Below are 63,448 nucleotides of genomic sequence, written 5' to 3' on the forward strand. Positions count from 1 at the left end.
TTTAAAGAATTTTTAACGACCTTATCCAGAGCCCCAAACGTGGATTTTTAAAAGAATTTTTAACGAGCTTAATCATGGCTCTAAACGGGGATTTTTTAAGGACCTTATCCATGGCTCCAATCGTGAATTTTTAAAGAATTTTTAACGACCTTATTCAGAGCCCTAAACGTTGATTTTTTAAAGAATTTTTAACGACCTAATCCGAAGCCCCAAACGAGGATTTTTAAAGAACTCTTAACGACCTTATCCAGAGCCCTAAACGTGGATTTTTGAAAGAATTTTAACAATCTCATCCAGAGCCCTAAACGTGGATTTCTTAAAGAATTTTTAACGACCTTATCCAGAGCCCTAAACGTGGATTTTTTAATGAATTTTTAACGATCTTATCCAGAGCCCTAAACGTGGATTTTTTATAGAATTTTTAACGACCTTATCCAGAGCTCTAAACGTGGATTTTTAAAAGAATTTTGAACGATCTTATCCAGAGCGCAAAACGTGGATTTCTTAAAGAATTTTTAACGATCTTATCCAGGGCCCAAAACGTGGATTTCTTAAAGAATTTTTAACGACCTTATCCAGAGCCCTAAACGTGGATTTTTTAATGAATTTTTAACGATCTTATCCAGAGCCCTAAACTTGGATTTTTTAAAGAATTTTTAACGACCTTTTCCAGATCCCTAAACGTGGATTTTTTAATGAATTTTTAACCACCTTATCCAGAGCCCTAAAAGTGGATTTTTGACAGAATTTTAAACGACCTTATCCAGAGCTCTAAACGTGGATTTTTTAATGAATTTTTAACGATCTTATCCAGAGCCCTAAAAGTGGATTTTTTAATGAATTTTTAACGATCTTATCCAGAGCCCTAAAAGTGGATTTTTGACAGAATTTTTAACGACCTTATCCAGAGCCCTAAACGTGGATTTTTTAATGAATTTTTAACGATCTTTTCCAGAGCCCTAAAAGTGGATTTTTGACAGAATTTTTAACGACCTTATCCAGAGCCCTAAACGTGGATTTTTTAATGAATTTTTAACGATCTTATCCAGAGCCCTAAAAGTGGATTTTTGATAGAATTTTTAACGAAATTATCAAGAGCCGTACATGTTTTCCCTTAAATAGAACTCATAAAAATTTAAAAAAAAATAATAAATATTCAAAATAGTTACGAAAAATATTCATAAATGCCACAATTAGTCTTTCGAACAAATATTCAAAAAAAAATCACAAATTGAAAATGCAAAATTTATTTGGTTTCCACCATATCAACTTCCCTAACAAGTTCTAACATCACATTCCCGAGCATTATTAGAATTTTAATTGAGTTGAATTTGCCTATTTCAGTTATTAGAGATTCCATAAGTTTTTTGTTCTTCTAAGTTGCAGTTAGAGGAACGCAGTTTGATTAAATGACATTTCATCATTATTTTTTTTTAATTTTTTTATTTCAAATCACATAACAGCAACTTGACCAATATGATTTTTTTTCCGGACATTTATGGTCATTTTGCGAATTTGTATTTTGTTTTGTACGCAATTACAAGCTGATTTGAAAGACTCTTGAAATGCTCAACTTCATGCTGCTTAAAAAGAAATACCTGCATAAAATACTTTTTTCTTTTGCAGTGGGTTTTTTCTGGTCTTTGCCAAATTACAATAGCGGCAGGTTTGGCGACCAAAATGCCCAAAATCGATCGATGTTAGCCGTCATTATTGATAAGTTGGGGTGTTAAGTGTGTGGCAGACAGACGGACGGACGAATAGACATTCAGTATGTTAAAGGCGACTAAGTGGACATTTAACATGACTTGCCATCTTGTTGTTCATCATGGCGTTGCCGCTGATGATGAAGCTTGAGCTGATGCTGGCGGCATTTGATTCTCTTGCTGACCGACCGATTAACAAACCTCTAGTCTGTAGCCATGACAAATGGCTTTCTGTTTATGGCTATTTTGTCAACAAATTGTCTTGATGATGTTTTCAACAGAACACGTTTTGTTAACATTTTCTTAAGTTTATTTGTGACAGACAACAAAACCCGCCGGCTGCAGTTAGTGGCTATGAGTTGTTAATTTTATTAATTAGTCGCCAAGAACAATGGCATTAATGAAAAACTTTCGATTTTTCTAATGATTTCCAAAGGGGAAAAAAGTGAAATTACTTTCCTTTTTTTCGTCAATTGTATTTTTGTGAGTTTTCCAATGACAAAAGAGGGGGGATCTTTCAAAGAATTAACGAAATTTTCGATTCCCTCATATTCTAGTAGGTTCATTAAAATTTGCTTCTGTTTTTAAATTAAAGCCATACGAAGTTTTATTCAGGCTTCGATGTAAAATTTTTGATTGTTTCATCCGGAGATATAAAAATGAAGTTAAAAAATGACCTAATCCGATGTCCCAAACGTGGATTTTTTAAAGAATTTTTAATGACCTAATCCGAAGCCCCAAACGTGGATTTTTTTAAAGAATTTTAAAGACCCTATCCGAAGCCCAAAATCGCGGATTTTTTTAAAGAATTTTTAATGACCCAATCCTTAGCCCCAAATGTGGATTCTTTAAAGAATTTTTAAAATCTTATTCCGAAACCCCAAACGTGGATTTTTTGAAGAATTTTTAATGACCCAATTCGAAGTCCCAAACGTGGATTTTTTAAAGAATTTTTAATGACCCAATTCGAAGTCCCAAACGTGGATTTTTTAAAGAATTTTAAAAGACCGAGGATTTTTAAAACAAATTTAATGGCCTAATCCGAAGCCACAAACTTGGATTTTTTTAAAGAAATTTGAATGACTTAATCCGAAGCCCAAAACGTGAATTTTTTAGAGAACTTTTGTAGGAAAAAAAATAGATTTTTAATGACGTTTTTCAGGGCTCTAAACGTGGATTTTTTAGAGTATTTTTATGATCTCACCTAGGCGTCCAAATGTTATTTTTCTCAAACACTTTTTGAAGACCTCATTCAGAGCAATCACCGTGGATTTTTTCAAGAAGTTTTGAAGACGTCATTTAGGGCTCTCAAACAGATTTTTTATAATTTTTCAAAACTAAACGGACTAAAATCGTTTTTTTTTTTTAATTAAAGACATCCTTCAGGGCTCTCAACGGTAAATTTTTTAAAGACTTTTTAAAGATCGCATTTAAGGCTTTCAACGTGTTTTTTTTTTTTTAATTTTTCAACGTTGATTTTTTGAGAACCTCGCTCATTGTTCTTAACGTGTTTTTTTAAAAAATCCCGAAGACCTCATTCAGAGGTCTTAAAGTGGATTTTTAAGGTATTTGTGAAGACCTCAATCAGGGCTCTCTAATTAAATTTTTTAGAACAAAATTTAAAGACCTCATTCAAAGCTCTAATTGTGTTTTTTAAGGATTTTTAAAGACCTCATTAAGAAATCTTTTTTAAGAATTTTAGAAGAATTCATTCAGGACCCACAACCCTGATTCAAGACTCTAAATGTGAATATTTAAAGAATTTTTGAAAACCTTATTCAGGGTTCTCAATGTGGATTTGTTTATTCATTTTTGGAGACCTCATTAGGAGCTGTCTCCGTGAACTTTTTAGAGGATTTTTAAAAGGTCTCATTCCGGGCTTTCCTCGTGGAGAATCTAAACGTAAATTCTCCGTTGATTTTTCAACGTGGATTTTTTGGGAACCTCACTCATTGTTCTTAACGTGTTTTTTTAAAAATCCCGAAGACCTCATTCAGAGGTCTTAAAGTGGATTTTTAAGGTATTTGTGAAGACCTCAATCAGGGCTCTCTAATTAAATTTTTAGAACAATTTTAAAGACCTCATTCAGAGCTCTAATTGTGATTTTTTAAGGATTTTTAAAGACCTCATTAAGAAATCTTTTTTTAAGAATTTTTGAAGAATTCATTCAGGACCCACAACCCTGATTCAAGACTCTAAATGTGAATATTTAAAGAATTTTTGAAGTCCTCATTCAGGGTTCTCAATGTGGATTTTTCATGTATTTTTGGAGACCTCATTAGGAGCTGTCTCCGCGAACTTTTTAAAGAATTTTCAAAATGTCCCATTCCGGGCTTTCCTCGTGGAGAATCTAAACGTCATTTTCTCCGGAGTTCTAAACGTTAATTTTCTAATGACCTAATTTTGGTGGCTATAAAAGTTGAGGTGCATATGTACCTATATCCCTTTCTATTTGCTTTAAATTCCAATATTTCTCGCCTCAATTTCCTCCCACATTTCGATCTCAATTTATTTTCATTTTCCAATCAACACCATTATCTACAATTGAATATTACATATTAAAAATTTCAAAACACTTTACTGCTATTTATAGACAATTTTTTTATCGGAAAATATTAAAACACGTAACCGTATTATTTTTCATTATTAACAACAATAATTTGCATTGTTTTCCGAATCAATATCACAATTCTAAAACAAATTGAGTGAATATTGCAGTTGTGGAATTTCTATAACAATACGGTTTGCAGTTCAATCTACAATTGGACGACATCATCATCACCATCCTTGTAAGTATCCACTTACAGCCATCTATTTGTGTAATTAATGAATGAAAAACAACAAACCTAGAACAAAGTATTTTTTGTTGTGACTTAAGATGCGTTAAGAACACAAATAATCCAAGTCGAAAATTGTATTTTTTTATTTATTTATTTATTTTTTTAAATAAATGTATTTCCCCATAAAGGTATTGGATAGTAGAAGAGAAATAAAAATATAAAAAGGAAATAATGATTCAACAAAGGCAACAAAATTTAATAAATTCATAAAATTCAAAATTTTAAATATTCATAAATAATGAAATATTAAAGAAATATAAATTTAATTTTCCTCGTGATAAATTCAATTCCTAACCATCAGTAGGTTTTGTTGTTAATTTTTTTCTTTAAACTTGAAATAATTTTTTCTTTTGTGACTTAGTACATTTTTAATCATAGCGGCTCAATTGTACGCTTCAATAATTTTAATATTGTTAATAAATTCGTTTTGTTTTTAGAATTTTATTGGTGCCAAATTGAAAGATGACTTGCAAAATGAAACTATATTGTTAATGATTGTTTTTGTTTCTGTCTCTCTGCTTTTTTTATTAATAAAATGTTTGTTGTTTCCCTGTTAAAGTGATTTTTTTCCTACCACAAAAATATAAGTCGCATTCTCGATTTTGTGTATGGCAAAAAAGATTTTTTTGGGGAATTACTTTTAATACCCAAAACATGAACCAATAAATACTACATTAAAGTCGGCCTCAGGGAAATAATGTAAAATTATGCAGCATATTTTTATGGACCCTATAACGATTTTTATACCCTACACCACATAATGTTATAAGGGTGTTACGACTTTGTGCATTTGTATGTAACATGGAGAAGGAAGCGAGATAAACCCATAGTTACTTTTGAGGATCCTCCTAGAATCACTTAGTGAGTCGATTTATGCATGTCAGTCCGTCCATCCGTCTGTCCATGTATTTTTGTGAACAAAATGCAGGTGGGATCTTTTTATCCAATTGAGATGAAAATTTCCAAACAATATTTGTTTGGCCCAAGGACGAACCCTATTGAAATTGGTGAGAATCGGTTCCAATTTGTATATAGCTCCCATATGTATCTTCAACCGATTTCGGGTTAATTCTGCACCAAATGGCCAATATCAGTCCAAATGGACGTAATTTTGGTACATCCCATCGGATTCAGTCTAGAAGTAAGTAAATCTGTAAATCAACATCGGTTCAGATATAGCTGTAGCTCCCATATGTATGTTTCATCTCAAATTTTATCGAGATCGGATCAGATTAGGAGATAGCTTCCATACATAACTTTAACCGATTTCGGGTTAATTGTGCACCAAATGGCTTATATCACTCCAAATGACCGGAATTTTGGCAGATCCGAGCGAATTCAGTCTATATAATTTTATTGAATGAAAGCATAAACTGTCGGAAATAGCATCAATTTTAGAAAAAGTTTAGATTTGTTCGAATTGGTCACCTTTGGCACGAATTATGGCCTTAAAAGGCCAATGAAACTGTCACACGCTGCCCGAATGTTGCTCTGTGGTATTTTGGCCCATTGCCGGCGATGCGCCTGCTTGAGGTGATCGACACTTTGGTATTTTTTAATGCCAACCTTGCTTTCCAAAATACTTCAGACACAATAATCCAACGGATTGGTATCCGGAGATTTTGGTGGCCATTATGCGCTGGAAATGGAGCGAGGAACCTCATTCTGCAACCATTCTTGGGTTGTGCGTACTGAGTGCGATGGTGTTAAGTCCTGTTGGAATGTCCAATGTCTGCGTGCCCAAGGCTTTAATACAACCTCCAGAATATTTTCGCAATAATATTCGGCATTTATTCTGATGCCACGGTCGATTAATACGAGCGGAGAGCGACAATCGGCTGTTATGGCGGCCCACACCATCATCATGGCCGGTGCTTGAGTTCTGGTGGCCAACCGAAGGTGCACATTTTCAGCTGACCTCTTTGCCAAGTAAATACGATAATTTTGTTTCTTTACAAACTGCTGGACAACGAATGTTTTCTCATCGGAGAAAACCAAATTCGGCAAATTCACCACTTTCGGCCATGCGAAGCAACTTTTTAGCTCTTTTGAGTCTATTTTCTTTCTGTTGCGGTGTAAGTTCTTGCACTTTGGGAATTTTGGAATTTCAATGGCTTTACCCCGAGCTGATTTTTCAATATTTGCCGAATGGAATATTGCGATATGTTCAGCTCACGAGCCATTTTTCGGCCACCGCGACGAGGGTTTCGATCAAGTCGATTCTTTACTTTTCGAACCATTTCTGCTGATGTTGCCGTTTTCTTCCGTTCACTTCCTCGACGTCGGGCTACTCTACTAGTATCACGGTAACGGGCGATTGTACGAGACACAAAAGATTTATTCACATTTAAATGCTGGAGTGCTCTAACGATAGCCACTTTTGGTTTTCCAGCCAAATATAAAGAAATCACAATATCACGCTTGAATTCCATCACAATTAACATTTTTTTTTTTGGAAAATTCTCACCAACATGCTTTTGTACGCTTGTAAACAATACAATGAACTTTCACTGGAATAATTTTAACAACTGTCGGACGAGTGGATTAGAAATGGCAGCAGTCTTAAGTGGGTTTTTCATTTCACCCTGTATTTTAATATCAGCCCAAATTGAATAAATTTTTTCATATTCAATTGAATTTTACTATTTGGTTAAACTCGGTCCGGTGCTCTAATAAATATTATTTTAAATAATCCTTATCGAAGTCATATCATGCACTATACATCAATGTTATTTGGTTCATAGTTGGTTTGATCTTCTTCACATAAATTCCCAATATAAACTTCTTTGTTACGGTAGAACTACTAAATGGTATAGGGTATCATTGAGTCGGCCCCACCCCTCTTTGACCTTTTCTTTACTGTTTTTTTTTTTTTTTTTGTTAACAGACTACTATTAAAACAATTAAATAAATTCAAATAAATTATTCAATTTTTTATTTATTTTTATAATTGTTAAATATAACATTGGAAAAACAAGGACTATTAAACTAACGACAAAAAAATAATTATCATTTTATTCAATCCATTTTAAACACTTCAACCTATATCTTATCACTATGACATGGCAACAGGGTGACAGGAACTAATCCAGATAACCCTCGTTCAATAGTACCGGCATAAAGTTGCGAATTTCTTCAAACACTTCAGGTGAGAAATATAAATAGGCATTCATATCGGGATTTTCGGGTAATTTTGTGGTGTCGATTTCTTTTAATTCCTCGGCGGGTTTTGCCAGAAAGCCCAAGACCAGGGGTAGCAAAACTCCCATGCAGTACACCCAGAGAAAAAATGACAACATCCGTGTATGAAATGACCACATCCGTGTATGATAGTGTATCAACCACGTTTGGTGTCAAAATGAGCACGCTGTTGTCATTTTGACACCGAGATTTTGGCAACGATTTCAACAACAGATGTGCATGAAATGAGCACATACGTGGTCATTTCGAGCACGCCCCGTTGTCAGATTGTCAACGCTTCGTTGTCAGATCGTCAACGCTTCGTTGTCAGATTGTCAACGCTCCGTTGTCGGATTGTCAACGCCCGTTGTCAGATTGAAATCAATGGTGGTCATTTTTTGATATCCGTTCCTTTTCCATTTTATACCCTTAGTAGAAGAAACGACATTTTTTGAAAAGTATTTTATTGAACGAAACCAATTACATAAATTCAATATAAATACATATTTGATTTAACAAAACAATTCGAATTACATATATTCAATGTATAGAAACAAATTAAATTAACTTAAATCTGAAATAAACTTTTCCATTATTCATAGGATATAAGTGAAATGGGTAAGTAATAAAATCTAAAATTGGTATTAAAAAAATTGTATCCTCATTCAGAGAACCAACTTCATACGATTGTAAATGGTAATCAAAGTTTTTAACTTTTACTTGGTTACATAAAATGTAAACATTTTCATTTTCAATTATTAAATGTTTAATTTTGAAAAGTTCAATTGCGGCATTATTTGTTGCTAAATAATAGTTTTTTTTATACCTAGTTCCCTTAAAAAAAATGTCATCAGACACTTTGCAATTTTGGTAATTTAAAACTGGCTTACTTTTTTTGTAACAATATTCCTCTTTTGCCAAATCTTCGATGGTATGCGTATTAATGATAACATTTGGTTCTAAGTTATCTTCGTGTTTTAATAAAAAATTGGAAAATTTCAATCCAGACTTAATAGATAATGAACGACAGGGATTTACTCTTGATGTAGTATTTCCTAAATAGGCTTTTGCTTCCTTGTGTTTAGCTTCGAATCTCATGCTCCAGAGATATTTAAGGGGACCACATTTTCGGATAGCTGTGGGATAGTGGACAAGAAAGTGGTGTTTCGGTTTTAACGAACCGTATAATGTTATATAAAGTGAATGGTGATCTCTAATTAATTCTTCCAATTTTATTAAATCGTCTTCTATATAACTTGGTCTTAAAAGTAAATCGATTATTTGTAATAATATTATTATATTTAAATTTTGTAAAACAGGTGAATTTAGGAATTTTTTGGAGTTTTCTAATGTCAAATCTAAGAGATTTGGAATTTTAAAAAGGGCACTTATCATGAATTTCAGTGGCATTATATAAATATTGGATAACTTTGGACCTAAACTGGGATTTCCGCTGATAACAATTTCCGAGACTTGATTGCTAATTACATAAACCTTTGGATCATCATAAAAGTTTAGTTCTTTTAAAATTTTTAAAAGTCTATATTCCGTTCTAGTTTCTTCGAAAGGATTTTTACAAAAGTTTAGTAAGTACCTTAAGTCTTCATAATTTGGATGATCAGTTATATATTTTTCAATTGTACATGAAATGGATGAAAGCAGAATTGAAACAGAATGTTGTATTTCTATAACATGATTTCTAGGCATATAGCTTTGACCATGTAATTGTAAAGACAGATATAAGGTTTTCTTTTTCAAAACATTTAAATCCTTTTCTATTGTATTGTTGTTAATAACAGTTTCACTGTTTGTATAATCATTTTCTTTTGATGATGACATTTCAACTGGCACATTAATGGCTTTAACCATTGGTGGAGCTTTTGTGTGATTCTTGTGAAGTTTTTCTAAATGAATTCTGAATGACGTAAATTTTGTAAATGTTTGCTTACAGTTGTCCTGAACGCATTGTACTTTTAAAAATTTAGTGGACATTAAATGGTCTGTTTTCAAATGAGCTATTAAAAGATTTGCCTTATCAAAATGCTTACGGCAACGAAAGCAAATATACATTTTGAATTGTACTTTAATTATTGTTGCAGAAATTAATAAGTGAAGTCAAATTAACTGATTTTATATCATATACAGTATTAATTTCATAAAAATATTTTTGGATAAAAATCCATGGAATTTGGCAGGCATTTGGATATTTTAAAGAAAGTGCATGAAAAATTTTAAAACATGTATCTAAACATTCGAGGAACGATTGAAATTTTAACAAATTGTGGTTAAAAAAAACATAAAAACCTTTTATATTGAAATCGGACAAACCCTCCACAATTATAAATGGCTGTATAGTTAATCCAGCATTGTAATACTTTTCAGTGACTGTATCAATTTGCCTTTTATAATCGTTAATTGTCGGTAGTCGCAGTACGAAACTTTCCTGCGAATCAGCTATTGTTACTTTTTTTCGTAATTTACCGTTTCCACATTTAAACCTAGCAGGTGATGGTAAAACTGAATTCAACAGTATTGCGTATATATAATCTTGAGCATCTGCAACCGAAATATAAAATAAATATTACTTTTAATGTTTATGATAAATCAGGAATTAAAATTTACCTATGCTGCTTGCCGTCAAAACATTTGCGAAGAGTTGTTTGCAATGTTCGTTATGAATATTTTTCCCATAATAATTGTAAATTTTTTTCTTAAATTGGTCCCATTTAGAAAGTAGAAGATTGCCTTTCTGTGGATACATAATATCGAAATCAATGTTGACCTAAAACGAAACATTAGTATCCATATACAAATAAATAGCTCATGGCTACTTACCAATTCTGAAGCTCTTGCATCGGACAACTTCGTCCATTCAAGGAGAAATGTATGGCTACTTAAATTTTTTATATCTCTTTGCCGTATGTTAAAAGATCTTTTCCATTTTTCGCAGATCGATCCCCAATCATTACATTCTCTTAGTAAGGAAGCTTTCAATGAATTTTCAACTGATTCATCAATTTCGGGAACATCTTTGTTACAAAAATTAGGAGATGTGTGAGTTGCTGCTTTGCTTGTGCTAGGCTCGGAAATCAAAAGCTTTATTCTTTTGGACTTCTTGTTTCTATACTTGGCATAAAGTTTTCCGCTTGCGTTGTTCTTTCCTTTTCTTGAAATGTAATAATAATCCTAAAAATAAAGACATATTATAAGTTAAGAAACTACATAATCAGATACGTTGTTTATATTGTTAATCTTACCCTCATTTCGTTTTCAAGAGGAAAAACGGAACAAATTTCATCCAATATGCGCATATAGTCTTGAGTGTAAAGAGTAACATTGTTGGTTAAAATATCTTCAATAATTATATTAATTATATCATCTCTTTGCTCGTCACTTAATTTCTTATTAACGCTACTACATTCAAGCGCTAGTTTCCCCTTCGAGGTATGTGTTAACAATTCCGTTAGATCCTATATTAAATAAAAAAACTACATTAACTATGCTTACACAAATATTACTCTTACCTTACCTCTGACAAAATTCCTTTGGCTTTTGAGCAGTTCGAACCTGTAGTGTCGGGAGTACCAGGAGTACTTGCAGGTGTCTCGTTGCGTTTCCACCATTCACCTATTTTAGATGGAACTGACATAGTTTCGTCATCAATCCCGAGCTATTGTTATGACAATATTAATACTGAGTTCAACTCTGTAAAACAAATAATACGTACCTTTCGTTTTTTCCAAGCAAAGAGCTTTTCTCTGAATTCAACACGCAGTCCCAATGGTGGCACTGCTTCCTTTAAATCTTCTTTTTTCAAGTACTGCAAGCTGCGAAATGTTACATGTGATGCTAAAAGAACAAAAAAGAAAATTCTTTGTTAATTACACTGATTAACTGAAAAATTCATTTTTATTTACTTACCTTTTAATTGTTCAAAAAGCGACTCCATATTTATTCCTTTTAAGAACTCCCTTAACATATAATCGTCCTCATTGTTTTCCGCATCTTGACTGCTGCGAATTATTATTCATTTTCAATAAATTTTTTGCACAATGCGTCCTTTCTCTTTCAATAACACGGAAAAAATGGTAAATATGCAGCCGATTGCACACGAGTAAAAAAAATGACAACGGTGGTGCATGATTCATACACGGTAGTTGCTAAAATGGCAACGATCGTGTACGATTCATGCACGTCGGTGTACAAAGTAACAACGGTGGTGCATCATTATGCAGGTGGTGGTGCATAATTCATACACGACCGGTGTCATATTGACAACGACCGTGTGTGAATCATGCACCACCGTTGTCATTTTTTACTCGTGTGTAATCGGCTGCAATTACCAATATTACAAATGGACAAATTAAGCACGGCTGTTGTTGGTACCGAAAGTTGACCACGTCTCGGTGTCAATTTGAGCACGTTCGTGCACAATTCACCAACAGCCGTTGTTGAAAAATATAACAACGGGTCGTTGCGAAAATGACAACATACGTGCTTGATTTCGCAACGGGATTTTTCCCTCAGTGTACATAACTAAAAAGAGGAACAATATAAAAAATATATAATTTTTTAAAATTAATTTCCAAAGAATAGAGGATAGTGTCCTCTTACCAAAATGCCGATATTTCAGGGTCGACTGCTGGAATTGTGAATATTTCGGCAGTTTCCCTTCGAAATCGAGTTTCTTCAGAATCCTTAAAAATTCCGTAAAATAAAAACGTATCAAACTGTGACGTCGCATTCTCAGCTCAGGACTCATCAACATAAATTGCGAATAGATCAAATCAATGCAAGACGGAGCATAACAACTTATCTGATAATCGACCATCATTACATCCTCTACACTTTCCTCGGAATTCAATTTAAACATCATATTTCTCATATGGAAATCGCCATGATTTAATACGAAGATATCTCCCTTATTGCCATTCGTTTTATAGGAATTAAAGAGATCCTTACATGCCTCTTCCAATTCATTGAATATTACCTTAACCTTATCCACATAGATGGCGAATTCTTCGCGCGATTCCAGTACATCCAAGAAATGTTTCATGCCATACGACATCATATCTTTCATCATTGGCAAACTGATTGACATGAAGCCATCCTGATATTGGGCCACCGATTCGTGTTCCTCACCTTGACCCAACATATAGGAGACGGCATGCAGTTTGGCCAATTTTGTATAGACCACCTTAAGTTCATCTTCGGTTAGGTAGCGGCCACGCAAAGTATTGAAACCAAGCTCACACAAATCTTCCATAATCAGGATTTTATGGGGCTGCAGGGCATGATAGAATAAACTGAAAATGAAAATGATTTTGAATCACATGATTAGACATAATGTTAAGGTCATATGAAAAGTACTTATTGATTAATGCATTTTTGAAGCATAGTTTTAGGCGCTTCTTAGAAATTCCGACAATTTAAAAGGAACGCTTTGGAACTTTGAATTCCAAGAGTTTTGAAATAACTGACTGACTCATCCAGAATCAACGCCTAGACGAAAACACTAAATTAAGAATCTTTTGGAAATTCGTACTAAAAGGGTACGAAAAGTACTAAAATTTACTAAAAATTGAATTCTTCGAATTGGACAAACGGAATAAGCTAAAATTCTGATATTTGGAATGAGAGTCACTGACGGAGTGCAGGATATATGTACCAAAGGGTTTTTCAAAATTCGAACTTCAAGGTTACGAAAAGTTCTAAAATTGTATTAAACTTCTAAAATGGTACCATTTGGTACTATAAGAACGGATAGAGCTAAAATCAGGGACTTCAGTATGAGAATCAAGTAAGTTTGATATATGAAAGTGGATTTTGGAAATGGGTACTAATTGTGCACACTGTACTAAATGGTACTAAATTTGGAACAGTTTGGTTTAGGGTGAACGGATGAAGCTCAAATTTCGAAATTTTCGTATTGGAATCCCTGTGGGTGGTAGGTTTCTGATATAGAGGTGGTTTTGGAAAAGTGTACTACAAGTACACAAAGAGTAATAAATAGTACTATATTTGGTACAATTTTGTATTGAGAGAACATATAGTGTTTGAAATCTGAAATTTGCTATTAGGGTCGCTGTTCATGTGTAGCCTGGACATATGAAGGCGTTTCCGGAAACATGTACTATAATTGTACGAAAAGCACTAAATGGTACTAAATTTGGTATTGATTGAAGGGATAGAGGAACAATTTTGAAATTTGATAATTAGAAAACTTATGGTATCTGTGTTTGAAATTTGGCGGTGGTTTGGAAATATATCCTATATTTGTACGAAAAGTACTAAATAGTTCTAAATCTGGTACTAGTACCAAATTTGGTAAATTTGAGCTGAAACCGTCAAATTTTATATTACGATATCTGTTGGTGTGTAGGATTGAGATGTGGTACGGTTTGCAAATGAGTACTAAGAAGTTACGAAAAGTACTAAATAGTACTAAATTTGGTGTTGAAATTGTTGGCGCCTATTGTGTAGCCTGGACATATGAAGGCGTTTCCGGAAATATGTAATATGAAATGTATAAATGGTACTAAATTTGGTATTGATTGAAGGGATAGAGGAACAATTTTGAAATTTGATAATTAGAAAACTTATGGTATCTGTGTTTGAAATTTGGCGGTGGTTTGGAAATATATCCTATATTTGTACGAAAAGTACTAAATAGTTCTAAATCTGGTACTAGTACCAAATTTGGTAAATTTGAGCTGAAACCGTCAAATTTTATATTACGATATCTGTTGGTGTGTAGGATTGAGATGTGGTACGGTTTGCAAATGAGTACTAAGAAGTTACGAAAAGTACTAAATAGTACTAAATTTGGTGTTGAAATTATTGGCGCCTATTGTTAAGATATGGAGGTAGTTTTGGAAATGTGTACTATAATTGTACGAAAAGTACTAAGTGGTACTTAATTGGGTATTTTGTGAAGGGATTGAGCTCGAACCTAGAAAATTGATATTAAGGTCTGTTTTGGTATCTGCGATTGAGATATGGAGATGGTTTCGGAAATGTGTTCTGTAATTGTACGAAAAGTACTAAGTGGTACTAAATTTGGTATTAGGTTAAGGAATAGAGGTGGTTTTGGAAAAGTATGCTATAATTTTACGAAAAGTACTAAGTGGTACTAAATTAGGTATTGGGTGAAGGAATTAACCTGGAATCCCGAAATTTGATATTGAGGACTCTCTTGGTATCTGGGATTGAGATATGAATATGGTTTCGGAAGTGTGTATTATAATAGTACGAAAATTATTAAAATTTGTATATGACGAAGGGATAGAGCTTAAATCCTGAAATTAAATATGGATGTCTCCGTTTGTGTCTGTGGTTGAGAAAGAAAAAGCTGGTTTTGCATATGCGCACTATAATTGTACTCAAGGGTACTTAATTTGGTAATGGGGAAAATTTGCAGAGCTCAAATCTTGAAATTTGATATTAAGGTCATTTTTGGTATCTGAGGATAGGATACGGTTGCCAAAATGTAAGCACTAGTTATTTATAGCCTCAGCTTGATTTCAACAGTTGTTGCCTAAAAGTATGCACCACTGTTTGTCTACTCATTTGTTTTTAAATAAAAGCCCTTGTCATTGTCACGAAATTTGATATGGAAAACACCCCCCATTCAATAACTTTATCTGAGCCACTTGAAACTACACAATAACAACGAACTATTATTAACATCATAATCATTATCTTACCCAGCTGATAACTTGGTTGGCTCACCACACTCGGCCAAGATTTTCTCAAATTTCGGCAATGTTTCGGAATACATTTTAATTTCCGTCTCAAATAGTTTGGAATCCATTAGAAATTCTCGTTTTTTGCTATCCTCTTCCACCGGCAGAGTTTTCATGATCAGCGACCTCTTGACAATGTTGTCGCCCAGACGATATTCCACTTTGCAACGAAACATAATGCTGGCATAGTGATCACCCTTCATGCTGGCCGGACTTATGTCGTAGTTGATGATCTGAAAAATAAAGGAAGAAAATTGTTATAAAATGAAAGATTATTTAAAATATATTTAAAAATATATAAAAAAAAACTGGAAGAATTTTTACGAAATAGCCGATTTTTCCTTTTTGATATCGAAGAGAAAATTGCAAAACTGGTAGATTCTTGCAGATTCAGGAAACAGGACAATAATAAAACTGTTCTAAAAATATTTTTTTTAATCTTTTTTTAATTATTTTTTTAATTTCACCAAAAGATATTTTTTTGATTGATCTCCTTGAAATTCCACCCCATCTCCAAAACTCACCTCAACATCGGCAACATTCTCATATTTTGCCAAAACCATTTTTATAAAATCTTGATTTATCCAGGCTGGAGCTGTCAATTCATCTTCGTTGAATAAACTCATGGTTGTTGTTTTTTTTTATTCTTGGCGCAGTCACACGAAATCGAAAGAGATGTTGTTACACTGAAGCGTAATTTGAAAATAAAACTAATATAAAATTCTATTCCGGCGTCTAGCTAACTAGTCGTGTGCCAGTCAGTTGGTTGAAGAGAAAAGCAAATAGTTATCAATTTTGATAAAGAACTTTGTGTGTATGTGTGTGACTTCCAACGACAGAACGACACAACGATCGGTGACAATAGCGTTTACATTTAAATTAAATTTTTATTCTCCCACCTCACGAACGAAGGGGTAAAGCATTTGATTTGTTTAGATCTGTTAAGTTTTCTTTGCATAGATCGCTCCAAGTAAAAATGGGTTAAGTCAGTATTTTACATATTTTTATACCCTCCACCATAGTATGGAGGGTATATTATTATTATTATTATTATTATTATTATTATTATTATTATTATTATTATTATTATTATATTATTATTATTATTATTATTATTATTATTATTATTATTATTATTATTATTATTATTATTATTATTATTATTATATTATTATTATTATTATTATTATTATTATTATTATTATTATTATTATTATTATTATTATTATTATTATTATTATTATTATTATTATATTATTATTATTATTATTATTATTATTATTATTATTATTATTATTATTATTATTATTATTATTATTATTATTATATTATTATTATTATTATTATTATTATTATTATTATTATTATTATTATTATTATTATTATTATTATTATTATTATTATTATTATTATTATTATTATTATTATTATTATTATTATTATTATTATTATTATTATTATTATTATTATTATTATTATATTATTATTATTATTATTATTATTATTATTATTATTATTATTATTATTATTATTATTATTATTATTATTATTATTATTATTATTATATTATTATTATATATTATTATTATTATTATTATTATTATTATTATTATTATTATTATTATTATTATTATTATTTACATTTTAGACTCCACAAAGTATATGTATTCTAGATCAGCATAAAATTCTATGTCGATGTTCGACTGTCTGTCCGTCTATCTTTGAAAATCACTCTAACTTCCGAACGAATTAAAGTAGATTGATAAAATTTTACTCAAATGTATATTACGTCTGCAGGACTTTTGGTATTGAAAATGGGACGTGTAGGTCCACGTCTTCGTATAGCCTCCATATAACGGTACCTCCCAATATTCGATATTTTGATGATTTTAGCGACATTATTCACTGGATTTGTTTCAAATTTGATATTTGAAGTTCGTAATAGATACTACAGCCTATGACAAAATATTGTCTGCACAGATCCACGTCTTCGTATAACTCCCACATAACAATACCTCCCGATATTCGGAATTTTGATGATTTAAGCGACATTATTCACCGGTAATGTTTCAAATTTGGTATTTGAAGTTCGTAATGGATACTACAGCCTATGACTCAAAATTGTTTGTACAGGTCCACGTTTTCGAAAATCCCCCTATATCAGTACCACCCGATATTCGGTATTTTGACGATTTTAGCTACATTATTCACCGATTTTTTTTAAGTTTCGCATTTGAATATTGTAATGGCTTATGACAAAAGTTACCTATGCAGGTCCAAGTTGTCGTATAGACCCTAATATAACAGCAACATTCGGTATTTTTAAGATTTTAACAGAATTTTTAACGAATTTTATTGTTTTTGAGAATTGCAAAATTGTGGAGGGTTTTCAAAGTTCGGCTTGGCCGAACTTACAGCTTTTTTGCATGATTTTATTTCCTGAGGACTTGAAACACATAATTTATCCACAGAGATTCCAACAAGGAGAGTCTTTCTATAGAAGACCAGAAAGGATAGTTTATCCACAAGAGACCCAAAAAATTGTTTTAATTGAAATTATGGCCAAATAAGGCCTTCCACGGTGTATTGAAGGCTTGAAAACGGTCTTCTATCACAAAGATTTCATGGAATCCTTTAATTTTAGTTATATAGTGCCCTTGGCAATATTACTTACAACAATACGAGGATTATTTTAATCAAACATTTTAACCCACAACCGAGTCACGAAAGGGTTTTTTTGGTTCTTTATTTCAAAAAAATGTTTAAAAACTCCCTTTAATCGGTATCGTAGAAAGTCAAAATATTCTACAAAATTATTTTTCATGAAATTCTACTATAGGTCCAAGAAGACATCAAAGGTCTAAGTCTTACAAAAATACCAGGAATTCAAAAAGAATTAAAAACACATTTTCGGATTAAAGATGTACTTCATGTGAATTTATGCAAAAAATCTCCTACAAAACACCATTTTAGAAGGATGATGTTAAAGACAAAAATATTCTTCATCAAATTTCACTATAAGTTATCAAAGAGGAGAAATCTTTATTTCCATTATATATCCAGAAAAAAATTGTATCAATGTTGCCAAAAAAAAAACTCGAAAATGTATCATATTTTTCAAACAATTTTCCTCGGCGTTTTTCCGATTTAATGCATAAAAGTAACATAAAACTTCATTTTAAGCAGAAAGTACCAAAGGAAGAAATATTCTACTTAAAATTTCACTACAAATTTCAAAATAAACCATACATCTGGGTATAATAATTTTTAAAATAATTACATTCGAAATTTGTATATTACAAGTGAAAATTATGTGTTTACGTTTTTTGCTGCCAATTTGACACTTTTCCCTTCTAAGCCAAAATCTCCCCTTATGCTTCATTGTTTGGGAAAAGTGTCAAAGGACGAAATATTCTAGATCAAATTTCATTGTCAGTCTCTGAACAAAAGAAATTTGTATACTCAATATTTACCATAAAAAATATCATCAGTTTTTTGTTGTTTAAAACCCTATGTTATTTTCGACAAATTTTGTACTTTTTCCAAACTTCCTGCATTTTTTATAATTTCACAGTAAAACAGCATTTCTGATAGTGCTCGGTAATTAATTTTTGTGTTGCATAGTGTAATTTATTTGTGTAAGTTATTATAATATATTTTAATGTACATTTATGAGGTAGTTTTTGTTGTTGAAATTCAAATTATAATAAAGCATTTTCACAACTTGCCGCCTAAAAGTATGCAACATGCTTATTTGAGAAATCACATGTTATATTCCCAGTACCTTTAGGGCATTTTAATATATTTTTTGTGACTTTCAATAGCGGATTATAAAAATAAATTTCAAAAATACGTTTTGAAAATAGAATTTCTAAACCAAATAATTTTTACAATTTTCTTAAAGCCCTCCACCTTAAATCTTATAAATACACTAGATAAACATTTTTGTAGACTAATCCAAATAACCCTCATCCAATAGCAAAGGCATAAAGTTTTCGACTTCCGCAATAAATTCAGGAGTATAATACAAATGGGAATTGGAATCGGGATTTTCTGACACCTCAGCGGCATTGACATCCTTCAGTTCCTCAGCAGTTTTGGTTAAGAAGCCCAAGACCAAGGGTAGAAATACTCCCAGGCAATAAATGGCTGAAAAAAATTAAATTAGATTAAATTAGATAATAATTATATATTTTTTAATTCCATAAATAATCCTTACCAAAATGCCTATACTTCAGTGTAGACTGTTGAAACAGAGAATACTTCGGCAAATCTCCTTCGAAATTCAGTTTCTTCAAAATCCTTAAAAATTCCGTGAAATAATAACGCATCATTGCATGACGCCGCTGCAGTCTCATCGTGGGACTCATTATCATAAATTGTGAATAAATCAAGTCAATACACGAGGGAGCATAACAACTTATCTGATAATCCACCATGAGCATATCTTTCACACTTTCCTCCGAATTGATTTTAAACATCATATTTCTCATATGGAAATCTCCATGATTTAAAACGAAAACATCCCCCTTATTGCCATTCAATTTATAGGCATTGAAAAGATATTTGCAGGACTGTTGCATTTCTTCTGATATCACGCGTACCTTGTCAACATAAATGGCAAACTCTTGGCGGGATGAGAGCAATTTCAGGAAACTCTTCATGCCACTTGTCATCATGTCTTTGACCACTGGTAAACTAGTTGCCAAAAATCCATCTTGATATTGGGCCACCGATTCGTGCTCCTCATCGCTTTGGCCCAACATATAAGAGACAGCATGCAGTTTGGCCAATTTGGTATAGACCACCTTAAGTTCATCTTCGGTTAAATATCGGGCACGTACTGTACTATAACCCAACTCACAAAGATCTTCCATAATAAGGATTTTGTGGGGCTGCAGGGCGTGGTAGAATAGACTGAAAATGAAAATAAAAATGTAAGATTATCATTAAAATATTAGTAGCCTAAAAGTATGCAGCATGTTTTGTATAAAAACTTCCTAAGGCAATGAAAGAATGTAAAAATAAACAGTTCATCTTACCCAGCGGATAATTTGGTGGGCTCTCCACTTTCTGCCAAGATTTTCTCAAATTTCGGTAGTGTTTCGGAATACATTTTAATTTCCGTCTCGAATAGTTTTGAATTCATTAGAAATTCTCGTTTTTTGCTATCCTCTTCCACCGGCAGAGTTTTCATAATCAGCGATCTCTTCACAATACTGTCGCCCAAACGATATTCCACCTTGCAGCGAAACATAATACTGGCATAATGGTCACCCTTCATGCAGGCCGGACTCATGTCATAGCTAATAATCTAAAATGAAATGAAAGTAAAATTTTTTTTATTATTATTTAGAAAAAAATAATAAAATAATCAAAAAAAGTTAGGTTTGGCCGATCAAAAATTGTAAGAGTATGGAATTAGAGAGAATTTTCTCACTCACGCACAAATATTTGCAATAAAATGCAGGTTGGATTTATTATCCGATTGAGATGATCTTCTCCAAAAAATATTTGTTTGGCCCAAGGACGAACCCTATTAATATTGGTGAAAATAGGATAACATTTCGATATATCTTTAACCGACTTCGGTTTAATTTTGCAACAAAATGGCCAATATCAGTCCAAATGACCTGAATTTTGGCACATCCGACCGAATTCAGTCTAGAAATAAGTACATCAAATAGAAAATCGGTTCAGATATAGTTGTAGCTCTCATACATATGAATCATCCGATTTGGGTTTTAAGTCCCTCACATTCGGAATATACACTCCACAAGAATGATATTTAATACCAGACAACTTATGGAGCTCAAAACTGCCTCTGTCAAATTTTATCAAGTTCGGTTCAGATTTGGATAAAGCTCTAATATATATTTTCAACGATTTCGGGATATAACTAAAGCTTTCTCCCACCGTTTTAATTTTACTCTTCTCCAAAAACTCTATAGGCTTTCTCTCACAAAAACATTTAAAATGTCACTTTCGAATTAAAAAAGAATTGGTGTACAGAATTATTTTCAAACTTACCTCGACATCAGCAACTTTTTCGTATTTGGCCAAAACCATTTGTATAAAATCCCGATCTATCCATTCGGGAGCTGTTAATTCGTCTTCGTTGTATAAACTCATTGCGGGCCTTGTTGGTAGCGTAGTTGTTGTCACACGAAGAGATTTTGTTATACTGAGTCAGTCGGTTAAATTGAAATGAGAATAAATTAACATTTTATTCTACTCTTCAACACAAAAAATGAGCAGGTCGTGTGTCAACTAATCAGCTGAGTGAATTTTGTACAGTACAATCTCAATAATTCTCTAGTGATTAATGATGACTTAGCAATTTTGGAAAATTAACAAGGGTTTCTTTTGATTTCGGTAAAGTAAAAATAGAAATGAAGTGGTAATAAAAAAATTATATAATTTGGAATTATTGGTGTACAATTTATCCAGATTTTACTGTGGACACCGAAAAAAAATAAGCTAATGTTTGAAAATTTAATGGGATTTATGTATGTGTGTATAAACAAACGAGGGAGAACCACAAACATAACATTTGAGCCCACCTATGTTGATGTTTATTTGGAAACTCACGAAAAATGGGTTAAATATATTACTCTTTTATGAGCCGTTCTAAGTGAGAACGAAGACAATTCCGTACTTAAATATAATCTATGTAGAAGGGACACATTTTGTAAATACTTTTATGAATTCGACACCATAAAAGTTTTTCGATATACATTCAAAGTGTAATATGAAAAAATTAGAAAAAAATAAATTTTTTCATGGGTCCTCGACAACCCATGGTGCAAACAATTCAAGGCAACCTCTTTCCAAAAGACATGGGCCTCAATTCTTGTTCTATGAAAATATGAAATTAAAATTGTTATAAAGGAAAGAAATGTCAAATGAAAAAAATAATAAAGAAAACATTTTTCATTTCATATTTTTATAGAACAAGAATCCTGCTTTGTGAAATCTGCCATTTCAAATTTGCCTTCATTGAAAAATGGGTTCCAACACAGATTACAATAGATTTCGAAAAAAAAGAATTTATTATTTATTGGTCCCCTACAACCTGTACACTGCTGAAGGGTATATAGATATTCAGTGTCAGACGATCAATGTCTACCTGCCCATTCCAGTGTATAAGAAAATAGTCAATACCTTTTTTGAAACAATTTTTTTCAAACCTGACTTAATACATTTTGTAGAGCAAACGGCATATAAACAAAAACACTCTCGTATACCTCTAATAGTATCTCAAACAGTGAAAGTTCATTGACTTTTAGTACACTTAGAAAAGAAAGCAAATCTGTGTAGATGGTCCGAATATTCCTCTAGACTCTAAAGATAAGATATCCCAAACAAAAAACAAGTGAACTGATGAGGATTGGTGGCTCTTTTCGAAACCTAGGTATTTCCTGCCTTACCCCCTGGTAAACATTACCATCGTTCTCCACTAATCAACAAACGTTGTTTTTATAAAAACAACAATAAAGGGATAAAGCCTGACTATTTTGCAACAACAAAATACTACAGTATCCAGAACAAACAAGCCAACACTCTTCGATAAAACTTTGATATTCGAATAAAGACATTACTTCGAGAAAGAATCTCTTCTACACAGATTTATGAATAGCTAATTCTATAGTTCGTCGAATTATATTAGACAATCGACAGGTATTTTATAGAGGAACACCACCTCTATATTGAAGAGCATCTATTGGCCTTGTATAGACCCAGTACTCTCTATAGTTATTTATATGTATATGAAGGACCATTTGTATTTAGAAGACGATTTTCATTCATATCCATACATAACCGATTACAGGGACCCTTACAAGACCAATATATATTTTGGTGACCATTGTGCGCTGGAAATGAAGCGAGAAACCTCATTTTGTAACCATTCTTGGGTGGCGCGTGCTAAGTGCGATGGTGCTGAGTCCTGTTCGAATGTCCAAGGTCTGCGGCCAAAATGTTTGCGTGCCCAAAGCTTTAATTACAGCCTCGAGAATATTTCCCCAATAATATTCGGCATTTATTATGATGCCACGGTCGATTAATACGAGCGGAGAGCGACAATCGGCTATTATGGCGGTCCACATCATCATCATCGCTTGAGTTCTGGTGGCCAACCGAAGGTGCACACTTTCAGCTGACCTGACCTCTTTGGCAAGTAAACACCATCATTTTGTTTGTTTACAAACTGCTGGTCGCTTCTTTACTTTTCGAACTATTTCTGCTGATGTTGCTGTTTTCTTCCGCCCACTTCCTTGACGTCGGGCTACGCTACCAATATCACAGTAACGAGCGATGGTACGAGACACAAAAGATTTATTTACATTTAAATGCTGGAGTGTTCTGACGATAATGCCAAAATCCTTTAGGGCCTTCAGAGTCTTCCCATGAACGTATAGTCCCTATATGAAGGTTAACCCCGATTTCAAGTACTTTTTTATGTTTTACTCATATCTTCAATTAAATTTCTCCAATTTGTCGTATTACAAGTTCTTGTTATGTAGAAACGGTGCTTACAAAAAATTATCAATATACGTCCACGTTTTGGTATAGCAATTGTTTAAAGTTACCCTCTGATTTTTGTTTCTGCGAGGGTTTTAGCAATTTTTTCCAATAGATTTGGCTGAAAATTGTAGGTTAGTTTTTTCGTGGACAAAGTTATGACATAGAAAAAGGTCCTTCCATAGATTTAATACAACCCAACGAATTCTTTAAAAATAGTAGACCATGTAAAATTCGTCTCTAGATAGACAACTTTTCTCAGGTTCTCAATGAATAGCATGCTTCTCAAATGTCCTTTAAGAATGAAAAACCTCATGACGGTCACCTATTGGTAGAATATAAGACCTCCGAATATAAGACCTTTTAGGGATTCTCTATTGATAAAAAAAAGTTTATATTATGGCAGACCTTTAAGGGTCCCGCATGTTGGTCTTATGTAGACTAACTTTTTATGGTCCTCTAAGTATAGAGGTTCTTTAATCGTCTTCTGTGAATACAACACCTTTTAAAGATTCTCTATTTTGTGGTCCTCTAAGGATAGAGTTCCTTGAATCGTCTTCTGTATATGCAAGACCTTTTAGGAATCCTCAAAGGAAAGAAAAATTTCTAAAGGGCCTCTAATGATAGAAGAACCTTTAAAACTCCCATATGAAGGTCTTTTAAAGACTTACTTTTTATGGCCCTCTAAGGATAAAGGTCCCTTAATCGTCTTCTCTGAATACAAGATCTTTTAAGGATCCTCTATGGATAAAAAAATATCTCATATCTCTAGTTAGAAGACCTCTCACAAAAAATCTTTTTATAGAATATTATTTTAAAATGGGAAGTTAAGACCTTTTAAATCGCGTTTATAAATAAAACCCTTTTGAAGATCCACTCCGGATAGAGACTTATTATCGGAAATTTCCGAATGAAAAATCGTTTCAAGGTCCTTTATAAATAAAAGAGATTTTAAATGTCCTATAAAAATCATTTACAGACATGGGTCCATTAAAAGGTCCTCTGTACAGAAAATACCTTGGAAGCCTCGGTATGAATTGAAAACCTTTTAAAGATTCTCTATGAAAAAGAGGCCTTTAAAAGTTCTCAATAAGAAGAGAATACTGCAGTGACAAAACAGACAAGGTCGACGTCGATCTTCCGTCGGAGGACGAAATATCAAAAATAATAAACAAAAAAATCGACCTCAATTATATTAAAGTTATATTTGAAATAATTTAAAAGAAAGATCGAAATAAATAACTAAAAATCGGTTCTCTAGAAGTTAATGATGTTTTCAAAGTTCCCTTTTTATTTCTCTTTATATGGAATCACCTCTTAATGATATCTTTGAATAGAAGGCCTTTTAGTGACCTTTTAACATTATAAAGCATGTTTTAATTAAATAAATTATAATAACAATTTTATTTATAAATAATAAATTATTATATATTTTTATTTTCATTATCTAATTTCTAATAATTCATTTCTAAATTAAAACAAAACCTAATCAAGATAACCCTCCCTCAGCAAGATTGGCATAATTTTTCGAATCTCTTCTACGAAAGCAGGTGCTTCATACAGCTGGCCCTTGGCATTGGGATCTTCTAATAATTTGGCCAAATTAATATCCTTTTGTTCTTCAGCTGGGGTCAGGGCCAAAATGGCTATCATTGGCAAAAATGAGGCAATTAAAAATATAACTAAAAAGAGAAAAGCACATAAATAAATTAAAAAATAAAAACTATTTAATAAAGCTACTCACCAAAATGCCGATATTTCAAATTGGCCATTTGGAAATCCGAATACAAAGGATACTCTCCCTTGAATTGGATTTTCTTCAATATCCTTAGGAACTCTTCAAAATAGTACAACATATACTCATTGCGATCCATGCGCATTTCCGAACTCATCATCATCACTTGCGAATAGAGCATATCAATATTGGCCGGAGCATAACAGCTCCCCTGAAAATCGACCATTATCAAATCTTCCATTTTGTTCTTTTTGCTAAATTTGAACATCATATTTTTCAAATGAAAATCTCCATGAATGATGACGAAAATATCTCCCACACCCTGATTGAGTGCATAGGCGCGATAGAGATTTTTACATTTGCGACTTAGTTCACCTTTCATGGCGGTGATTTTCTCATGATATATGGCCAGGTCTTGATGTTTCGAAAGCATTTCGGTGAAGTGAATAATGCCATCGTTGATCATTTGCTCAACCATGGGCATACTGCTGTTCAAGAAACCATCTTGATATTTGGTAACCATTTCCGATTCTTCACTGTGCCCCAGCATATAGGAGACGGCATGTAAACGGGCCACTTTACGAAAGACCGCCTTGATTTCTTCATCGGTCAAGAAGCGATTGCGTATGGTATTATAGCCCAGCTCACAAAGATCTTCAAAGACTATCACTTTGTGGGGGTCCAAGCTGTGGTATATGAGGCTGAAAGAAAATGAAAAGGGAAAACTGAGTTATCAAAAGAATTCTGCATACTTTTAGGAGGGAGTCGTAAGAAGCTTTACAATTGATTTCTTAAAAATATTTATTTAATTAAAAAAAAAAACAGTAAGGATTAGTCAAAAGTCGGGCGGGGCCGACTATTTGGTACCCCATATTCAGTAGAACTCCCGTAACAAAAAAATTTATTTCAAGTACAGGACGAGATGAAAAAACTGCAACCAACTTCAGACTGCTGTCATTTTTAAGCCACTCGACCGACAGCTGTTAAAATAATTCCAGTTACAGTTCATTATACTGTTTACAAGCGTGCAAAAGCATTTTGGTGAGAATTTTCCAGAAAAAAAAAGTTATTCGTGATGGAATTCAAGCGTGATAGAGTGATTTCTTTATATTTGGCTGGAAAACCACAAGTGGCTATCGTTAGAGCACTCCAGCATTTAAATGTGAATAAATCATTTGTATCTCGAACCATGGCTTGTTACCGTGATACTGGTAGCGTAGCCCGACGTCAAGGAAGTGGACGGAAGAAAACAGCAACATCAGCAGAAATTGTTCGAAAAGTAAAGAGGCGAAAATGGTTCGAAAAGTAAAGAAACCCGCGTCGCAGTGGCCGAAAAATGGCTCGTGAGCTGAACATATCGCAATATTCCATTCGGCAAATATTGAAAAATGAGCTCGAGGTAAAACCATTGAAATTCCAAAAAGTGCAAGAACTTACACCGCAACAGAACAACAGAAAGAAAATAGACTCAAAAGAGCTAAAGTCTTGCTTCGCTTTGCCGAAAGTGGAGAACTGTCGAATTTGGTTTTCTCCGATGAGAAAAAATTCGTTGTCCCGCAGTTTGTAAACAAAGAAAATGATCGCGTTTACTTGCCAAAGAGGTCAGCTGAAAGTGTGCACCTTCGGTTGGCCACCATAACTCAAGCGCCAGCCATGGAGATGGTGTGGGCCGCCATAAAAGCCGACGGTCGCTCTCCGCTCGTATTAATCGACCGTGGCATCAGAATTAATGCCGAATATTATCCCGAGAATATTCTGAAGGGTATATTAAAGCCTTGGGCACGCAAACATGTTGGCCGCAGACCTTGGACATTCGAATGGGACTCATCACCATTGCACTCAGCATGCGCCACCCAAGAATGGTTACAAAATGAGGTTCTTCGCTTCATTTCTAGCGCACAATGGCCACCGAAACCCAAACAAATCTTAGTTGGACTATTGTGTCTGGAGTATTTTGAAAAGCAAGGTTGGCACTAAATAAAAATACAAAAGAGTTGATCACCTCAAGCAAGTGCTTGGCCGGGAATGGGCCAAAATACCGTAGAGCAACATTCGGGCAGAGTGTGATGGTTTCATTGGCCGTTTGAAGGCCATAATTAGTGCCAAAGGTGACCAATTCGAACAAATTCTAAACTTATTCTAAAATTTGATGCTATTTCCGACTTTGTTTGCTTTCACTCAATAAAATTAATGTTGCAGTTTTTTATCTCATCCGTCTCTTGATCTACTTACTCTGCACACAGCTTAGTTGGTTCGCCGCAATCGGCCAAGATTTTCTCAATTTTCGGTAACATTTCCGAATACATGGCAATTTCAGTCTCAAATAATCTCGATTCCATTAGCATTTCACGTTTCATACCCTCCTCCATTGGTAATGTTTTAATGATCAACGATCTCTTCACGGGGCTGGCATTTTGGGCAAAACGATAATTCACCCGGCAACGGAACATAATGCTGGCATAATGATCACCCTTGACACTGGCGGGACTCATGTCGAATTTGATTATCTAAATAAATATTTGTTTTATTGAATATGCAATCAGTTCGGAATTGTTCACCTCCCAACCTACCTCAACATTTTCATTATTTTCATATTTACTTAAAACTTTTTCTAAAAATTCTTTATTAATCCAGGCAGGTGCAACCAATTCATCGTCGTTATAAATACTCATGGTTATTCGTTTTTCGCTTTGTCACTCCGGGTCAGAAATTGAAACGTTAAAAGTTTAAAAATGAAATGAGAAATTCATTGTCGCGTGTCCGCTTTTTATGCGAAAATCATTTTTGTTATCAGCCAATAGTTGTATCCATATAAGTACCTGTTCTCATGTCGTCAATACCTTTGGTAGGTTGGCCACTGATAATCAATTTTTGGCTACATTAGCTTTTTTTGCTATTTTCAATACGATAAGATTATTAGGTAACTCCGATCTATTATTTTTGACAAAACGCTATCAATGTTAGTGCTTAGACACTTCGTAGAAGTATAAAGTCATGATTACGGCGTAATTCTTGGCATCGGACCGAAACAGATTTTTTTTTTTTTTTTGAATTATTTAATTGTACAATGGTATTGGTAAGTACCTCGAAGTTTAATGACGAAACAAAACAATTTGTGGGAGTAATGCCTGAGAATGCTGGAAACTTAAGTACTACAATTTACGTTTATTGAAATAAAATGAAATGTGGATCCTATATCTTTGATCCACAAGTGTGGACTCCATTTTCTCAAAACTCTTCCTGTTTGAGATAAAAAAAACTGCAACAAAGTCAAACGCCATAATTTTTACATTTTTTTTTTAATTTTATTCAATGAGAGCAAAAAATGTCGGAAATAGCATCGAATTTTAGAATTAGTTTAGATTTGTTCGAGTTGGTCAACTTTGGCACGAATTATGGCCAATGAAACCGTCACACGCTGCCCGAATGCTGCTTTGCGGTATTTTGGCCCATTCCCGGCGAAGCGCTTGCTTGAGGTGATCGACACTATTTTTTAGTGCCAACCTTGCTTTCCAAAATACTCCAGACACAATAGTCCAACGGATTGGTATCCGGAGATTTTGTTGGCCATTGTGCGTTGGAAATGAAGCGAGGAACCTAATTTCGTAACCATTTTTATGTGGAGCGCGCTGAGTGCGATGGTGCTGAGTCCTGTTGGAATGTCCAAGGTCTGCGGCCAAAATGTTTGCGTGCCCAAGGCTTTAATACACCCTTCAGAATATTTTCGCGACAATATTCGACATTTATTCTGATGCCACGGTCGATTAGTACGAGTGGAGAGCGACCATCGGCTGTTATGGCGGCCCACACCATCACCATGACCGGCGCTTGGAAGGTGCACCATGGAAGGTGCACATTTTCAGTTGGCCTCTTTCCAAATAAACACGATCATTTTGTTTGTTTGCAAACTGCTGGACAACAAATGTTCTCTCATCGGAGAAAACCAAATTCGACAGTTCATCACTTTCGGTCAAGCGAAGCAACTCTTTAGCTCTTTTGAGTCTATCTTCCTTCTGTTGCGGTGTAAGTTCTTGCACTTTTTGGAATTTCAATGGCTTTACCCCGAGCTAATTTTTCAATATTTTCCCAATGGAATATTGCAATATGTTCAGCTCATGAGCCATTTTTCGGCCACTGCAACGCGGGTTTTGATCAAGACGCTTCTTTACTTTTCGAACCATTTCTGCTGATATTGCTGTTTTTTGTGTTTTGAGTGCTCTAACGCCAAATATAAAGAAATCACACTATCACGCTTGAATTCCATCACGAATAACTTTCATTTTTGTAAAATCCTCACCAAAATGCTTTTGTACGCTTGTAAACAATATAATAAACTGTCACTGGAATAATTTTAACAGCTGTCGGTCGAGTGGCTTAGAAATGACAGCAGTCTGAAGTTGTTTGCAGTTTTTTCATCTCACCCTGTATATGCATTCAATTCGAAGTCGAGGGCTTCATATAGCCTACAATATAACAACAGAGTTCCCAAATAGCTTTCTTCCTATTTCATAGACTGACAACAATGATTTTACTGGAGAAGAAAAAGAGGGAGAGAATTGAAGTAGACAACGACAATACTCAAAATTGCTCTCTTTGCATTTTATATATCTGCAACAGTTTGTCCACCGATTACCCTAGCAACAAATCTGATCTTGGGTTTATTGAGAGAATGGGGATCTTATATCCCAAATTGGAGGACTTCGGGTACCTGTCTTCTGAAAGACAGATCATTATTACTAAAAGGTACCTGGTTCCAGATTTAAGACCTTTTATAATATTATATTACCAAACTACCGTACATTTCCATAAATTCCTTTTTTACTTTATTGATATATTCATATGTAAATGTTCATAAATATTATGAACTATTTTACATAAATACTATAAATAATCATAACAATTTTACTTATTTTAATAACAACCATAAAATAAAATAAAAATCAATTATATTCTCAAATCTCAATCCAGGTAGCCCTCCTTTAGTAAAATTGGCATAAATTTACGAACTTCTTCGACAAAACCGGGCATACGATAAACCATGGACATCATATCAGGATTTTCAAACTGTTTGCCGATATCGACATTTTTCAGATCCTCGGCTGATTTGCCAATGAAACCCACAACCATGGGTAGGAAGGTGGACACTAAAAAGATGGCTGCAAAAACGATAGAATTAAAACGTATTAGTAAACATAATATTAAACAAATAATAATAACAATCATATTTATAATAGCAATAACTATAAAAAACAATAATAATAAAAATATCAATAAAATAATAATAATAATAACAATAATAATAATAATAATAATAATAATAATAATAATAATAATAATAATAATAATAATAATAAAGATAATAATAATAATAATAGTAATAATGAAAATAAAAATAATAATAGTAATAATAATAATATTAACAAAAATAATAATAATAATAATACTAATAATAATAATAATAATAATAATAATAATAATAATAATAATAATAATAATAATAATAATAATAATAAAAATAATAATATTAATAATACTAATAATAATAATAATATTATTATTAATAATAACAATAATAATACTAAGTAAAATTAAATTAATTAAATTAAAATTAAATTAATTAATTAAATTAAAATTATCATTATGATTATAATGATTTCAAAAAAACTTACTAAAATGCCGATATTTCAAACCGGATATTTGAAAGTCCGAATACAATGGCAAATCCCCTTGATAGTTAACCTTCTTAAGAATCCTTATGAATTCCGTAAAATAGTACTGCATTAATTCATGACGTTTTAATCTCAATTCCGAACTCAACATCATTATTTGTGAATACACCAAATCAATGTTCGACGGGGCATAACAACTAATCTGATAGTCAACCATAATGCAATCTTCCATTTGATTGCTCTTATTAAAACGGAACATCATGTTCTTCATGTGAAAATCACCATGATTCAGGACAAAAATATCTCCCTTGCTCTGTTGCTGCTGCTGATAGGCTTTATAGAGATTTTTACTATTCGGATTTACCAAATGTTTCATGGCCTTAACTTTTTGATAGTAAACATCAAACTCATCGTGACACGATAGCATATCAATGAAATTACGCAAGCCATCTTCCATCATTTGCTCTAACTGTGGGCTATCCATACTCAAAATGCCATATTGATATTTGGTAACCAATTCGTGTTCTTCACTGTGACCCAACATATAGGAGACGGCATGTAATTTGGCCAATTTTTGATAGACTGCCTTGATTTCATCTTCGTTGAGGAAACGTGATCGTATGGTATCGTAGCCGGATTCACAAAGATCTTCAAATATGATAACCTTATGCGGTTCCAGGGCATAATAGATGAGTCTAAAAGAAAAAAATTTAAAAATAGTTTTCAATTTTCAAATATAAATATAATTTCATGGACTTACTCTGCAGACAGTTTGGTGGGTTCGCCACAATCTGCCAAAATCTTTTCAATTTTGGGCAATGTCTCGGCATACATATCGATTTCAGTTTCAAACAAATTCGATTCCATCAGCATTTCCCTCTTGAAACCCTCCTCCATGGGTAGGGTTTTAATAATCATTGATTTATGTTTAACACTGGCATTTTTATCGAAACGATATTGCACCTTGCAACGGAACATAATGCTGGCATAATGGTCACCTTTCATGCTGGCCGGACTCAAATCGAATTGCACCACCTGTGGAGAAAAAAAAAATTAAAAAAAAAGAAAACAATTAATTAAGGCGTTCATCCTTTACTTTGTCCAATTCAATATAGAAGGCCTGAGGGAAAGTAGCAGAAATATTCTCCTACACCTCTTTTTTTCAAGAAAAAATGACTTTTCTTTGCTTTAAACTTTGTGTAAACCAACCAACCTCAACATCCACATTATTTTCATATTGTGTCAGAACTTTTTCCAAAAATTCTTGATTTATCCATGACGGGGCTTCCAATTCATCGGCATTATAGAGACTCATTTTTTGTTGCGGGAACTAGTCTAATCTGTACAGTTTGAATGCTAAACTTTGAATTAAAATACTTTCTCTCTCATTGAGGCCTTTTATGCGAAAATTTCGCAGTTACTAAACGCTTAGCTAACCTTAGTGTTGCTTTAAAATGATAGTTGATAAGAAATTGTAAAAAACGCCTTCGCCTAAAATGGAAATATAAACGATAAGATAGCTAGCGAGCGGGCCCAAACAAAGTACTATAACAGATCAACTCACCAAATATACGAAAAGTTCTCAGAAAGTCTCCTTTTCCAGCATTAATTTGCAATTATGAAGTATTGATTTTCCGGAGTCCAAACAACATTTGGGAATCAAATCTTTGTCATAGATCAGTGTCATCTTTGCTCTATTTTTTTATTATCACATTGCCTTGTAGACATGCCCACCCAACCGACGACAATAATTGCACGTTCCCTCCAAGTAAAAAAAAGCAAACAAAAACAATTAGTCTTTTCAAAAATATTAAATTTCATTGTTGATAATAATAATTTCCAACATTTGTTATTACTATTTTGAATTTTATCTGAACATCTGACGTAAAGTTGTACTGGTATTTCTTCTGCCAGCTGCCAATGAATTCTATATATGGCCACACGTTACTGATAACAGTTCTCAAGAAGGTGATTGCCGCTGTAAACTGTCGCAAATTTGCTGAATGATTGCAGTTTTTCGTTTATAATAATATTTTGAATTGATTTTGTCGCATGCCAGCACCGGTAAGCATTTTTAGCTAAATATGGCACAGAAACAACAACAAGAAACTTGGTAAGCTTTAAAAAAATTTCGTCAAAAAATACAGTTTAAATGAAAACCGTTAATTGGTGGGGGAGGTGCTATACAAAGACAAGGACATGCATAGATAATTTTCGAACTTCCAATAAGAATTTGAACTTTAGATCTGAAATTTGAAACAATTCCGGTCAATAATGGTTCCAATACCATAAAAATGTCGAATATTGTGAGGTACCGTTATTTGTGGAGTATACGAAGACGTGGGCCTGCATAGATATTTTCCCGTTATAAGTTAAAATATCTATCAAGATCATCCAATACGATATTCCAAACAATTCCGGTCTATAATGTCGCTAAAATGATCAAAATACCTACTATTGAGAGGTACCGTTAAATGGGAGGCTATACGAAAACGTGGACCGACCTAACTCATTTACGAACATAACCTGCCTACGCGCAAAATACACATGTGTGCAAAATTTTAGCCTTCTGTCCCAATTCGTTCGATGGAGAGAGAGAGAGACGGACGTCGCTAAATCGATTTAGTATTTTACGCTGATCAAGAATGTATATACTTTGTTGGGTCTGACGAACCAGTTCGGCCAAGCAGAATAGTGCCCAATGAACACTACAACTGGTTATGACAAAAAAAAATATTTTTAAATCAAAAAGGTTTAATACAGCCCAGCCGAATCTTTCTCTGTTAGATCTTCTATCGATATTGATCTCAGAGTACATGATCTAGAGAGGGAGAAGGAAGGACATACATGATCTAGAGAAGAGATAGCCTCTAGATCAAGAAACCTATGAGGTTGGTCTGAAAGACATTTCTATTGAATCAGTCACAGATGCCATCAATAATTCTGAATGCCGTCCTCGAAGTTCATACCCATTCATTGCAGCAGACATACCTAGTTTTTGAACAAATAACGTTCAGGTTGGAGCAGTCGTCTCAATTCGTATTGGGTTCGAATTGACGAAGATGTGCGTCTGTCCGGCCAGCACAATACGCTGCACCTCTTTAATTGCCCAGCCAAAATTACCCCCACTCACTCCAGAAGAACTTTGTTTACAGCCCGGATTATCAGGATACAAACAAGAGTTGCTGTAAAAACAATCGTTATATGGGCGTCATACCAAAAAGTGAACCTACATTGATAATGTTCTGCTACAGGGAAAGTTATCGATTTTCGAATCGAATTTCAAATATCAAATTTGAAACAATTCCATGAAAAATGTGGTTTAAATCGTAAAAATACCGCATATCCAAAGGTACCATTATATGAACGCTATAGCCAGACGAGGACCTATCTAGACAATATTCTGCCACTGAAACTAGAACCCACTTCGAAGTACAAACACCGACTTTCAAACAACTCCGTTAGAAAATGTGGCTCAAATCATCAAAATGCCCAATATTGGGAGATATGCCTAGAAAGGGCCTATAGAAATACGTCGATTTATATAAAAAATGTTCTGCTATCGAAGACAGAACTCATTACAAACTCTAAATAACAAATTTTAAACAATTCCTTTGAAAATTGTGCCTAAAATCCTTTAAACACCGAATTTTGGAAGTTTTATTTTTGTGGGACCTATGGGAAAACTTGGTCCTATATAGACAATGTTCTGGCATCGGAGCTAGAACACGTTAAAATTATAAATTTTAAACAAATCCAATAGAAAATGTGGTTCCAAACGTCAAAATACCGAAAATCCGAATTTACCATTCCATGGAGGGCTATAGAATAATGTGGACGGATATAGCTAATTTTCAATGCGAACCATCCATCCACCAGTATGGATTCAAAGCTCTATTGTGTTTCAAAGCTCTACGTCAAATAATATGGGTCATATCTTGAGTTCCACTGACAGACAGACGCATATCTTCATACCATAATACCCTGCACCACCTTTCCATGGTGGAGTTTATAAAAATAGGGTCGCATTGCTAAGACATAAGTAAGTTCTAAGATAGATGGATGTTTATTTTAATAGGGTCGTGTACCAATCATTCCAGGCTTTAAAGACGGTGGGTAAACATGAACATGAATAAGGAGGTACCAGCTACGTGGATGAATTGGCGAAACATGGACCCAATTATTTTCAAAAAATTAAAAAAATCTCCATTTTATATGAAAAAACATTTATAAAAATATTTTTATTTTTTACTCTTCGTAAAAACAGAAAAGAAATACAGTGAAACAATTCACTAATCTAAGTACATAAACATACAATTATTGTCAGATGTTATAAATGAAGAATTAATGATTAAATTAAAATACATTGCTGATGATTAAAAAAAACAACACAAACTATGTATGTAAATATATAAATAATATGATGAAAATGTATTTAACTTTTTTCGGCATTTCTAAAATCTCTTAATTGCATTTATTCTGCTTTTTCGATCAGCTTAAAACTTTCCGCAGCCTTCAGGCACTCCAGCGCCAGTTCTCTGGCTTTGGCACGACTTTCGTCAGGTAACTGCGAAAGACCGCTCAACAATTCCATAATATCTGTTTGCAAAAGTTCCCGGGCAATATCTTCGCCGGCATTGATCATATTCAATATGAGAGCAACACCACGATGTTGTACCGCGGGACTGGGATTGGCGATGAGAACATGTAAAATTTCAAGCCAATTTTTAATGTCGAAGATCTTTTAATACATTTCTTTGAACTAGAACTCAATATGGCCAGGGCACCGGAACACGCCTTAACCGTTTCTTCGTCTTCCAGCTCACAAAGTAAGGCCAAGAATTTCACACGATCATTGTCGCCTTCGAACTTCTTGATTGCCTCATCGGACATCACCATGTTGCAGAGACATTGGGCCGCCGCTCGGGTGAGCAATTCATGATCTTCCATTAGGTAGAATTCAATTTTCGTCAAACCTTGTTCTTCGAGTATACGCAAGCGTACAGTTTCATTCATAGCTGCCAAATTTGTGAGGGCCATCAGGGCTTCAAAATTCTCCAATGCTGTGCATTCCTGTGGCAATAAATTCAATAGAGGTCGAATGACATCCAAACTTCTTTGTCCGGCAAAGGCTACTTCGGGATTGATAGTAATGCCAATACGTGCCAGGGCCTGCGAAGCATGACGTTTACCTTTGTCTGTACCCTCTAGAGCCAATTTCAACAGACACTTAACACCACCATCCTGAACAACTTTACCACGCAATTCTTGCAGACTGCAAACGGCATTGAGCACACGTGCAATCAGCTCACGTGAATTATTGCTTTCCGTTTTTGACAAAGCCACCAGGGCTGTGGTAATGCCTTCATTGGCCAAGACTGCAATACGTTTTTGTACAAAGTCATGATCATCCAAGTCATGTTCTTCGGGTATGTGAACCTTGGCAAATTTGGCCAATTCAATCATTTCCGGTAAGATTTCCTGTTTCTCATAGGCATTGCATAGATTCACAAAAGTCGTGACCACACCATACAAACACGACTGATCTCCGGTGCGGGCCAAATCAATAAGAGCATGAATTGCAGCCTTATCTTCAATCAATTTCTCCTTGACCTCAGCATCCAATGTCAAATAGGCCAAACCATCCGCAGCCCAACGGCGAATATCCTTATCTTTACCGGGTTTGATGAGGAAACGACGACAAGCTTCAGCCAACTTTAGATTGGCGCCATCAGCAAATGGACGAATGCCTGCATCTTCACCGCCATAACTACCAATTTTGCAAAGACCCACCAGGGCACGAACACGTATACCATCATCCTTGGAGTGATAGAGCTTCTTCAGAATATCCACACCACCGGAACACAAGGCCTTTGCTTTGTCCTTCTTGGAGGCAGCGGCATAGATACATTCACAGGCCACTTTCTGTTGCAAAACATCATCGGTGGTGGCCATGGCCAAAATCATTTGTAGAATACCTTCTCGGCCAATAATTTGATTACCCACATCCAAAGGACCCAACAACAGGGAAGTAATGGCAACTGTTACTCTAACCTTGGACTCTAGATCAGGATCCAATAGCTTGTCCTTGATGTACTCATCAATTTGCTCCATAAAACGGCCACGGGCTATATCGTGATACATATTCTCATAGATGCGAGCCAAACAGACTGATGCAATAGTACGCGAAGAGGGTGTAATGTCCATGGCACTTTCATATTTATATTCCTCCAACTCGGAGCATACATCTAACAAACGGAAAAGACCTCTTAACTCTACCAAACGTTCAGCCCATTCCAGAGCTGTGTAGTGGACATTACGTGTTAGCAATTCAATAACAGCATCACGTGCAGGTCCCGAAATAGTACGATCTGTAACACTGTACAAGAGACATGACAGCATGGTATCGATTTCCTTTTGATTCTCCTTAACCAATTCCTTGTTGGGTTTGCTATCGGGTTTGATGTCCATGCCAGAGAGGGCATTGAGAATTGTCTGTAAACAATATTGAGCAGCTGAAACACGTTCTTCGTGCTTGTGATCGAGCACCCGCATGAACCATGGTACACCCAGTTCGGTTAGAACACCCTTGGTGCGGTCCACTGAATTGGCACACAATTCCGCTACCACACGTACAAAATTGACATAAATATCGGCGTCTTTTTCCACCTTTGTAATTGATGCAATTTTCGGAATACATCCAGCCTTGTACAGCATATCAGCACCAACTTCATCTTTGGCTAAAACTAAGAGATTGTTCACCGCCGAACGGCGTTTATCAATGGGTGTTGCCATTTCAAAGGCCAATTCCATCATTTGTTGTACTTTGTTGGAAGTCTTGGCATTTTCGGCAGCTTTTTCCTGGACAATCAAATGCAAGCGTTTCAGCATTGGTTGCACGGACTGATTACCGGGATCTGCCTTAAACAAATCTGTGGCATCTTTGTAGGCTTCGGGATACTTCTTCAAACCTTCGTAGGCTTGGGCACGTCTGAATAAGGCTTTCGGGTCTTTCGGTGCCAATTTCAATGATTCATTACAATCAGCCAAGGCTTCTTCCCATTTGGACTCCTTCAAATAGGCCTGAGCCCGATTCTTATAGAATATTGGTAACTCTTTATGTTTTTCACCCTTCTTTATGGCCTGTGTGTACAATTTGATGGCTTCATCGTATTTGCCATCTTTAAAGGCCTGATTACCTTTATCTTTATAGGTTAGAGCCTCCGCCCCTTGCTGTTGGTCATCTGTTGCATTCGAACTTGTCATTACGTTAAATATTCAATGGTTTTCACTTTCCGTTGATTCTACAAGAACACAAATATTGAAAATATCTCAATTTTGTTAATATTTATTATCTTTATGAGTCACGTATCTCGTAGTTATTACCAAATGTGTTGGCTGCAATTGTACCTTTTATAGATTTTCCCCACTCTTCACAGAAAACAAATTTTCTTTTGACCCGAATTTTCTCGATCACCCACGATCTTTTCAGAACAATTGAATTGCATGTGAGAGAATTGAGGAAATCGTCGCCGAAGGAATTTTCAAAATTCTATTTTTAAACAACAGATGTGAAAAACTTTTACGAGTTTGTTTTGATCTCTTTCTTCTCAATGCTTTCACCCGGCATTTGACAGTTTGTGTTGTAGTAGTTCTTCATTTGTGGCAGGGTTGCCAATGTGCTGTCGAGTTTGAGGGGTAATAAATTGCAATTGGAATTAGCTATTTAAGATAGGAGAAAATTGTAAGATATTAATGAGGAAATCTTGCTGATGTTTTGATTTTGTTTTCAGTATTTAATTAAGTTTCTTAATTTATATCGAGTTATACAAAAATAATTAAATTTAATATTAGAGCAATACCCCTTACTCCTCCCTCCTACAAACAGAGACTTGTCACAAATAAACTGGCCTAAAGCAAAGTTGACTAGTAGCAATGAGAGAGAGATCTAAGAGCAATGGAAATAAGAAAAAAATTCTCGTACAGGCAATTTTTTTTGGCAATTCCTTTTGTGTTTTCTATTTTATACGAAAATATAAATAACAATTACGGAAAAAATAATGGTGATATACGGTAAATTGTTGAAAACCAAAAGCCTTGTATTAACGTAATTACATGTTCAGATACAATATTTTTTCGGATTAATCCATATTATCAGGATTTATTGCATGATCTAGACATGGTAGAAGAATATAGGTAGATGCATCAACGCTTGAGAACATTGATATGTCAATATTTTTTAAATGTTTTATCAAAAATAAGTAGATTTTTAAATGTTTTTTATACGGCGCCAATAGGAGGTTGTTAGATTATGCATTTTTCAACAATTTTTACAAATTTCAATACATTTTCATTCAACATTTTCAATTTCAAAATCAGTTTGGCAGTTCATTGTCCCAGCAGTCAAAACAGATTTTTCATTTATGATTTTTGAAGTCTCTGAAACAACGCAAAGCTAGTGTGGTCTCTCTGTTAAGGCATTCTTTTAATGGCGCCAATAACATCCCTTTCATTTTTTAATTATACTATTTGTTTTACTTTTATTATAAATGCATTAATTATCAAGCTTTTGCAATACCCTATATGATCTAATTTTTAATTTTACCATTTGTTTTTTCACAAATGCAAGAATTCTCAAGCTTTTGCATTTAAGCTTTGCCTTAATTTTGTGGTTTTAAGCCAGTTTTATGTGGCGTTTCCACTGCACTTGATTCGCTCTCTATTCGTTGTTTGACCCTTAACTATGAAAAAACTACCTAATTCTTCACACAAAATTTCCTGAGCGAACACTCATATTTGTACGTTGTTCAAATCAAATCACTCTCAGAACAACGAAAAATATGTCCCAGTACTAACAAATGAGAGCATTTATCGAAAAAATAAATTATGACATTTAAAAATTATAAATAGAAAAATTTAATGAAATTTTAAAAAAATTTTTGGGAAGACTGAAAATTATGAATGAAAACTACAATGTTGAATGGCGTATGTACATTCAAACGAAAGTAAATTTTGTTTTCTCTCTCATTCGAGGTACGCATTTGGTCCACGAGTTAAAATTTCTACAGAAAACTGCAAACAAAATAGTCAATATTTTCAAAATGTTTCTATCGGCAGAAAAAATATTTGACAAGTGTCTCTTCAGCAGAATTTAAAAATGGAAAAACACAAAAATATGTTCAAAATGTCAACATTTACACAAAAAGTTGAAAACGTGAATGAAAATTGTAAAATTAATGATATAATAAATCTTTGGGAGAAAAACAAACATTTCTTATATTCATATTAGTGAGAATTTCATGTATTTTCGTATAAATTCCCTTAAAAATCAACAAACAATTTTTTTAAAAAAGGAATTATTTTACTATGAATTACGAATCGTGCCGTATGAACGGGTTAATTCGTGTACCTAATTCTGAGAGCGAACAACGTTGTTCGGTTTCCAATGGAAACATGCTATTAGGTATTTACTCGCTTTAGAATGATTCTCTCTTTTTGTAAACAATTAACCGGTTACTCTTTCAAGTTAACTTTCAACTTGGCAACTCTTATTTGGAGTGTCATCAAAACGTCAATTTAATTGATTCTCACATATATATTTCAGTCGTCTCTCAACTCTCGTTGACTTTAGACTACGTGCGCGCCGTTTCGCTTTCTTTTTTATGCGTTTTGTTTGTTTTGCTTTGAACACCAATACACACACAAATACACACATTCCTTCCATCTAACCAATAACACAAACATTATTTTATTTGGTGATTTTGCTGAAATTTAATATTCCTAATTTCAACAAAATATACAATTTTCTGCGAAAATGGGTGATGAGGAGCCGCCTCCTCGTTTAGACCCGAGGAAAAGAATTGAGCTTTTTAGCAACCCTGGAAGCAAGAAGTTTAAAAATAATCAGCCTTCTATGCAAAATAAAATGCCGCAGTGCTCTGCAAAAACAACACCAGCAAAAGAAAACACCACTCTCACACCATATGAAAATCAATATTTTAATGATACAAAGTCCATCTCCACCAACACAACTAACAACTGTCACTCCAACAATAACAATCCCTCCAATCCATCCAATATACCCAAAACACAAACAAAACAGATATTTACAGCTATGATAACTATGAAAACCAAACAATTCTTTACAGCCCAGCCCATCCAGGTCCATATTATGTACTTCTTACTTCTGATGAGCCCATTTGCCCTAGAAGAAAGAACTCAGAATTACATTTGTATGCCAAATTAGCCAGTGCCAACATAAATGCTCATTTTGTATCAAAGAATATTGCATATAAAACCTTCCGCCTGAGCTTCAACAATTATAACTCGGCAAATAATTTTGTTTTGGATCCAAATGTAAAATCTATTGGTTTGAATGCTTTTATCCCAGATAGATTTGTACAAAAATTTTATGTTATTAAATCCGTACCAGTAGAATTCACTGGCAAAATGATATATGATCAAATCAACAGCAGCGACAATGATTTCAAAGCTGTATCAGTATATCGTTTCAAATACAAAAATGAAAATGGTCAGTATGTGCCGTCGCAAACCATTAAAGTAGGTATTGTAGCGGACTACGTTGTAAAAGAACTTAAAATGTTCAACTCTATAGTGGAGACGGATTTATATATTCCACTTGTACGCTTATGTAAAAATTGCGGTCGTTTAGGTCATATAGCCGTAAAATGTAGAGCCAAAAAAAGATGCCTTCTTTGCGGGATAAACATTGAATGTCCCACAAACTGCACAGAGCCAAAATGTGATACATGTTTGTCGACAATTAAATGCAAAACATACTGTATTCTACCCAGATGTATACTATGCAACATGGAAGATCACAATGCCATGGATGTCAAAAAATGCAAAAGATACAGCAATGAAAAAAATATTCTGGAGGCTATGGCAATCACCAACCTTTCAAGGAAAGAATGTATCCCTAAAGTTTCAAACAATTACTTTGAAATTTTAGATGAACCAAATTATGAAAATCAATTTCCCCAAATTTCTAAAACAAGCAGAAGACCAGTTACTTCCTTCAATGATGAACTCAACAGAAGGAGAACTAAAGTCAATTACAATAAAGTAGCAGCATCAATACCTCGTAGAACACATATTACAGCTGAACAGGAAACGATTGTACCCTCTAAACCATCCTTTGAATTCTCAAATTTTTTCAAAGTTTCTGAGTATGAAAAAATATTATCCACTTTCACTCAACAAATGGCTGCCGCATTAACCAATGCCAAGTGTACAGAAGGATTACAGATCTTAGACAGTTTTTCAAATGCCTTAAAAGCACCAGCAATAGATGGACCTTCCAGTTCTAACCAAACCGAACATGATAATCTTACAGCACAACATACAAAGTTTGAATAAAAATAAAAATTATTTAGAACTTTACTTAAACAAATTTTCTGTCGATATATGCATCTTAAGCGAAATTTTTAATGTAGATGAAAATGCATCATCATCTTACGTAAACAATTATGGATTATTCTGTAAAAAAAGAATCGACAATTATGGTGGCGTTGCCATCCTGCACAAAAAAACTATTAAAATAAAAAAATTACCTTTTGCATCGGATTTAGACATCTTAATATGTCAAACTACAAACCTGTCTCAAAATTTAACGATTGTCTCAGTATACTTTCCGCATTCTGTAAAATCCAATGTTTTAAAAACTGAAGTATCAAAACTTTTAATCTTTCTAAATGGAAAATCAAATGTCATTATTGGCGGGGATTTTAATGCAAGATGTAAAGCATATGGTGACGTTTTTGACACAGTTCGAGGATCCACTGTGCAAACCTTGATGGACAGTTCGGCATTTCGTTGTGTTAATGATGGCTCAGCAACCTTTAAAAAGAATCTATTTGACAGTTCTTTCGGTTCTGTGTTAGATCTTACCTTCACAAATATGTCTTCAAACTTTAATTGGAATGTAAAAAATACAAGCATAGGAGGAAGCCACCACAGACCAATCCTTATTAACATAGATAATTTCACATCAAAGCAACAGTACTTCCTAGCAAAAAAACATCTCTTCAAAAACTTATCAAATCTAAAAATTGATTCCAATATGAATGATATTCAATCGAAGCTAAAATCAACAATAAAAAATTCAACTTTTCTCATTACTGCTGAAACAAAATTTCAAACATGGTGGAATAATGACATTACCATACTCTTACGTCAAAAAGAGGCCGCAGAACAGAAATTTGATAGATACAAAACCACTGAAAATGCCCTGAGTGCAATCAACGCTATATCTAAATTCAAAAAAGCCGTAAAATGTGCCAAAAATCGCGACAAACGTCGTAAACTGTCAGATTTAAGCCAATTATCTAATTCAAAATCGCTTTTCCGTTATGTAAAGAGCTGTAAATCGGTTTTCGAACCCCAATCTGCTTCTAAATGGAACACTGACAACAACGAAGCCTTCTTACGTCATTTGAGTGAACAGGTTCCCAACAACAGACAAACTATATCCATTTCAATTTATAACAATCAATCTGTAAATTTCTCCATGGAAGAACTAGACAATGTTCTACAGCAAAAAACTAAACCATCTGCAGCTGGTCTGGATGGAATCACTTATGAAATGGTTAATAAACTATCCCAAGATAGTAAGCAGCACCTTTTGAATTCCTTTAATAATCAATGGAAAAACTGTGAGTTTTTTGAAGAATGGAGGAGAATAAAAATTGTTCCCATACCGAAAAAAGGAAAAAATTTAGACATCTGCACAAATTTTCGGCCAATTGCTTTAATATCTGTACTGGCAAAGATTTTAAACCTCATGGTCAAACAAAGGCTCAATGATTTTCTAGATGAACATAAAACTCTTCCACCTAGATCTTATGCATACCGCAAACATGTGTCAACTTCAACATGCATTAATGACATACTACACACAATAAACACCTCCAAAGAAAAAAATGACAAGGTGATTGTTCTCTCGATGGATGTATCGAAAGCCTATGAGTGTGTCGATATAAATTACCTGAAGAGGATTTTAATAGAAATAAACATTCCACTCCAAATAAGATTATGGATAATCAATTTTCTCTGCAAAAGGACTCTTTGTATGGGAAACTCCACCCTAAATATATACAATGGGATCCCTCAAGGCAGTTGTTTAAGCCCAACACTATTCAACCTATACACAATAGGCCTCCATGGTTTAGCTGATGAAAACACAAACATTTTCCAATATGCGGATGATTTTATTTTGCTTGTGGCAAGCCATGACTTTGATAGTGCCAACAATATTTTACAAATCAAAACCAATAACATGGTATCCTTATTAAAAAAACTAAACCTTGACGTCAATGTTGAGAAAACTTCAGTAATGTACGTGGCTAAAGGAGGTCGGAGAAATCCCAACATTTTACTAAATGGAGTCCAAGTAAATGTTGTTAAGTCCATCAAATTTTTAGGGAGACATATTAAAAACAGTCTATCACTCAAGGAGCACTACGAAGAGGTGATGATATCCTGCAGAAATACTGTTAATGCTTTAAAAATGGTCACGGGTCCAAAAAGTGGAATTCATCCCGCAAAAGCTATAAACCTGTCAAAATCACTTATCTTTTCAAAGACCGAATATGCAATCTCATCGATGGCTCACAGACCAATGTATATAAACAAGAAGCTAACAAGCTTTCAAAATCAGTTGTTAAGAAAAAATTTGGGACTGGTGCCTTCCACTCCAAATCATGTGGTATACGCTCTTGCTGGTATGCTACCAACAGATTTAAGAGCTCAACACTTGGCGGCTAAAGAATTGATAAGACTTAAAATATACAACTCTTCTCTGTATGAATACTTCACCTCAAATACCTCAAGAAAAACTAGTCTTGGATATGTCTATACAAAGTTTCGCACAATTTTTGAAAATCTCAAAATTGGTTACAATCAACATCCGACCAACAAGGTAGATTTCATGCTGGATATATTTAATACTACCAAAAACAATACACCAACAGAATATTTCAAAGCACACTACTACGAATTAATTAACGACTTCAGATCCGAAGGCGTTTCTATTTGGGCGACGGATGCTGCTGTTTTTAACAACAACACAGGCTGCGCTGTCTGCAATATATCTGCTAATCAAAATTTTGTTTTCAAAATTAATGAAAAACTTTCTTCTCTTACTGGTGAACTATGTGCAATTGAAAAGGCAATTGATTTGATGATCGAAGACGGTGTCAGCACAGCTGCTTTATTTACAGACAGCAAAAATGCTTGTCTTCTGCTTAAAAACAACACATCTCACAATTTCACTGTGTACAATATTCTAAACAAAATAGTTAATTCGCATTTAATTAAAATCTCGTTTGTTTGGACACCTTCCCATGTCGGTATACCAATCAATGAAACAGCCGATTATTTTGCGAAGCATGCAGCAAATGTTGGTTCACCAATCAACTTCTGTCTGTCGGTCACAGATGCGTCGAAACGCATTGAGTCACTCCTGTGGAATGAGTTTATAGAAAATTACAAGGACATCTCACGGACTAAAGGAACTTACTTCTACCAATTCTTCCCGGCGCCTGCTAAACAGCCCTGGTTCTTTTCATCAAACATGAAACCTGAAAACATAAAGATTGTTAATCGATTGCTCACTGGTCATACTTACACCAAAAAATATTTCCACAGGATTGGAATTGCTGACTCAAATCTTTGTGAAACCTGCAACGAAATTGAAGATGAAAAACACATAATTTTTTTCTGCAAAAAGCATCAAAATCATAGGAATGATTTTGATTTGTTCAAGAAATTTAATAACTTACCGGAAATCCTGATGTCCAAAAACCAACAAAATATAGATGAATTAATCAACTTTATTGCACTTTGCAAAATTGAAGTTTGACTTTTATTTGTAAATAATCATCATATTTGCTGACAGTTCTTTATTTTTTCCTTTAGTTTTGATTTTTTTTTTGTTTTGATTTCTTATGTATTTCATTCATATCACTACATTCTGTAAACACACATATACTGTAAACAAAAAGAAAACGAAAATAAAAGAGTACTGATACTTTTCAAGTAACCAATAACCGGTCATGGTGAATGGGCACGAAAGTGTTCTAACCACCAACATACTTGACGACGTAGAAGTACAAAAAAAAAAAAAAAAAAAAAAATATATATTTTTGTATTTTACCTTTGATTAACCTGATTTTGGAAAAACTTAAGGAAAATGTTAATTTTTTAAATAAAATACTAATTAAGAAAAGGTCTCCTGAGGCCACTGAGAAGCATTAGCTATCAACAAACCATACAAACTATTTAAGTAGTTGCCTGCAAAAAACAAGACGTTCTGACATCCATCCAGCCAGCCAGAGACAACAAAACACGACGGACAAACACGGGTAAGAGAGAATGAATGTAAACACCACGTATGCAAAGATTAACCGTAATCCAAGAATATGTTTCCGATAATTGTTTAACCGTCGTTTGTTAATTGCAGATAATTTAAAAAGCCATGACCATGCTTCCCCTGACACATAGAGATCGCGGTAATTTCGCCTATCGCATCAAGGAGACACTCAAAAGCTGGAAGCGTTTAATATTCTCAGATAAAAATTCCCGGAATTTATTTCTTTTTCTTATGTTAAATTTAAGTTTTGCATTTGTTGAGCTGTTCTACGGAATTTTGACCAATAGTTTGGGTAAGTAGTTGGGTTAAGATAAGATAACCACAATCGTATCTGTTTACGCTAATGATTTGTCAAAGATTGTGTACAGATAAGCTAATATATTGTGCTTTGATTTTTATAGGTCTCATATCGGATTCGTTTCACATGTTCTTTGACTGTACGGGCTTGTTGGCGGGTCTGGCAGCATCAGTGATCACCAAATGGAGGGCTAATGAACGTTTCTCCTATGGCTATGTGAGGGCAGAAGTCTTGGCTGGTTTTGTTAATAGCCTGTTTCTGATATTTGTAGCATTCTTTATATTGTCCGAGGGCGTAGAACGTCTCATAGAACCACCAGAAGTCAAGCATGAACGACTTTTTGTGGTATCTGTGTTGGGCTTGTTAGTGAATCTAGTTGGTATTTATGCCTTTAATCATGGTGGTGGCCATGGACATTCACATGGTGGTGGCGGTCACGGTCATTCACATGGTGGTCATGGACACTCGCATGGTAGCAGCAGTCCATTAATTGATGCCAATGGGCATCAGGCTATTTCTATGGATGATGGTAAGAATGAATTGAATAATTTACGGAAAAGTTTGTTTTGAAAAGTCTGATAACGTTTTTTGATTTGGTTTATTTTGCTAATCTTGTAAATTGTTTTCTTTTACAGGACACGGCCACTCACATTCCCATGGTCATTCACATGGCGATGATCTATCCGGAGGTGGCAGTAATTCACAAATTATGCGCGGTGTCTTCCTACACATTTTGGCCGATACACTCGGCTCAGTTGGTGTTATTATATCGGCAGTATTAATGCATTTATTCGGCTGGATGATTGCCGATCCAATTTGTTCAATCTTCATCTCAGTACTCATTGTATTGTCGGTAATGAGTCTGATCAAGGAATCAATATATGTACTAATGCAACGCCAGCCGGTTGCTTTAGATCGTTTACTACCTCAGTGCTACCAAAAGGTTACCGGTTTGGCTGGTGTGTATGCAGTGCAAGAACCTCACTTTTGGACGTTATGCTCCGATACCTATGTAGGAGCAATCAAATTAGAAGTATCAAGAAATATCGATCCCAAATATGTTGTTACACATGCTCGCATGATTTTCGAGTCGATAGGTGTTAAACAGGTCTACATACAACTAGACTACGTGTGATAATTCTCTATAGATTTTGTACATAAGCCCTTATGATTTGATTTAGAATATACCAATTTACAATATTGAAAGTTCTTCTTGTTGTCTTGTCCCTCCTTTCACCTTGTCACCACCTGCTCCTATGTCCAAACTACAAAACAAAATTAGTTTTTAATAAAAACTATCTATAAGAGTATAGAAAATACTTGCGTTGAAACTTGACTCACAAGATTTCCAATAAGCCGTCTAGCAATATTTAAATTTGTCCTTTTTTATTAAGTTAAACGTTTTTTGTATTAAGTTTTCCTAAAGCCAATTATATATTTAATTTTTCTTGTTTTTATTTAACAAAACTTTTTCTACACTAAACTGCATTCCATACACACATACATTTCTCAAATAAAACTGTAACAAAAGCTCTATATATAAATAAGTAACACCTATTTGTAATCGTCAAACACACCTACCAGCATGTGCTAAATTAGAACAAATTTCAGAAAACAATGATCTTAATGAAGAGAAATAGTAATCACTATCATGGACTGTCTTATTTTATAACAACAAACATATTTAAAGAAAACAAAACAAAAAACATGCATTGTTTTACAAATATAGAGTTACAAAAACAAAAAGTTCAACGAACAGTTGCCGAAATATGTACATCGCTACTATATATTAAATACATATTGTAAAAACAAAACAAATGGAAATGAACGAAAACTGTAAATATATGAGAGTACTTTTTTATGTTATTTTGTGGTTTTTATTGCAATTTTAAGTATGATGCTTTTGAGCAGTCGAAGGGCGCATTTATGGAATGCAATTAAATTCAGTATAGACTTACACCATCTGTTTTCAGATTAATGCCGCATATTCCACCCATGTCTAATTGGACATATTCCCTTGTTGAAATCCAGATTTCTTCTGATTTCCAGTATTTCAAATTTTCACACAAATCAGCAGCAATTTGATAATAATGCAGGACAATACTTCGTGATTATCGGTATCTTGCAACCAAATCAGGTATCAGTCCTGGATCTGAGTGGGCACTAAACTCATCGTAAAAATATTCGATATAATGATAGCTCTTCATTTCAGTATTTTGAGGGTAATTGACCAAATTTTCACAAAATTCAGCTGGGATTTTACACACCGCATTCTTAGTGGGTAGGAGAAGAACTTTTGAAAAAAATATTTCTTACTAGAAAGCGAAAAGCCAACCTTAAAATTTTGCATTCGTTCGTTAGGCCTTTTTAGGACTCAAACGGCACAATTTGTTCGGCTTGAGAAATTTTTTTAATCAAAAATTCATGCCTCGCACCGTGGTTCAATAAGAAAGGTTGCTCAACTTCAAAGAAATTAGAAAAATACAACTCTGTGCTAGAGCCTTTTAAATTCAAATAGACTTTTAAATATGCAACAGTTGGTTTTGTTTACTTTTATTTTTTTTAAACAAAATTCTTATATTGGGACAATCGCGACAAAAGAATGCAATTTTGGGGTTATTCCACAAGATTGAATCTAAAATTGTAGGACAATACAGTTTTATCCTAAAATTGTGTGTTGTCCATTAACGTCGAAAACATGCATTTATTTTTCAACCGAATTTGAAATAATTTCAAATTGTTGTATTTTTTATTCAATACAATACACACACATACACAAAATGTATATATGTTTTGATAGAATAAGGACACCAAAAAAAATGTATTTAAGAGGTAGCTTTTGGTCTGTTTCAGAACTGCAAGAATGTAAAAGTTTTCACTACGATAACCGATTTTCCCTTTGTAATATCGGAGAAAATTGCAAAACTAGTAGATCCTTGCAGGTTCTAGAACGGACCATATGATCTACCTTCTGTAATTATGCCATGCCTCGTACTAAATGTTCAGACTTTCAAGGATTTATATATTATTCATATATATTAATATATTTCTTTCTTAGGACAAAAATTTTACACCAAGAAGACTTTAAAATCTTTCATTTTGGAGATAACAGATACTCGCTTAACTACAGATACCAATATCAAATTTCAGAATTTCATCTCTATCCCTTCACCCAATACCAAATTTAGTAACATTTGGTTTTATTCATACAAATATGGGAAACATTTCTAAACAGCCAAATCTCAAACACAGATTCCATTTGTAATATAAATATGAAATTTCAGAATTATATTTATATCCCTACACACAATTCCAAACATAGTACCGTTGAATACTTTTCGCATAATTTCCTAAACCACGTCCATATGTCCTGTCTACAAATGAACAGCGACCGTAATACCAAACTTCCAAATTCAAGCACTATCTGTTCACCCAATACCAAATTGTACCAAATATAGTACTATTTAGTTCTTTTTGTGCATTTCATAACCACTTCTTTATCACAAACCTACCAACAACAGGGACCCCAATGCAAATTCCACCTTCATCCGTTTATCATAAACCAGCCTGTTCCATATTTTTAGTACAGTTCGCACACTAAGTACACATTTCCAAAACCATTTTCTTATAGAAAACTTTCTTTCCAACCTTGGTTCTCATTCCATTTCAAGTTTTTAACTTTATCCGTAACCTTAAAGTTCGAATTTCCATAACCCTTTCCGTTTGTCCAAAAGGAAGTATTCATTTTTTAGTACTTTTCGTACCCTTTTAGTACGAGTTTTTAAAAACCCGCCCGTATTATGTGCCTACGCACCATGAGTTTCAAGATTCCAGCTTTAGCCGTCTCGGCGTTGCCTCTCAGTCAGAAAGTTATTTCATGTATGGATTATCTTTTCCTGGTCCTGGTGATTTAAGATCTAACAACTATATTCGCTATCTAAAGTTTCCAAATTGGTAGCAACGCGATATGTAATATCAGCCCAAATTACATAGATTTTTCCATTTGGTGGAACTCGGCCCAGTATATGTATTGCTCCACTAAATATTTTTTAATATAATCAAACACTATACAGCAACATTATTTGGGACTAGAGATACAAAAGCCACCGTCAAATTTGTTGAAAATCGATTCAGAGCTGGATATAGTTTCCAAATTGTGACTACTCTAAAACCATGCTACGTATTCAGATGAGGTTTATATTTGATCACACAACTTCACAATACGAAATTTTTTCTTACGGTGCTCTACTAAATACTCATAGTGGTGTAGGGTATCAAATAGTTGGCCCAGCCCAACTTTTGTCCTTTTCTTACTGTTTTTTTATTTTATATTGAGAACTTCTATAATAAGGCCGGGACAAAAAATTGATTATTTATATCGGTTTAGTAGATCCGGATCCTGAACCCAAACTTTCGGGTCGAATATCAGAGTACCTGGCTTCGTTCCAAGATCAAAATACCTTCCCGGATGCAGGGTACATTATTGAAAAAATCCGAGATTTGTTTACTAAACTAGGGATAAGTGTTGTTTCGAAATTGAAATTGCTTTACTGAGGCAAGCCATTAGGGACGTTTTTCGAAACACTTTACATCCTTTATTTTCACCAAATTTGTGCTAAAGAGCCCATTCCATTTGAATATTCCTAACTACTAATCCATCCTTACTATCCAAGACATTCTTTTTGACTTCACCATTTAAATTAAAACTGATCAAGGTCATATTTGTCCAAAACAGATTTTAAAACTAAAAAAGTACACATCAACAAGTAGTGGCGATAACGATTCTCACAAGTATAAATAATTAGTAATAATCCCCTATAATTTTTTCCATACATGGATCAAAGAAACAACAACAATTTTACTAAACCTCATCACACCGTGGCAATTCTTCTTTATCGCTAAGCGCACACACGTTTTGTGTGTGTCCTCCATCAAACAGCAGACAACAGGTAATCATGATTGTGTGTTGTTTACTCAAACGAGCACAACATTTTTGCAAAAACAACAACCCACCTTAATGTCTCAACGAATTTTTGAGGTTATGTTGTTGTCGTTTTGTGCGAAAATAAAGATTGCAAAAGGAAGTGCAAAATGCCTCTAGAAAATGCATATGAATGCACGAAAAAATAGGTTATCTGATTCGCCTTAACCTAAATCTTTTTTAGAATACACAACAACACGTTTTGGGTGGAAGGTAAAAGTTCAGCAAATCATTCGACATGTCGCGAAAAGCCACATTGTCTTCGGCGTCAATACACTCACACAAACATACTACCACAAAAGAAAAATGACTCATCGAAAATTAATTGTTTTTTTTTTTTTCTTCTTTATTTTTGCAAATGCGATGTTCTTTCAATATTTTCCTTCAATTACAATTTGTTTGCCAATTCGAACTCAAATTTACAGCAGTCCATGCTTCCAAGCCACCACAAAAGAATATGGAAGTTGAGTGGGTCATGGTAGACATGGCCTCACAAGCCTACAATATGTCTGTTGTCCCCAACCATAAGATATGAAGGTTTTTGGTTCGTTTCTTTTTTTCTCATATTGTTACTTGTTTTAAATACATAATTTTATTATAGTTTTTTTTTATCTTAGATATTTTTTCTTTTGTTTTACATGTAAATTGAGTCTTATATCTTTTTCTTTCTTCTTCTTTTGTTTAAACAAATTTCATAAAATCAAATCAAAATGTTACATTAGCAAACAAACAATTTGTATCCAAAGAAAACATGGTCGTCCGGTTGGTTGGCGTACTTAAATTAATTTATATATAAAATTGAAACTATAATTTAATGCGACTGTATAAAAAAGAGATGTGATAGGCTGGCTGGCTGAATTTAGTTGTTGAATTTCTTTTTAGCACTTCTCTTCTTCCAAACCGTGTTTGAAGAACATCAATACGGGCACGCTTTCGCCGTCAATGTCACGGTATTCGCACAAGGCGACCATACCATCACAGTCCATGGATTCACCGGTGAAGAACTGCAAATCCTTGAAACGGCCCAAAATGTCTTTCATGACTTTGTTCATGTTGGTCTTGAAGACATCGACTTGGTCGGGGGATTTCTCTTCCAACTTAGCCAAGACCTTCTTCATGTAGTCCTTCAAGTAGATGGTGTAACTTTTCTTGTCGCCGAAGGCAAAGCATTCTTGCAAGCGGTGATTCATGACAACATCGACACCAGTCTCAACGTTGGTATCGGTACCTTCGTCAGCTTCTTCGGCCGATGGATTGAAGCCCTCAATTTTGATATCGCCCTCGGAGCGGGAGACGACTTTGCCGTACACCTCATACATTACATCGTCGATCAACTTCATTTTGTAGGTGTCAGCGAACATTTCGTCACCGGTGATGATGTCCTTGTAGATTCTCATGTTGAGGTGTTTGGTTTTTTTGTTTCAGTAGAAAGGTAGAAAAATAAAAATTCGTTTACGGGTCGCACACCGAGAGGACAAAAATTTGGGAATAATCCGGACCGACGTTTGCCACGCGCTCAATTCAACAGCGAAAAGAAAGAAAAATGCTTCCACATGCTTGAATAGCCTCGAATGCTTGAAAAAATGGCGTCAGTGTTGCCAATCACATATGAAAAAAGGTAGTAGAAAGAGCGACAACATTTGTCAATATCAAGAGAAGTAGCAACAGGAAGTTGATAATTTGTTGTTCGGCATGAAATGGGGATACAATAAAGTGTTTCCCAACAATCCATTTGAGTGTTCAATTGATACTTTACTCAATATATTTTATCAAATAATATTGCTTAGTACAACTGTGAAATGAATTGCCAATCACATGAAATCTCCACAATTATCTATCAAGCATATTTGTAATAGATTAACGGATAAATAGTGTTGTCCATACAATCAGTTAAATTGTGCGAAAAAATAGACTGTTTAAAAAATAAATAATGTGTTCAGGTACTTATTTAATTTTTCAACAAGACAATATTATTCTTAGAATTTTTTACACAGAAATTGAAGACAATGTAAGCTTAAACATTTAAATTGCTATACATTAATGTTTTAAAAATCTACAATTTTCCAGGAAGTAGTCTCATATCTGTTGAGGTGAGAATACATAAAACGTTTTTTTTCACTGGATTGAGTCATCGGCCAGCTTCTGTGTAAAAGGACAAAGGACCATAGTGTGAACAAGTATAAATTATGGACCGAAATGGATCAAAATCAACCTAAAATTTCTTTGCTCTTTACAAAAACCCAGCCGATAACTTAAGCCGATCTGAAATGCGTTTTATATATTCTCACCATAAATTTTTTTAAAAACTTGATCCAAATTTTTTTGAAATAGTACGAAAATATAAAGAATATAAAACCAATCACCATATCAAAAAAGTAACTGTCACTATGGTCACCTTCCACATTTTAATTTTATTAAAAGTAAACAAATCGTTCAATTTTTTTTATTATTTTTAACCACACCATTTAAAAATCAGTCTTTTGTAACGCCTTTAACATACACCACGTCGTTCACTACTTACATAGCAATAACGCTACAATATTGTAGTAGATTACCATAAGAACAATTCTCCAATAAGTGACTACACATTTGACACATAACCCAGCAAAAAGAAGAAGAGACAGTCTTCAGGTATTTTTCTATCGTAAATATTTTCTGTTGAGCCGAAAAATGTAAGTTTTTTATATAATTCCAAAGAGATATTTTCAGTTAATGCGCTTACTTCTAGGTTTGCTATCACACGTTCCTTGGTTCGTTCCCCAGCCCTTCGCCAGGGCCTTCAAATGGCCCAGGCCCAAAACCTGAGAGAAGTTTCGATGAAAGTTGTACCTGCTGCCTCAACAGTGAAAAATGAGACTTTCTTCGACAAAAATAATCGCTTGCAACGCGAGATGTCTCCCCATTTGACAATTTACAAGCCCCAGTTGACCTCCATGTTGTCAATTACCCATCGTGGTACTGGCATTGCTCTCACAGCCGGTGTCTGGGCTTTGGGTTTGGCTGCTCTCACCTCACCCCAAGACATTGCCAACTATGCTTCTGTGATCGAAGGCTTGCACCTGAGCGCTGGCACTTTGACTGCCTTGAAGTTCATGATTGCCTATCCCTTGGCCTTCCACACTGCTAACGGTGTGCGCCATTTGTTGTGGGACACTGGTCGTTTCTTGAAAATCAAAGAAGTCTATTCCACTGGTTATGCAATGGTTGGTGTTTCGTTTGCTTTGGCTGCCATTTTGGCCATGCTATAAGCAGGATGATTAATATAGAACAGATATAGAAAATGCAATGTGGCATCTTAAAACGAGTAATAAATGTTAAGTTATAAAGCTTTTTCCTATTTAAAAGAAAGAAAAGGAAGTTTTGTTTTTATTTTCATTGTGATCTGTGAGTGGTTCTTCTTTTGATTATGCAATCACTGATATGTGATCAAATTAAATTGTTGTTGCGAATTTTTTGTTTACAGTCGCAATGTTTGTAGATATAATCGTTGGCATTTTCTTGCTTTGTTAGGGAATGTAGTTTGGCTTGCATTTAGACATAAGGTAATTGTTTCTTAGTTAGGTATGTCCGGCTTAATATTTAAACTCAAAATGGAATTTTTATGACTTAATGCATGATACAACAATGACTAAATGTGGAAATGAATTGGTATTAGCTTCGATGATGTTGTCAGCCAAATCGATGTGAAATTTCGTTGTGGAAAATTGTTTATTCTATTGAAATTAACATTGCGTTGTGGGGGTTCTTTAAAATTAGCGTTTTTATTCCCTACGCCACATAGTGGTAAGGGTTATATGTCTTTGTGCATTTGTTTGGAACAGGGAGAAGGAAGCCAGATAGGCCCATAGTTACTTCTGGGGATATTCATAGAATCACTTTCCGAGTCGATTTATGCATGTCAGTCAGTCCGTCCGTCCGTCCATGTATTCTCGTGAAAAAAAAGGTCGCATTTATTATCCGATTGAGATGAATTTTTGCAAACAATATTTGTTTGGACCAAGGACGAAACCTATTAATATTGGTGATAATCGGATCAGATTTAGATATAGCTCCCATAGAACAGTGTGGCTAGTTTTTAGAAAAATGGTCAGGCTTTATCCCTTTATTGCTGTTTTTATAAAAACAAAGTTTGTTTATTAGTGGAGAACGATGTTTTATTAAAAAAAAAAAAAAAACAATAAAGGGATAAAACCTGACCATTTTACAACAACAAAGTACTACGGTATCCCGAACAAACAAGCCACACTGTTCTATTAATAGATTTTTTTGTAATAGACAAAACCAACTTACATGGTTATGCTACTTCGTTCAGCTTGAACGGTTGTAAAATTTAGAAGACTTCCCAAATGAATTTTAGTTTTATTTAATGCTTTGGTTCCTCTTCTATTGAGCTTATGATCTCGTCACTTGGGTAAAAAATGTTTTTTTGTCATAGAAGTTATTTTTAAAATAACTTCTGGGGAGAATATCCCAGACAAAAACCAAGGGAACTGATGAGGATTGGTGGCTCTTTCCGAAACCTAGGTATTCCCTGCCTTACCCCCTGGTAAACATTACCATCGTTCTCCACTAATAAACAAACGTTGTTTTTTTTATAAAAACAACAATAAAGGGATTAAGCCTGACCATTTTGCAACAACAAAATAGCTCCCATATATATTTAACCGATTTCGTGTTAATTGTGCATCAAATGGCCAATATAAGTCCAAATGACCTGAATTTTCCCACACCAACCGAATTCAATCTAGAAGCAAGTACATTAAATTTTTGTTCAGATATGGCCATAGCTCCCATATATATGTTTCATCCGATTTGGGGTTTTAATACCTCTGCCAAATTTTATCAAGATCGGCTCAGATTTGGATATAGCTCCCATATATATATATATTCAACCGATTTCGGGTTAAGTAATCTGGCAACACTATGCCTGAGTAGTCGTGTTTTTTTTCATTGCAGCTGATCATTCGCTAAATTATCTTTTTTTATTCGCACTGATCGTTGTTATATATTTCGCTGCACTAAATTCTTGCAATTTATTAATAGTCCGACACAAATTACCTGGAGTTCGTATGATAAATCATTTAATCATCATTAAATCATCATCATTTTCATCAAGCGGTTTCTTATTGTGGCGTTCTTACGTAACAATTTTGCTGGTTGCTTATTTCGTTGTTCTTGATTGCTTTTGTTGCTGCTATTTCTTGTTGCTGTGCTGCCGTTTGCTGCGCTGTTACGTGTTTAAGGAAGAAAAAATGACGAAGTGTGGTGCTTGTGATGAGACTATTACAAAAACTCAGGGGAGTATATTGTGTGGAGTCTGTAACAAATGGCTACATGCCCCCTGTGCCAAGATTAGTGATAAAAACTTATTAGCGTTGCGTGCTATGAAATATACGCATTTCATTTGTGCTAAATGTAATGGAAACACCCGCACCAATCACAATAGTGACAGCATTGCTGATGAAATTCGCAATTTAAATGCCAAATTTGATGGGTTTATATTGAATAACCAATCAGAACAAAATTCTATAAAGACAGCACTTGATGATATAAAAAATGAAATGTCTTCGTGTTTCACTGAAATTAGGAGTGACATAAAAACTTGCAACGATCGTATTAATCATGTGGAATCTAATGCATCATCAAAACTATCTGATCTGCAAGCTGAGATCAATTTGTTGCATCGGAGACTGAACAGAGCTGACATGTTAATTGGTGGATTGCCAGCGGGAATCGAAGATCTTCTTGCCCCTGTTCTATCCTTGGGCACATTTTTCAACGTACCAATCTCTAGCAGTGACATTAGCCACGTATCTTACATAAGCAAGAAGGCACAGATTCTGGTCAAATTTAATAATGTGCATGCCCGTGACTGTATAATGAAGGAATACTTCAAAACTAGATCACTTAAGGCGTGTGATATAATGGATGGAGCCTGTAGGGATTTAACTAATCGTGTGTATCTTAACGAGCATTACTCGCCAGGTGCAGCTTACCTCAACTCAATTTGTAGAAAACTTCAAAAACAAAATATTATTACAAAATTTAAAATTTTGAACTCACATGAGCTGAAAGCCAAACTAATGTTTCCGGACGGCAAAGTATTGTTTGCTGACGTCAAGAATGCTGCCTCGCTTTTGAATGAATCCCCAGATGTTTCCACTTAAGCAGTATTTGACACTTTAACATTTTTTTAATACTTGCATTTCAATAACTAGTTTCCTAATATTGTGTAGTAGATCTCATTTCTTAGAATTTTATGATCAGCTGTATGAGTATGTTAAGTTTGAATTCGTTTTAAATGCATTTATATTGTATAGTATTAGTTTTTTATTTCGATTCTTGGTTCCCCCCCCACAAACTGTTTTTTGATTTATTATGCCCTTACGTGATAATCTAGGTCCAGTCGTGAATAATAACTCATACATAAAGGATGTACTTTGCCCATTTGACCGCAGTTTCAAGTTAGCTCATCTAAACTGCCGAAGTCTTAAACCTTTGTCAAAGATTGAAGAGTTGAGGCAAATCTTAAGAGATGGCATATTTCATATTTTTGCAGTCTCAGAAACATGGCTGTCGGCTGAAATATGTAGTAAAGCTGTTTCCTTGCCTGGATATAAGTTCTGTCGGAATGACCGACATCGTCCTGTCAGAGGTGGGGGTGTAGGGATATTTATACGTAGCGGAATTTCTTATAAAGTTGTGTTGAAAGTTTCAGAGTTAGGATGTGAGTCGTTATTTGTCGTAGTGCATTTTAACACTATTCAAATATTGTTTGGTGTTGTCTATTTGCCCAATGGAAATTTAGTTGAATTTGAATGCCACCATAGAGACCTATTTTCTAAATACTCCAAAGTTTTCATTTTAGGGGATTTTAACATCAATCTCTTTGACGCATCCAGAGCCAATGCTTTTCGTTCTATCTGTGCCCAGTATAATATATCTATCGTACATAATTCCATGCCCACACATTTTAACTTAGGTAGAAGGTCAACCTCACTTATTGATTATATGCTTACGAGTGATAGTTCATGTGTGAGATATTTTGATCAGGTTCAATGTCCGTCTGTGTCTGACCATGCTCTTATTTTTGCATCTATAGATTTCGATGTCCATTATCTGCCCGATTTTATAGAGTTTCGTGATTATAACAATATTAATTGGATTAGGTTATTTAGCTTTCTTGAGTCCTTTGATAATAATGCAATGTCTAATTCAATCGATGCAAATGAAAATGTTCTTATTTAGGTGGTTTGCTTGCTGATCTTTTTCTTGTGTACCAACTGTTAGAAAGAAGGTACAGTTTTCTCCAGATCGTTGGTTTATGGCAAGGGACGTTACTTTTGCAAGATCTGTAAGGGATCTAGCATATACTGCTTTCCAGAGAAATAAGTCTCAGGAAAATTGGGTAAAGTATTGTAGGTATCGTAACAAAGCAAGGACAGTTATTCGTAGGAATAAAAGGAGATATTTTTCAAAGCTTTTTGGTAATATGACTTCGTCTGAAATTTGGAAAGTGCTCAGGAATTCGGGATGTGTGCAACATGATAGCGCAGAATTTGATATTGATGTCAATGATATAAATACTTTTTTCGCACAGGCCAATTCTACGTCGGATGATAATTTTGATATAACTCAATTTAATGACACTACTTCGTTTTCCTTTAGATGTGTTTCTGTGGTTGAGATTTTTGAGGCGGTTAATAAAATTAAGTCGAATGCGGTTGGTATTGATGGAATACCAATCCGCTTTATAAAACTTGTCATTCCTTACATATGTGACTATATTTTGGATTTGGTCAATTTCATCTTGACTTGCTCCTCTTACCCATTAGCTTGGAAAAATGCCCGAGTAGTTCCTATACCAAAAGCTAAAAATGTATATAGTCCAGATGACCTACGTCCAATATCAATCCTACCAGCAATTTCAAAAATTATGGAAATGATCTTGAAGAATCAAATTTGGAATACACTTCAAATATGATATCTGACACACAGTTTGCATTCCGGCAAAGGCACAACACCACACACTTACTTTTAAAAGCCACTGATTTCATCCGCCATAATATTAATGATCGAAAATTAAGTGTCCTTTTATCTCTTGATCTGTCAAAAGCGTTCAATTCCATTAACTTTGCTCATTTAATCACTAAATTAAGAGATAATTTTAATTTTTCTGGAACTGCCTGTAAACTGATTTATTCATTTATCAGAGATAGATCACAGTTTGTAGCTATCAATGGTAACCAATCTGACCCAGTGAGTTTAAATAGTGGTGTACCGCAAGGTTCTATACTGGGACCACTATTATTCCTTCTTTATGTTAATGACTTGCGTGATACATGCAGTTCAAATCTTGTGAAACGTTGCAGTTTGCTGATGACATTTTCTTCATTTTAACTGGAGATAGTGATAACTTATCTTTGTTTGAAGCAATGTAAATGAATGTCTGCAGCAATTCTCTAATTGGGCATCGGCGAATTATCTTACAATTAATCCGTCAAAAACTAAGGCTTTGATGTTTGGTAAGAGGAATAATAAGGCTTCCGATATCAATGTCCATTTAAATTACAATAATATTGAATTTGTTACTCACCACAAAATTTTAGGTGTTATAGGGATAATGAGCTTTCTTTTAGACAACATATTGATGCTTTATCTGGGAGAGTTTGCTTTTTGTTGAGAAAGATCTATTCCGCCAAATTATATATGCCTCTTCGTATTAGAAAATATTTAGCTCATGCTGTGCTGATGTCTAACATCCTATATGGTTTGGAAGTAATCTCAGGCTGTATCGGGATCAGTTTTACACGTTTACAGAGATTTTAAATTCAGTTGTGCGTTTTGTTTACAACGTTCCCCGAAGGAACCATATATCTAGATATGTTAAACTTTTTCTGGGGTGTTCTTTTACCGATTTTGTGTCTTATAGGATTCTTGTTGCCTTTTATAATATTATCAAATGTCGCCACACCAACATCTCTATACAGTCTTTTTGTGTTTTCCTCATTCAACAAGAAATCCTCAAATAGTTATACCAAGGATTTATAGAGATGTTTGTGCGAGATCGTTCTTAGTTAGAATTGCACGGAATTGGAATCTATTACCCTATGAACTGAGGATATTTTCCCACTCTAATAATGTTTTTAGGAAGAAACTTTTTATTCATTTTGCTTCTTTTGAGCTGTAGTTTTCTTTTCTAAATAGCCATGCTTCTGATTTTCTGACTTTTGGTGAAATGATCTTCATAATGATTGCATTGTATTACAACTATTTGAGTTATTGTTTGCTTGGACGCTATATTTTTCTTGTCTTATTATATTATTATGGCTGGGGAGCCAATGAAGATAAATTATTTTATAGTTTTAATTTTTTTTTTGTATTTAATTATAAGTATTAATACTCAGTTTTGCTAGCTATGTAATATGATTTTATGGTCTCAGAGGCCTGTATTACACAAATGAGTTTGAATAAATGAATAAATGAAATGAATAATAGTGCACCAAATGACCGAATTCAGTCTACAAGCAATTACACCAAATTCGGTGAAAATCGGCTCAGATATAGTTATAGCTCCCATACAGGGTAAGATGAAGAAACTGTAACCACATTTAAATGTGAATAAATCTTTTTTGTCTCTTACCATCGCTCGTTACCGTGATACTGGTAGCGTAGCCCGACGTCAAGGAAGTGGAAATGGACGGAAGAAAACAGCAACATCAGCAGAAATGGTTCGAAAAGTAAAGAAGCGACTTAATCGAAATCCGCGTCGCAGTGGCCGAAGAAATGGCTGGTGAGCTAAACATATCGTAATATTCCATTCTGCAAATATTGAAAAATGAGCTCGGGGTAAAGCCATTGAATTCAAAAAGTGCAAGAACTGAAACCGCAACAGAAAGGTAGAGGATGTCAAAAGATCGACCCTTAAGAACTTGGTGATATTTTACTTATTAATATTTCCCATAATGATTTATTTACATTGAACTATTTTGAATGCTCAGAAATGAATTATCCAACTCGAATATTTGTTGAGCGTTCATGGCGTATTTAAAAAATGTGAATCTGTCCTTCTTGATGGAAAATATTTAATGAAAGAAAACTATATTTTAAATTTCAAATAACACCATGCAAATAACTATGGAAATTGGTATGTTAATTATACACTTTTTTTATTTTGTAAACTTAAATTACGCTGTAACTTTATAACACCAACAAAGAGATTTTAGACATCACAGATAAGAATCATTTTACAGATTGATAGATTACCTTCATTAATTATAGTCCTTGACGGCAAAAGCTCATTATGCTAATAAATAAACGCGTGTACATCATTAAGCCACTGACATTTTGTTACTGCCGAATTCACCTTTCAAAAGAAGTGCGTGTCTCCACATCGCTGTATGTAAATCAATTTAGTTTTGTGTTACATCCTTGACCCCTTCCACAATTAGAGATTGATGAAACCAGCGGTGCTCAAACCGTGTTCTAGAACACGAAGAGAAAAAAGAGATAATTTAAGAGAAAATTAAAATTCTTTTTTCTTTATATTTTACGATTCATTTAATTATTTTTAACATGAATGTTTGCCTAAATAATTTATAATGCAATGGATAAAAAATATTTGTATAAATAATGACTTAACACTGTTTTGTTCTTGATTTAAATAAGCAAAGAGAAATTTGACTGAAAAGAGATATTTCTTTTTGAGCACCCTGATGAAACCTAAGCCATGCAACACTACAAGACACAACTAACACGGTTATGGTCTATGGGTGTTTGTGGTTCTTGGGTATTTCGAAAATGAATGACCGAGTCATCGTTGTACGATTTCGGAAAAAAAAGAAGAACAAAGTAGAAAAAAGAACACTCTTGGCTCATAGTCACACTTGTAGCAGTAAGCCCTGAAGTCCTTACCTTAATAGAGTGCAACAATGGTGTATTATAAATCTTAACACTTCATCTTTGTTGGCTGGGCGGGTGGATGGGGTGTGGGAAGGCCCAGGTAAATTGGTTGCCTTAAACAATACCTTTCACTTCCTACTTTGACTCTGTATGCGATTTTGTACCTTTGTCTAGCCGTATTGATCTCATGAATGGAACTCGCCATGATACTACATCCATGATCACGGAAACCATTGTCGTCTGTCTGTCTGTTCGGTTCGGTATCGCCGTCACATACTTTTACATCACCCAATTTCCAAGATACAAAAACCAAAAAGTTGCAAAAAGAAGAAGACGGAGAACGTAAAGTAACAAGACTTCAACTTTGTTTTCCTTAAGTTTTAATATAAATAAAGAGGATGAAAGAATACACAAGGGCGGAACTGAAACAAATGCCACTTTCGTTTATATATTGTTTGGTTTTTGTTGTTTGAAGACA

At 34.1% G+C, this 63,448-nt stretch overlaps 8 protein-coding genes across 8 annotated transcripts; 2 read left to right on the forward strand and 6 right to left on the reverse strand.

The window, feature by feature from the left end:
- Positions 1–12,249: 12,249 nt before the first annotated feature.
- On the reverse strand, positions 12,250–16,162 carry LOC105261686 (uncharacterized). The gene is made up of 4 exons (XM_059122592.1): positions 15,996–16,162; positions 15,433–15,704; positions 12,319–13,032; positions 12,250–12,262 (listed from the first exon to the last, which is right to left on the reverse strand). Exons 1-4 carry the CDS (start codon positions 16,095–16,097, stop codon positions 12,250–12,252), a joined length of 1,101 nt encoding a protein of 366 aa, XP_058978575.1. The 5' UTR covers positions 16,098–16,162.
- A 2,984-nt stretch (positions 16,163–19,146) lies between these two features.
- Positions 19,147–21,673, reverse strand: LOC131802390 (uncharacterized). The gene is made up of 4 exons (XM_059122584.1): positions 21,502–21,673; positions 20,514–20,785; positions 19,691–20,388; positions 19,147–19,620 (listed from the first exon to the last, which is right to left on the reverse strand). The coding sequence occupies exons 1-4, from the start codon at positions 21,601–21,603 to the stop codon at positions 19,424–19,426; spliced, it is 1,269 nt and encodes a 422-aa protein (XP_058978567.1). The 5' UTR covers positions 21,604–21,673; the 3' UTR covers positions 19,147–19,423.
- Positions 21,674–25,464: 3,791 nt separating this feature from the next.
- On the reverse strand, positions 25,465–28,434 carry LOC131802374 (uncharacterized). The gene is made up of 4 exons (XM_059122562.1): positions 28,300–28,434; positions 27,962–28,236; positions 25,739–26,430; positions 25,465–25,676 (listed from the first exon to the last, which is right to left on the reverse strand). Exons 1-4 carry the CDS (start codon positions 28,399–28,401, stop codon positions 25,480–25,482), a joined length of 1,266 nt encoding a protein of 421 aa, XP_058978545.1. The 5' UTR covers positions 28,402–28,434; the 3' UTR covers positions 25,465–25,479.
- A 2,095-nt stretch (positions 28,435–30,529) lies between these two features.
- Positions 30,530–33,355, reverse strand: LOC131802376 (uncharacterized). Its single transcript, XM_059122564.1, has 6 exons — positions 33,255–33,355; positions 32,963–33,160; positions 32,612–32,889; positions 32,159–32,433; positions 31,399–32,093; positions 30,530–30,885 (listed from the first exon to the last, which is right to left on the reverse strand). Exons 3-6 carry the CDS (start codon positions 32,711–32,713, stop codon positions 30,689–30,691), a joined length of 1,269 nt encoding a protein of 422 aa, XP_058978547.1. The 5' UTR covers positions 32,714–32,889; positions 32,963–33,160; positions 33,255–33,355; the 3' UTR covers positions 30,530–30,688.
- Positions 33,356–35,607: 2,252 nt separating this feature from the next.
- On the reverse strand, positions 35,608–39,022 carry LOC131802386 (protein unc-45 homolog B-like). The gene is given in 3 exon segments (XM_059122579.1): positions 35,608–36,144; positions 36,147–38,702; positions 38,809–39,022. Coding segments are annotated over 2 exon segments (2,790 nt in total). The 5' UTR covers positions 38,665–38,702; positions 38,809–39,022; the 3' UTR covers positions 35,608–35,872.
- A 7,520-nt stretch (positions 39,023–46,542) lies between these two features.
- On the forward strand, positions 46,543–48,953 carry LOC131802387 (zinc transporter 7-like). The gene is made up of 4 exons (XM_059122580.1): positions 46,543–46,781; positions 46,880–47,081; positions 47,191–47,616; positions 47,723–48,953. Exons 2-4 carry the CDS (start codon positions 46,895–46,897, stop codon positions 48,220–48,222), a joined length of 1,113 nt encoding a protein of 370 aa, XP_058978563.1. The 5' UTR covers positions 46,543–46,781; positions 46,880–46,894; the 3' UTR covers positions 48,223–48,953.
- A 3,664-nt stretch (positions 48,954–52,617) lies between these two features.
- On the reverse strand, positions 52,618–53,614 carry LOC131802388 (translationally-controlled tumor protein homolog). The gene has a single exon (XM_059122581.1). The coding sequence runs from the start codon at positions 53,463–53,465 to the stop codon at positions 52,947–52,949; it is 519 nt and encodes a 172-aa protein (XP_058978564.1). The 5' UTR covers positions 53,466–53,614; the 3' UTR covers positions 52,618–52,946.
- A 995-nt stretch (positions 53,615–54,609) lies between these two features.
- LOC131802371 (succinate dehydrogenase cytochrome b560 subunit, mitochondrial-like) lies at positions 54,610–55,421 on the forward strand. The gene is made up of 2 exons (XM_059122559.1): positions 54,610–54,740; positions 54,797–55,421. Coding segments are annotated over exons 1-2 (522 nt in total). The 5' UTR covers positions 54,610–54,738; the 3' UTR covers positions 55,317–55,421.
- The last annotated feature ends 8,027 nt before the right edge of the window (positions 55,422–63,448 follow it).

The sequence above is a fragment of the Musca domestica genome, unplaced genomic scaffold, assembly GCF_030504385.1.
Source record: "Musca domestica strain aabys unplaced genomic scaffold, Musca_domestica.polishedcontigs.V.1.1 201, whole genome shotgun sequence".
Lineage (NCBI taxonomy): Eukaryota > Metazoa > Arthropoda > Insecta > Diptera > Muscidae > Musca > Musca domestica.

Coding starts and splice junctions, on each gene's coding strand:
- LOC131802376 (XM_059122564.1), bottom strand. CDS start 32,713: ATGAGTCTCTATAATGCCGATGAATTGGAAGCCCCGTCATGGATAAAT. Junction 32,434..32,611: donor AAAATAATGTGGATGTTGAG/GTTGGTTGGTTT, acceptor TTTTCTCCACAG/GTGGTGCAATTCGATTTGAG. Junction 30,886..31,398: donor TTTGAAATATCGGCATTTTA/GTAAGTTTTTTT, acceptor TCGTTTTTGCAG/CCATCTTTTTAGTGTCCACC.
- LOC131802388 (XM_059122581.1), bottom strand. CDS start 53,465: ATGAGAATCTACAAGGACATCATCACCGGTGACGAAATGTTCGCTGAC.
- LOC131802374 (XM_059122562.1), bottom strand. CDS start 28,401: ATGAGTATTTATAACGACGATGAATTGGTTGCACCTGCCTGGATTAAT. Junction 28,237..28,299: donor AAAATAATGAAAATGTTGAG/GTAGGTTGGGAG, acceptor ATATTTATTTAG/ATAATCAAATTCGACATGAG. Junction 25,677..25,738: donor TTTGAAATATCGGCATTTTG/GTGAGTAGCTTT, acceptor TTCTCTTTTTAG/TTATATTTTTAATTGCCTCA.
- LOC131802390 (XM_059122584.1), bottom strand. CDS start 21,603: ATGAGTTTATACAACGAAGACGAATTAACAGCTCCCGAATGGATAGAT. Junction 20,786..21,501: donor AAAAAGTTGCTGATGTCGAG/GTAAGTTTGAAA, acceptor ATTTCATTTTAG/ATTATTAGCTATGACATGAG. Junction 19,621..19,690: donor ACTGAAGTATAGGCATTTTG/GTAAGGATTATT, acceptor AATTTTTTTCAG/CCATTTATTGCCTGGGAGTA.
- LOC131802387 (XM_059122580.1), top strand. CDS start 46,895: ATGACCATGCTTCCCCTGACACATAGAGATCGCGGTAATTTCGCCTAT. Junction 47,082..47,190: donor AATTTTGACCAATAGTTTGG/GTAAGTAGTTGG, acceptor TGATTTTTATAG/GTCTCATATCGGATTCGTTT. Junction 47,617..47,722: donor GGCTATTTCTATGGATGATG/GTAAGAATGAAT, acceptor TTTCTTTTACAG/GACACGGCCACTCACATTCC.
- LOC105261686 (XM_059122592.1), bottom strand. CDS start 16,097: ATGAGTTTATTCAACGAAGATGAATTGACAGCTCCAGCCTGGATAAAT. Junction 15,705..15,995: donor AGAATGTTGCCGATGTTGAG/GTGAGTTTTGGA, acceptor TTTATTTTTCAG/ATCATCAACTACGACATAAG. Junction 13,033..15,432: donor CCAACCAAGTTATCAGCTGG/GTAAGATAATGA, acceptor TTTCATTTTCAG/TTTATTCTATCATGCCCTGC.